At 45.8% G+C, this 72,089-nt stretch overlaps 1 protein-coding gene across 3 annotated transcripts; it reads left to right on the top strand.

The window, feature by feature from the left end:
- Positions 1–15,471: 15,471 nt before the first annotated feature.
- Positions 15,472–63,818, top strand: LOC103653301 (formin-like protein 6). 3 transcript variants are annotated; one of them, XR_565390.4, is made up of 19 exons: positions 15,654–15,960; positions 18,733–19,433; positions 19,608–19,829; positions 19,914–20,823; positions 20,894–21,845; positions 21,934–22,060; positions 33,995–34,066; positions 34,539–34,637; positions 34,728–34,769; positions 34,932–35,012; positions 35,110–35,160; positions 35,239–35,320; positions 42,427–42,521; positions 50,151–50,222; positions 50,319–50,435; positions 59,760–59,828; positions 62,952–63,018; positions 63,133–63,580; positions 63,711–63,818. XR_565390.4 is itself a non-coding variant. In XM_008680239.2 (18 exons), exons 1-18 carry the CDS (start codon positions 15,888–15,890, stop codon positions 63,459–63,461), a joined length of 4,161 nt encoding a protein of 1,386 aa, XP_008678461.1. In that variant the 5' UTR covers positions 15,472–15,887; the 3' UTR covers positions 63,462–63,818. The 3 variants fall into 3 exon arrangements, 1 of the variants encoding a protein (XP_008678461.1); XM_008680239.2 differs by having other exon boundaries at positions 15,472–15,960; positions 63,133–63,818; XR_004857748.1 differs by having other exon boundaries at positions 15,597–15,960; positions 50,294–50,435; positions 63,133–63,818.
- Positions 63,819–72,089: the final 8,271 nt, after the last annotated feature.

The raw sequence follows: 72,089 nt of genomic DNA, 5'->3' as shown, positions 1-72,089 counted from the left end.
ATGCTATGACTGCTTCTAGTTCTCATGTTATGCATGATAGAAGAAATGTTGTTCACCAAATGCCTAGGAAAAATGTAGTTCATAATGCTCCTAGGAAAGTAGTAAATGAATTTTCTACAATATATCATGCTTTGAATGCTTCCTTTGCAATTTGTAGAAAGAATAGAAAGATAATTGCTAGGAAGTTAGGGGCTAAATGCAAAGGTGATAAAACTTGCATTTGGGTCCCTAAGAAGATTTGTGCTAACCTTGTAGGACCCAACATGAGTTGGGTACCTAAGACCCAAGCCTAAATTTGCCTTGCAGGTTTATGCATCCGGGGGTTCAAGCTGGATTATCGACAGCGGATGCACAAACCATATGACGGGGGAGAAGAAAATGTTCACCTCCTACGTCAAGAATAAAGATTCCCAAGATTCAATCATATTCGGTGATGGGAATCAAGGCAAGGTAAAAGGGTTAGGTAAAATTGCAATTTCCAATGAGCATTCTATTTCCAATGTGTTTTTAGTAGAGTCTCTTGGTTACAATTTACTATCTGTTAGTCAATTGTGCAGCATGGGGTATAACTGTCTATTCACTAATGTAGATGTGTCTGTCTTTAGAAGAAGTGATGGTTCACTAGCTTTTAAGGGTGTATTAGACGGCAAACTTTATTTAGTAGATTTTGCAAAAGAAGAGGCCGGTCTAGATGCATGCTTAATAGCTAAGACTAGCATGGGCTGGCTGTGGCATCGCCGCTTAGCACATGTGGGGATGAAGAACCTTCACAAGCTTCTAAAGGGAGAACACGTGATAGGACTAACTAATGTTCAATTCGAAAAAGATAGACCTTGTGCAGCTTGTCAAGCAGGGAAACAGGTGGGAGGCTCTCATCACACCAAAAATGTGATGACGACATCAAGACCCTTGGAGATGCTGCATATGGACCTTTTTGGACCCGTCGCCTATCTGAGTATAGGAGGAAGTAAGTATGGTCTAGTAATTGTTGATGACTTTTCCCGCTTCACTTGGGTGTTCTTTTTGCAGGATAAGTCTGAAACCCAAGGGACCCTCAAGCGCTTCCTCAGGAGAGCTCAAAATGAGTTTGAGCTTAAGGTGAAGAAGATAAGGAGTGACAACGGGTCCGAGTTCAAGAACCTTCAAGTGGAAGAGTTTCTTGAGGAGGAAGGGATCAAGCATGAGTTCTCTGCTCCCTACACACCACAGCAAAATGGTGTGGTAGAGAGGAAGAACAGGACGCTAATCGACATGGCAAGGACTATGCTTGGAGAGTTCAAGACCCCCGAGTGCTTTTGGACGGAAGCCGTGAACACGGCTTGCCACGCCATCAACAGGGTCTACCTTCACCGACTCCTCAAGAAGACGTCGTATGAGCTACTAACCGGTAACAAACCCAATGTATCGTACTTTCGTGTATTTGGGAGTAAATGCTACATTCTAGTGAAGAAGGGTAGAAATTCTAAGTTTGCTCCCAAAGCTGTAGAAGGGTTTTTGTTAGGTTATGACTCAAATACAAAGGCGTATAGAGTCTTCAACAAATCATCGGGTTTGGTTGAAGTCTCTAGCGACGTTGTATTTGATGAGACTAATGGCTCTCCAAGAGAGCAAGTTGTTGATCTTGATGATGTAGATGAAGAAGATGTTCCGACGGCCGCTATACGAACCATGGCGATTGGTGATGTGCGACCACAGGAACAAGAAGAGCAAGATCAACCTTCTTCCTCAACTATGGTGAATCCCCCAACTCAAGACGATGAATAGGTTCATCAACAGGAGGCGTGTGATCAAGGGGGAGCACAAGATGATCTTGTGGTGGAGGAAGAAGCGCAACCGGCACCTCCAACCCAAGTTCGAGCGATGATTCAAAGGGATCATCCCGTCGACCAAATTCTGGGTGACATTAGCAAGGGAGTAACTACTCGATCTCGATTAGTTAATTTTTGTGAACATTACTCCTTTGTCTCTTCTATTGAGCCTTTCAGGGTAGAAGAGGCCTTGCTAGATCCGGATTGGGTGTTGGCCATGCAAGAGGAGTTAAACAACTTCAAGCGCAATGAAGTTTGGACACTGGTGCCTCGTCCCAAGCAAAATGTTGTGGGAACCAAGTGGGTGTTCCGCAACAAACAAGACGAGCACGGGGTGGTGACGAGAAACAAGGCTCGACTTGTGGCAAAAGGTTATGCCCAAGTCGCAGGTTTGGATTTCGAGGAGACTTTTGCTCCTGTGGCTAGGCTAGAATCAATTCGTATCTTGCTAGCATATGCCGCTCACCATTCTTTCAGGTTGTTCCAAATGGATGTGAAGAGCGCTTTCCTCAACGGGCCAATCAAGGAGGAGGTGTACGTGGAGCAACCCCCTGGCTTCGAGGATGAACGGTACCCCGACCATGTGTGTAAGCTCTCTAAGGCGCTCTATGGACTTAAGCAAGCCCCAAGAGCATGGTATGAATGCCTTAGAGATTTCTTAATTGCTAATGCTTTCAAGGTTGGGAAAGCCGATCCAACTCTTTTTACCAAGACTTGTGATGGTGATTTGTTTGTGTGCCAAATTTATGTCGATGACATAATATTTGGTTCTACTAACCAAAAGTCTTGTGAAGAGTTTAGCAGGGTGATGACGCAGAAATTCGAGATGTCGATGATGGGCGAGTTGAACTACTTCCTTGGGTTCCAAGTGAAGCAACTCAAGGACGGCACCTTCATCTCCCAAACGAAGTACACGCAAGATCTGCTAAAGCGGTTTGGGATGAAGGACGCCAAGCCCGCAAAGACTCCGATGGGGACCGACGGACACACCGACCTCAACAAAGGAGGTAAGTCTGTTGATCAAAAAGCATACCGGTCAATGATAGGTTCTTTGCTTTACTTATGTGCTAGTAGACCGGATGTTATGCTTAGCGTATGCATGTGTGCTAGATTTCAATCCGATCCTAAGGAATGTCACTTAGTGGCGGTGAAGCGAATTCTTAGATATTTGGTTGCTACGCCTTGCTTCGGGCTCTGGTATCCAAAGGGGTCTACCTTTGACTTAGTTGGATACTCAGACTCCGACTATGCTGGATGTAAGGTCGATAGGAAGAGTACATCGGGGACGTGCCAATTCTTAGGAAGGTCCCTGGTGTCATGGAACTCTAAGAAACAAACATCCGTTGCCCTATCCACCGCTGAGGCCGAGTACGTTGCCGCAGGTCAGTGTTGCGCGCAACTACTTTGGATGAGGCAAACCCTCCGGGACTTTGGCTACAATCTGAGCAAAGTCCCACTCCTATGTGACAATGAGAGTGCTATCCGCATGGCGGAGAATCCTGTTGAGCACAGCCGCACAAAGCACATAGACATCCGGCAACACTTTTTGAGAGACCACCAGCAAAAGGGAGATATCAAAGTGTTTCATGTTAGCACCGAGAACCAGCTAGCCGATATCTTTACCAAGCCTCTAGATGAGAAGACCTTTTGCAGGCTGCGTAGTGAGCTAAATGTCTTAGATTCGCGGAACTTGGATTGAATTGTAGCATACATGTGTTTATGCCTTTGATCATGTTCATTCTGCATTTTGTTGTTTATTGTGGTGTTCAAGTTGTACAAACACTCCCTGGACCTCACAAGTCCGTTGCAAAGTGATGCACAGTTTTAGGGGGAGATGTGTTACAACTTGACCCTTTTGAGACTAACCATATGCTTGAGTTTGTTTGACTTAGTCTCGAAGGAGAATTGAAAGGGAAAAGGTGGACTTGGACCATGAAAGACTTCCACTGCACTCCGATGAGAGGGTAACAAATTCCAAGTTCATCTCATGAACTCTTATTGCCATTTGATCTTAATTGAAGATTTTTGTGAGGCAATGGGGTTAAAGGGCCAAGATTGATCCCGTTTTGGTGCTTGATGCCAAAGGGGGAGAAAATAAAGGCCAAAGCGATAAATGGATCAGCTACCACTTGAGAGATTTTGAAAACAGTAGAATAGAGCTTTTTGTTTTAGCAAAACTCTTTTATTGTGTCTCTTGTCAAAAGTTGGCTTCTTGTGGGGAGAAGTGTTGATTATGGAAAATAGGGGGAGTTTTTGAAATCTTTGATCAATCTCTTTTGGAATGACTCTCTTTATACTTCAACATGTGTGTTTGACTTAGAGATAGAGATTTGAATTTGATTTGCAAAAACAAACCAAGTGGTGGCAAAAGATGATCCATATATGCCAAAATTGAATAAAACTCAAAGTCAGTTTTTATTTGAAGTGATTTTGCACTTGTTCTAGTTGCTTTATGTTGTGTTGGCATAAATCACCAAAAAGGGGGAGATTGAAAGGGAAATGTGCCCTTGGGCCATTTCTAAGTATTTTGGTGATTGAGTGTCAACACAAGTGCTTAAATCTGAAAATATGCCCATAGATGAACAATGTGCAAATCACAAGTAAAGGTATGTTTCTAAGCCTTAGTACATTAGTTTTGTGTACTAACATCTTGTCTAAGTGTTAGAAACAGGAAGAAGAAGAAGAAGAGAAGAAAGTTGGCTGTGTACAGCCAACAGGCTGTTTCGGTCTGGGGCACCGGACTGTCCGGTGGTGCACCGGACAGTGTCCGGTGCGCCAGGCTGCCTCGGCCGAAGAGGCTGCTCTCGGGTTTTTCTCCGGCGACTTCGGCTAAAATTCACCGGACTGTCCGGTGTGCACCGGACTGTCCGGTGAGCCAACGGTCGGCCGGGCCAACGGTCGGCCGCGCGATCGGCGCGTGACACGTGGCAGAGCCAACGGTCGGAAGGAAGCACAGGACTGTCCGGTGTGCACCGGACTGTCCGGTGCGCCAGATCTGCAACGGTCGGCAACGGTCGGCTTCGCCAATTAAGGAAAGGAATCGGGCACCGGACACTGTCCGGTGTGCACCGGACTGTCCGGTGCGCCCGACGACAGAAGGCAAGGATAGCCTTCCAGATGTGCTCTCAACGGCTCCTAGCTGCCTTGGGGCTATAAAAGGGACCCCTAGGCGCATGGAGGAGTACACCAAGCATTCTTTGAGCACTCTTGATCACTCACACATCAATCTCGCGCACTTGTTCGACATTCTAGTGATTTGAGCTCCGTTCTAGTGTGCTAGTCTTTTGAGCTCAAGTCTGGGTCTTGTGTGTGCGTATTCGCTGTGATCTTTGTGTTGTGTGTGAGTTGCTAATCCCTCCCTTGCTCTGTGATTCTCTGTGAACATCTTTTGTAAGGGCGAGAGGCTCCAAGTTGTGGAGATTCCTCGCAAACGGGATTGAGAAAAGAAAAGCAAGAACACCGTGGTATTCAAGTTGATCATTGGATCACTTGAGAGGAGTTGAGTGCAACTCTCGTCCGTTGGGACGCCACAACGTGGAGTAGGCAAGTTTTGTACTTGGCCGAACCACGGGATAACCACTGTGTCATCTCTGTGATTGGGTTCTTGTGGTTATTGTGTTTTGACTCCTCTCTAGCCACTTGGCCATACTTGTGCTAACCATTAACAAGTTTTTGTGGCTTAAGTTTTGAAGTTTTACAGGATCACCTATTCACCCCCCCTCTAGGTGCTCTCACAATCCCGGAGGCGGTAGGCGTGGTTTTATCCGAAGCCATCTGCTAGGGGAAAAGAGTTACTACTATGCATATGCCAAATTTTTTTCAACCAAGTTATTTTATTCATTACACAAGTTCATTACAACATACAGTTACCACAAGTCGCACTACACGCGGGTGCTATCTAAGGTACTCCCGAACTCCTTTTCTAAAGTGTCCCCAAATTCCTTGAGGAGGTCATCAAGGCTAGCTAGGGACATAGCCTCAGTGTCGGACGAGTTTTCTATCCTGGTAGGAGGTAGGGCTGGAGGGGCTTCCTCCTTCTGCTCCATCTGGCATCCTTGGTTTCTGGTCTTCTTTCGGATTTTCTTCGCGGGGGCGAGCTTCTTTAGCTTCTTGTCATAATCCATCTTCAGGGTTTGGTAGGCTTCACGAGTGTTGGTTTCCTCGCCTTCTGCTATTTCGAGACTCTCTTGGAGGGACGCCTTTTCCCTTTTAAGTTTCTTGACTTGTTGCTCCAGGCTTTCCACCTGGGAGTTTAAGTAAGTGCAGTGGGAGGAAAGGTCATCATATTGGTTATCGAGAGTATGGAGGTATCCGGCCATGTAGACGATGGTGGGGTCGTCCTCGGTAGGATCTCTTCCTGATAGAGCCTGAAGTCTTTTCCTCCAGGCAGGGGTATTTTTGTTGTTGGGTGGAAAGTAGCGAAGGGGTGTTTCAACGACCTTTCTGCTGTAGTTCTGGCATAGCCGCCGGAGGGCTTTTCGGGCAACATTTTGGCAAGTGTCTGGGAAGCGGTGTCTGGTGAAAGTGACTTGGAAAGAAGGGTGGTTTGGGTAGCTTCGGCTTTCTCCCAGGTAGACTGCCATAGAGCACTTCTCCATTCCATTCTCGAGATATTCCTTCCTGACATATTCTGGCTTCTTGCGGATCCCCATGTGAAGCGCACAACTTCGCAACAGATGTGGGAACCCTTCCACCTTTGAGCAGTAGGATGTCCTAATGACCAGAGAGTCTTCCATCTGGAATAGGAAAAGAGGGGTCTGTTAATATCGGGGGAAAGGAGAGAAGATTTTTCTTGGGGTAAGAGGTATTTTCTTTTAAGGCAAACTTTTAAGGTCACGGCTGCGACCTACGACCAGTCCTATGGCTCTGATACCACCTAAAGCGTCTCGATCCTTTGGGACTCAAATGTGGTACGATTACTAGTCCCAGGAGGCTAGTAACCACATTCCTTACTTCAAATAGTACAGAGTTCGAATAAATGTTATTACAATACCGGGGTACAAGCTCGAGAGAGAGCCAGAATACAAAGCGCAGTAGAAGATGCACTAGCCCAAGCCACAGGCAGAACTGGGTGCAGACACAACCCTCTCAATCAAGCATAACAGAAAAGAAGTCTTCGGCTGCTGAAAAACATAAATAAATCTGGGTGAATACACTAGGTATTCCACAAGCCCATCCCGCTCCCGTAAAGAGAAAGGGACCTATATCATACATGCTTTATATGGTGGAGTTGAAGTCACTCTTCTTTTTCTCAGAGAAAGGCAGTACTTTTAGGGGTTTTCCCAAGGAAATAAAAACAACACAATACTCAACCACCACTGAGCTTCCCGCTCCCGTGGCATCATTTTCTTTTCCAAGAACGCATTCACACACACATTCCCTTCTTCCCGAAGGTTGTAAAAACATTAATTGTCATACCCTACCAGACTCGTCCATACCAGTGGACACGGACTATTCGAATAGGTTTTCAAACTCTGTGTAGAGGTGTACACTTTACCCACTAGTCCGGTTTCTGCGATCTCACCGTCGTGAGACCTGAATGCCGGATCTCTTTCTTTCCTCGCACGTCCTAACCTTAACGGTTATACCGGAAGGAGTCAGGCCACCGCCATGTTCAAACCGGACAAAACATTCCCCCTCCTTATCCTCCCGGTGCTCCCTAGCCTTCATAACCCTGGGGTTGGACCGTACGAGTTCAGATTGAGTGACTGCCCACACAGTCTCGAGTGGTTGTACTTATCGTGAGTGCAGGTAGTGAAAGATGACAAACCGGTCCTTATATGAGGGGACAATCCTTCTGCTCACGCCTAAACCAGCTGAGCCTTCACCTTAGGCCTTCCCCTAAACCAGGGAGTCCCTGATCATCCCACTCACAAGGTGATGAGGGTGAATACCCTTCATCGCACACTTTTTGAAAACCTTGCTTAGTGAAACACATTGCCCTTTTTCCCATTCCACATTTTGTATCCAAAAGATGTTTGTAAATGCGGGCTATCTCTCTGCTCACAATGCAAATATTCCATCCCGTAATCCCGGCTTAGGTAGTGGTAGAAAGAATAGGTAAATTATGCATCAAGGGAAGGATGGACTTGCCTTCGTCGAAGCTTTCCTGGCACAAAAGATTTATTTCCAGGAGGTCGGGCTCCTGCCCTTCTTCCGGGGCTACGGGTTCCGGATCGATGGTCCCCGCTTCTTCTAGTAAAACAGGCAATAAACAATACATCAAACAGTGGTTTACTGAGTGGAGTGTGTCAAATTCCTAACATTATCATATTATGTGACTTAGAATGTGTTTGGATAATTTTTGGTACATAAAATATCAAGATAAAATAACTAAAGGGGGAAAAGATGGAAAAGAAAAAGAAAAAGGATTTTCAGCTCTGGTGGGTCGGGGGTGAATTCCGGCCCAGCCGGGTGCAGGGGCCCACGCGCCAGGGAGAGCGGGAGGGGAGACGGCGTCAGCGGCCGATGGGGCAGGGGCGAACCGGCCGACCCGCGGGGGAAAACTCGGCCGCCGGTGGGTTCAACAGCGATTCGCTGCCGATGACCTGGTTCCTGGGCATCGGGCAGGTGCCCTAGCACGAGGAGGGGCTGGCAAGCTTAAGGGTGGGTCCAATTTTGCCAGAGGAGGCTGGGAGGGAGCTGATCACGGTGGGGTGGTGGAGCTCTATGGCGGGAATCGTCGTCGGTGAGGCTTGGGTGGTGATTGGGGGGCAGGGAAGCGGTGTTCCGAGCCCGCGGTGGTGTTGCGAAGCTGTTGAGCCTAGTGAATTTCTCGCTGAACAACCAGAGAGTGGGGGGGAAGGAGGAGGGGTTTACCGGAGCGGAGGGAGGGGCGGCGGAGCTGGTGCGGTGGAGCTCAGGGAGGGAGAAGAAGAGTGGCCGAGGCCGGTGCGGGTCATGGAGGAGCTCGGGGCAACCTTTTTATAGGCGCCCGAGGGGAGGGGAGCAATGGTGTTAGGTGGACACCGGTGAGGTGCACAACGACAAAGTAATGGTGCAGAGCGGCGGCGACGGGACCTCACGGCGGGGCGGTGCCGTGCGAGGACGCGGCCACAGCGAGCGAGGACGAAGCGGTGTCAACTTCTCTGTGCGGCGAGTGCAGGCGGGGAGGGGGAGAGGACGGTGGCCGGCAGCGATCACGCTGAAGCAGTGCGCGGCGAGGACGATAGGGTGGCTGACTGGCGGGGTCAGTTTGTCAGCGGTGTGCGGGCGCGAGAGAGCGAGGGTGAGTGCGGCTGGCGGGTGGGGTTGGCTTATCAGCGAGAGTGAGCGCGCATGCGGAGCGGGCTGGCGTGCGCGAGGGAGCAGGCCGGAGGTGGGCCGAGAGGGGGGGAGGTCGCGAGCGCGGGAAGAGGGAGGTCGCGGGTATGGGCCGGCAATCGGCCCAGCCAGGGGGGAATGTTTCTCTCTTTTTTTATTTCTTATTTTCATTTCCTATTTCTAATTCTTTTATCTCCTTTCTTCTTTATCAATTAATTAACTAAATAATTTTAGGTGCTAAGAAAAATATAATCTATGTGAGGTGCTTTTAATCAAACAAGGTGTATGCATATGATGAGAAGACCTATGGGGTGGAGTTTAGGGAGAGATAAATAAGGGGGATTAGGGTTCCAAACCTCGGGTTGAATTTTTGGGATGTTACATCACCCAAAGGAAGAAATGTAAAAGCAAAGGTATGGGAACTCATCTTCTTAATCAAATATAGTTCCCATCAATGGTTATTTACTCTAAATTCTACCTATTTGAAGAATAGATTCTTTATTGGACTTAAGTCAGCCAGATGTGTATTCAATCTCCTTGTCCATTAGAATCTAATTCATGTCTTTGTTATATCTGTTCTCATATTGATATGCTTTTAAGTCATGATAATAAATTCAATATGAAGAAGTAAAATTCCTATGATTGATCAAGATATTTAAAAGGTGCTTATTCCTCTTTTCTAATAATGTGCACTAATGTTAAGGATTTTACTTCATATCTGTGTGACTTGTGAATGATGAATTGTTTATATTCCTTATCTAAAAGAAATCATTCTTCATCATATACTCCCTTGTGCTATTAACATCTCTCTTGAGTATTTTCAATAAGTTTGGAAGGAAAAAGAGTCAACTATAAAGGGAGGACACTCAAATGAAAAAGGAAGACATCAAGAGCAACAATACCTACTTGGAAAATGAGATCTTCAAAACAATCTGTGGTGTGGTTGTAAGCATTCTAAATCTTTTTCATTGTGAGAATACTAGGCATAAATTGTTTATTGCAAATTTTGTAAGCCTTGATAAAGATGAATAATGTTTCTCCCTATTTGTCTTTAAAAGTGAGTACATCTATCCAATTCATTCAATTTCTTGATGCATATCTTTAGGAGGAGCCTATCTCTATATCTTGATTATATTGAGACTAACACTTTATCTTAGTAATCTCATATAGTCTCATGTATGAGAACAATTTTCTCATGAAGTATGCTACTACATATCAATCCATCTTGGTAAAGTAATGTCATCTTTATCAAGGATTATAACTTTCATTGTTAAAGAAGCATATTTACTGGATTCTCCCGTTTTAAGCTTGTTTAATGATCTAATGTCTATGTTGTTCTTTTGATCGCATCTCTTGTGTGTTTGATCATTGAATAACTTCAATTAACACTTATGTTTCTTAGTGCCTCATGTAATTTCAATCGATATCTCTCTTGATATGCACTAAGTTAAAAGGAGAGTTCATGATATATTTATGCAATTTATGATCTACTTGATATATAATAACAATGACTTAGAAAAGGATCACTAGTTGTAGAACCCTCTCTTGTGCACAATGAAGATCTGTCTTGAATATAGGTCTTAAGTAACTAAGACTAAGGACAAAGCACAATGAAGAGGGCATCTCTATGTGAAGGTACAAAAGGGTAAAACTACTTCCTCTCATTTACACATGTACCTAAATCTTCTATACATTCCTTGCATATCTCGTATAAAAGGAAGAGAAAGCATGTCTATGCATATCCCTGCTTCATACCTAGTTTAACCTCTCAAAAATTTTCATTCTTGCATTAATGCACTTTTGTTGCAACTAGGTGAAATGATCTTATTGTCAAAGAGCTTAAAGCTTAACCTTGTAACGAGGATAAGCTACCTTTGTTTCAAAGGTGGAGGGTCCTTAAGTCTCTTTGAAATCCTTAAGGGTAAATGCTTAAAATGATTCCAACATGCTTTCATAAGTGCATAGTTTGTCATGAGCATCACACTTTTATTATGACACATTGCACTTCACAGTTTCTATGATAAAGATATGTTCTCATTAACCTAATTATGTGCACTTGGCATTTAAGGCCAAAATATGTATTCCTCTCAAGGCACATATTTAGGGGGAGCAATCTATATTATATAGAACTGTTTAAGCTTAATTGACATATCCTTTTAATCATGTCTCTTTCCTTTGGTACATTTGCATATTTCCTATCTCTATTGTGCCAAGGCTAAGACTAATATGTTTCCATGAGCATCTCATGTATTAAGTCTTAGATTGAAAGGGAAATGGAGTATTCGGCAAAGACATCGCTTCCACTCTACATCTTCGATATTATCCTTCCTTGCCGGTATTCCGCCAACTCTCCAATTTGGTATAATCTTCACTCATATATTGTTTGCCAAAGGGGGAGAGAAAGTAAAAAAGGCTTATATTTCACTCACAAAGTATCCGTTTTTGGTGATTCATGCCAAAGGGGGAGAAAGTATTAGCCCAAAGCAAAAGAACCACATCACCACCAATTTCAAAAAAATGTAGTCTTTCAATTTGTATTAAAAAGTTTTTCAATTGGTATCTTATTTGATATAAATTCAAATTGGTATGACCCCTTTCAAAATTAGTATCTAAAACCCTCTTGAACACTAAGAGGAGAATTTCATTAAGGGGGAGTTTTGTTTAGTCAAAGGAAAAGCATTTGAAACAGGGGAGAAAATTTCAAATCTTGAAAATGCTTCTCAAAATCATATTCATATACCTTTGACTATTTGCAAAAAAGACTTTGAAAAGAATTTCCAAAAGAGTTTGTAAAAACAAAACAAGTGGTGCAAGCGTGGTCCAAAATGTTAAAATAAAGAAAGCAATCCATGCATATCTTATGTAATGTAAATTGGTTTAATTCCAGGCAACCTTTGCACTTGCCTTATGCAAACTAGTTCAATTATGCACTTATATATTTGCTTTGGTTTGTGTTGGCATCAATCACCAAAAAGGGGGAGATTGAAAGAGAAATAGGCTTAAACCTTTTCCTAAATGATTTTGGTGGTTGAATTGCCCAACACAAATAATTGGACTAACTAGTTTGCTCTAGATTATACATTCTACAGGTGCCTAAGGTTCAACACAAACCAGCAAAAAGAACAAGTTAGGCGTTAAAAGAAAGGAGCAAAAAGGAAACCGTAGTGTGCCCTGGTCTGGCGCAACGGACTGTCCGGTGCACCAGGGTGAATCAACTCCAACTCCGCAGCTTCGGGTTTCCTAGGCGCAGCTCCGCTATAATTCACCGGACTGTCCAGTGTGCCACCGGACTGTCCGGTGCACCAGCGGAGCAACGGCTACTTGCGCGCAATGGTCGACTCTGACGAATGAACGGTGCAGCACAGTGTCGCGACAGAAGTCAGAGCAGCAGGTCAAAGGGGCACCGGACTGTCCGGTGTGACACCGAACTGTCCGGTGCAACATGAGGACAAAGCCTCCAACGGTCGACCAGCTCCAAGCCCTAACGACAGGGTGACGTGGCGGCGCACCGGACACTGTCCGGTGGCGCACCAGACTGTCCGGTGCGACCATCACCAGCGGCCTTCTCCAACGGCTACAATTTGGTTGGTGGCTATAAATACCACCCCAACCGGCCACTTCAAGGAGTGGGAGCCCAAGCAACATTCCAAGTCATATAGTTGACATATCCAAGCCCTCCCAACCACCTCTATTCATTGATCCATCCTATACACAAGATTTAGACCACTACAAACCACACAAGTGCCACAAAAGAGAGAACAAGCAAAAGAAAGTCTCTTGTGAGAGTTTAGCTCTAGTGCCTTGTGAGATTCATTGAGAGAAAGTGTGTGCTACATCTTGCGTTCATTTGTGCGTGGAGTTTTGACTCCCTTTGAACTTCCTCCAAAGTTTTGGAGGCTTGTAAAGCTAGCAAGAGACACCTAAGTGTGTGGTGATCCTTGCGGGGTCTTAAGTGATCCTTGAGAAGAAGAAGAGCTCTCCGGTCTTGGGGATCGGTAGAGAGAGGGAAATGGTTGAAAGAGACCTGTCCTTAGTGGACTCCTCAACGGGGACTAGGCCTTCGAGGGCCGAACCTCGGTAAAACAAATCACCCATGTCTATTGTGTTTATTGCTTGTGATTTGTTTGTTTTCTCCCTTTCCAAGTTCTCTTGCATTATTCTTTGCTAATATTATTTGGTATTGCTTCGAGTTAAAATCTCATCTTGTGAAGCAACGCCTTGCAAGAAAGAACTTGTGTTATTGCTCTTCTTATCTAAGCCCTCTTGCTTTATTCTCTATTATCCTATTAGTTGTATTGATTTATCAATTCCGCATTATTTGAAAGCAATACTCCTTACAAGCAAAGGACTTAGTTTTTATACTCCGATAATTGTGTATCTTGTTCTAACCACTAATCAAGGGATCGAGTTGGGGTGTAAAGTTATAATTTTCAGATTTCGCCTATCCACCCCCCTCTAGGCGACTTTTAGCCTTACCGGGGGCATTTCAGGCGACCTGCGAAGCAAGTTCATGCCTTGATGACCCGAGGGATATATATCCCCCACAATATGAGTATGCTTTTAATTGACTATATGTGACATGCCAATATTATAAAGCCTGCTACATGTTATATTATTAAACTTGCTCTTAGGTGTCTTTGTACTTAAAAAACCGTTCCAAGAGCTCTAGGTAGTACTCCCTCTGTTCTTTTTTATTTGTCGCAGTTTAATTCAAAAATGAACTAACGAGCGATGAATATTCAAGAACGGAGGTAGTACTAAGGATGGCAATGGGAATTCCTTGTCGGGGAATAGCTCCACATCCCCATCCCCACGACGAAAAGATTTTTCCACGGGATCCCCACAAATGCTAGCGAGGGATATTTCCTCCCAATCCTTGTTTCCCGTCGGGATAAATCCCTGACGAGGATCCCCGTCCCTATTTAAATTATAATTAGGACAAACACTCTTTGTTATTAATGCAAACCATTGTCACTTATAAAATGTTGTTAGATATAAGAAATTATTATATGTACATCAAAATTAACACATTTGTACAATGAGTGATATCTTGACAAGGTAAATATTAATTTTTAACATTAAGTATTACACGAAACATCGTCATATACTAGTTTAATGGGTCCCAGCGGGAACACGGATGAGGAATGCTTCCCATCCCCATTTATCCGTCGAAGGAGAAATTTTTTCTATTTACATTTCTGCGGGGGAAGAAACTTCTACACTCATCCCCTAAAGGCTAATTAGTGACCAGGGAAATAGAGAGAATTCATGTGGAAGCAATAGCAAGGAGATTTCTTTCCCATAGATTTCATCCATTTTTCTTGGCCACAAAACTAATTTTAATGGAAAAATTTATCGCGAGAAATTGGGGATCGAGTCTCTGTTGTGTTGTACATATCCAGGTGTACATTCGGGCCGCCCAGCCCGGCAAGGCCCAAGCCCGAAAAGGCTCGTATTGTTTGAATTTCAGGCCGGCCCAGCCCATGGGCCTAGCCCTCGGCCCACGCCCGACACATAATTGCTTAAACGTGCCGGACTCATTTCGGGTGGCCCGGAATTATAAAAGCCCGAAATTCAATTTTTGGCCCGAAATTCACATCAAGGTCCGAAATTCAATTTTTGGCCGGAAATTCAGTTTTTGGCCCAAAATTCACATGAGGGCCCAGAATTCACATCAGAGCCCTAAATTCAAAACAAATTTAATAAAACAAATAAAAGATAAGACAAATAAATTTGACCAAAAGCAAACATAATATTTGTATTAAGTTACCAGAGCTATGCAATGACTACCTCGTTTACAAATCATTTTGTTAGAAGAAAAAAGAGTATAATCAGCTTTATACAAAGTTCGCAAGTTCAATTCATTATCTAATGTTCATAACCAAAGTAAAATTACATCACATACTCTAATTCAAAGCTACAAAAAACATCTAACTAGCATTATCTCTAGCTAAAAAGTGTGGAATAAAGTGTGGTTTTAATAAATATATGAGCCTTTTCGTGTCTCTATATAGGCCATTTCGTGCCTACCTTAAACGGACCGTGCTCGTGCCCGCCCATGGGCCGCGACCTTAGCCTAAACCCGACCCGATATATCGGGCCGTGCCGGCCAGCATTAAAATATTTCGGATCGTGCCGTGCCTGAGCCATGCTTTTTTTTCGTGCTTCAGATCGATCCATCTAGCCTGACCTAAATGTACACCTATGCATATCCTTATATTTGTTGTCAGACGTGAGAAGGCTTGTATTAGTGTCAGCGTGCGAGAGCGACTAGAGACACTGGACAGCTAGTAGCCAAAGCTCTAGCCGGAACGTTGCCCCCTCGACACTTAACGGTAAACTGCCACGTTGCAGCACAATAGAAAATAAAAAAGTCGAAAAGTAGAAACGGAAAAAGGACAGCTGCGTCGCTTCCTCTCGAGTGCAACAGGGACACAAGGCAACAAACACAATCTCGCCCAATCTAGCTCACTCCGAAAGATCAAACGCCCCACCTAAAACACCATTAAAGAAACGCGCACAGACACAAAAAAAAAACTCTCTCCGTTCCTCTTCACACCAAAGCACGGGAGGCGAAGAAGAGGACAAGGGGCGGAAGGCTGCAAACCCTAGCGCTGGGTCGAAGCAACGTCGTGCGCCAGCCACAGGCGCCAGACCCGCGCGCACCTGCATTCGCGATTCCTTTACCTTCACGCCGCGGCAACTCCGCATTGTGTTGTGCCGTGCTTTGTGCCAGGACGGGGATCCATGGCGTTGTCGGCGCGACGAGGCTCGTGGTGGTAGGGCCGCGCGGGTGCCGGATCCGGGAGACGCGGCATGGCGCTCTTCCGCAAGTTCTTCTACCGCAAGCCGCCCGATGGGCTCCTTGAGATCACCGAACGCGTCTATGGTGCGTTTACCCCGTCCAATCCCTCCACCTTGTGACCTTGTCAATGCCAGTGTCTATTCGCAGGGGAATGCTCTCTGCGTGGTGGTCTGATTTGCGTTTCCATTGTCGAATGCCGTGGTAAATGTGTCGGGGCAATGCGGCGTTACTGGAAATGTTTCGGTGTTTGTTTTTTCCCCTTATTGGTTTGTCGTGCAAACGTCTTTACTTCCTTCTGGTGAGAGACCGTGTTGAGATCAGACTGAGGAAATTTCAGCGACCATCGACCTTTAGCAACACTACTTCAGCGAACGTGCTGTAATATTGAGTCACAATTTTTTTTTACCTTCTAAGCCATAATTTCTGGAATTGTTTCGGAGGACAACTGTTTGTCTACAGTGTTGTTACTTGCAGTGCCGTGTGCAATATGGTTCAGTGTATTGAGGTTTGCTTACAAGGCATTACTTCTTTTGTTTTGGATTTCTAAGGCCAATCTCAGAACAGGGAGGGGGGGGGGGGGGGGGGGGGGCGGTCATGAGAGTTTTATAAGTACCATTAAGTAAGATATCAATGTAGCAAATATACTGCCATGTCACAGTGCTGATGAAGAGATAGAAGATCAAAGTTCCATGGTGTAAAATGAGTTGTGGGGATGAAACCCTTCCACAATGTTTCCAACACATGGAAGCCTTGGAAACTGGGACAGGAAACCCCCACCGAGACTGGCGTAACCGCTTAAGGGTGGACGTGGTTCAACCATGGAGCAAACTGGAGTTGATCCAGCGATCCATGCACTGTGCAGAGGATTATATTAACTTTGTTTGACTCGATGGCCAAGTGGACATTATGGGTTGAGCATTCATACAAGAGGCGGAGCTGCTGTGGTGCTTGGCATCACCTTGCAGCCCTGTGCTCCATGCAAACTAGATTAATGACTGAATAATTGAATGCTTCACAAACCTATTAAAATCGCACATCAATACATCATTGAAACACAGTTTAATTGATGAGAGAAAATTAGAGAGATAAGAGATGTATCAAACAGTGCTGCACTGCTGCTCAATAAATTACATGGAGCTATGTGCACCAACGTAGCCACACACGGATCTGCAGCCTGGCTAGGTGAGGTGTTCTGTCCCTGCACCCATCTACCACTTGTCGAGGGTGCTCCACGCGCTGCGCGCAATTGCCCCGTACCACGGTATCCAGCTGTATGTGCCCACTGCAGCTCCTCTAGGGTCTTCATGGCCACAACCATCTGCTGCTTGTCGGGGTGCTCCACCATCGCATGCAGACACAATCTGCTTCAGAGAGATTGGTGTGAAAGGCTGTGATGTGGAACTAGAGAATGAGGCGGTGCCGGCACAAAGGAACTGATGGGCAAAGTATGACAGCGGGGTGAATAGGTTTACTTGACCCTACAGGTCAATGGACCTCAAAATGATGACCTAATAAAGTCTAATTTCTGGGGCAGGGCAGCTAGCCATTGTGCCAACCTGACATGCCCTTTCTGTAGTTGATGAAACATCTGATGAGTGATATTGTTAGATTGGAATTTGTAAAAGAGTGGATTCTGTCCATTTGTTACTTAGTAAGAGAGATTTGCAAGGCATCTTTGTTTACTATTCCGTCATTGTTGCAGCACAAGTGGAATTTGTTATGGAGTGGATTCTGTACATTTGTTACTTAGTAAGAGAGGTCTGCAATGCATCTTTGTTTACTATTCCGTCATTGTTGCAGCACAAGTGGTTTCCAGTGTCCCATGACAAAGTTTCACTGTCTTGTCATATACCATGATGAAGTGGACCCAAATCTTGTATCAAGGCATGCCTGTGATCTCAAAGACAGTCACTTACATTTACTTTAATTTTTTGACACATTTGGGCACATGGAAAGTTTTTGTGTAACCAAAAGTTGTCCTGTAGGAGATTTCATATGCTTTTGAGACCAACACAAGTCCATCTTTGTGAAATTTTGTGGCAATGAAGTCCAATATGAGTATCTGACAACATTAGATAATTTGACATGGAATAAATATATATTATTTGAAATAAAAATTAGTTATTCTAATTAAGAAACATCATTCACTTGTCACAAATGTCAGAGGGACAAACAATAAGAATCACACACAAAAAGAAATAAAGTTTCCAAGAAGGGCAGTACAGATCTGGTGCTCTTGACTGAGTACTAGAATAAGCATGAGCCAGGGCCTGCTAATTGTAACAATCAGTAAAATGTTGGTATGTCCATTTTTTTGTATGGCTTACTAACTAGCCCTTTTTATGTTCAACATGCTTGCAACTAGCAAAACTTCACTGTGAAAAGGAATACAGATAGAAGCCCAGTTATATTTTTTGTACTGATATATTTTTTTCTAAAGCAAATTGCAGCTGATTTTGTTCTCTACTTTTTTGTATTCTGTCGACCTGTTGGTTCAAGTATTATTAAACATAGCAATGACTTGTTATGTGTGCATTTTGTTTCATTTTGAAGTTTAATTTGCAATGTATACTGTATAACATCTGGATTATAGTTGTGTCTGTTTCTGTTGCTCTTCACTATATTCCTTTGTTTTGTGAACGCTATTGTTTCCTATTATTGTGTCAAGATTTATGGGGAAAATATGAATCCACTCGTACAGTCGTACATGTGAGTAGATCCAGCACATTAGCCCTCCAAAGTGCGTTGAGATTTGTGCAGATGATGTTACAAGACTCGATTTCAAAATTGATTTGGTGAAGTGTTATTGGCTTCCTGCTAAAATGTTTTTTTTGTCCCTGTATTGTGCATTTGTAGTGTTCGATTCTTGCTTCACAACTGATGTCTTCGATGATGATAAATACCGGGATTATATTGGTGACATTGTTGCACAACTTCAGAGCCACTTCGCTGATGCTTCATTTATGGTCTTCAACTTTCGGGATGGAGACAGTCAAAGTTTACTGGCGAATATATTATCAAGTTATGATATGGTAGTTATGGACTACCCCAGACAATACGAGGGATGCCCTCTCCTTACAATAGAAATGATTCATCATTACTTGAGGTCAGGGGAGAGTTGGCTCTCTCTGGGCCAGCAAAATGTCCTAATAATGCATTGTGAGCGTGGTGGCTGGGCTGTACTTGCATTCATGTTAGCAGGACTGCTGTTGTATAGAAAGCAGTTCATTGGTGAGCAGAGGACACTGGAAATGATTTACAGGCAAGCTCCTCATGAACTGGTTCAGTTGTGGTCACCATTGAATCCTATGCCTTCTCAGATAAGATACTTACATTACATATCTCGGAGGAACGTGAGTTCAGAGTGGCCACCTCAGGACCGGGCCCTTACTTTAGACTGTGTTATACTAAGAAACATTCCAGGCTTCAATGAAGAGGGAGGATGTAGACCAATATTCCGTATTTATGGACAGGATCCTTTACCTGCTACAAATAACACACCTAAGGTGCTGTTTGCAACACCAAAAAGGAGCAAATATGTTAGGCTTTACAAGAAGGTTAGTTTTTTATACCACTTTCTGCTTCCAGAATTAGCAAATTCATTGTTTTGTATCTGGCATGCAGAGTGAGAACACATATATTTGCTGAGTTATTCTTTAGATTTTCTCATCTGGCACGCCATGGCTCTCTCAATGTTGTAATAGTCATTAAAGTTTACTTCTGTTACCCAGGCAGACTGTGAACTGATTAAGATTGACATCCATTGCCATATTCAAGGTGATGTTGTCCTTGAATGCATTAGCATTGATGTTGATCAAGAACGAGAAGAGATGATGTTCCGAGTCATGTTCAATACAGCCTTTATCAGATCTAACATTCTGATGTTAAACCGTGATGAAATCGATATATTGTGGGATGCCAAAGATCGATTCCCGAAGGAATTCAGAGCTGAGGTATGTATTTGTTGCAGTGAATCAGTGTTTTTTTATCTAGAAGTTATGCAAAAGTCGATAATTTGTTTTGTCTTCTGGTTAAAGGTTCTTCTTTCAGAAATGGACACTGCCAATCAGTTAGGTCCCATGGAGGTGGCAGGTATAGGAGAGAAGGGGGGTTTACCAGTTGAAGCATTTGCAAAGGTTCAAGAGATGTTCAGCAATGTGGACTGGCTAGATCCAACTGGGGATGCTGCAGTCCAGCTTTTCCAGCGACTTACTTCATCAGAAAATATTCAGCTGAGGCAAGGATTCTTGTCCCCAAGTAAGAAAGAAGCAGAATCGTTAGAGCTTGGTTCAATCTCTCCAATAGACAAGCATTTTGACAATGTTCAACAAGAACCAAGCAAAGTTGAACACCCCACAGTCTATGTGAACAAACTGGAAAATGTTGGCCAAGAGAGATTGGTCTTGTTGGAGCAAACCACTAATTCTGAAGTTAAAACTGGAATTTCTGTTGTCCAAGAAAATCCTGGCTCTCTAGTTCACAAGGTTGACAGTAACGCAAAACAGTCAATTTCACTGGAAAAGGCTGTTCCCTCTACCATGAAATCTATTGATCCAGTTCTTAAGGATCAAAATGCTAAACTTGATGAGCAACATGGTTCAGGCCAACACTCTTTTCCCACTATAATTATGTCACAGCGATTTCCAATTTCTAGTTCATGCCCTGCTCTTTCTGGCTACTCCAGTCCTAGATTACTTTCAGCTTGTCCAAGATTTAATAGTGCACCTTCAGCCCTTGGAATTACAGCTCTGTTGGAAGACCATGCTGGAAGTGCTGAGAATCGTTGTGGTTCAACTACTTTGACCTTTGACACAACAGGTACTCCTGTTGTAACAAAGGGTATGCCACTGCTACGCCCTCCACCATCGCCACTAGATTTGCTGGTATCAGATTCTACTATGATGTCAGAAGCAAAAGGCTCATCCCAACCTACCCTCAACAATTCAGGTTAAGTCGGAATGCATTTTAAGAATAATTTTCATGTATTTTTTATAATTAAACTGTTTTCATGTTGTAGGCCTTCCATCTCATCCAGAGAGACAATTGACATTTCAGTCACTTGGAACTACTACTCCGGCCACAAATCATCAGAAATCCTCAACTACTGTCACAATTGAATTGTTGCCAACTTCTGCTCCACCCCCACCCCCACTGCCCCCACCATCATCAGTTTTCAGTTCTAGGATTTATCATCTGCCTCCATCTCCAACTTCTTTCAGATCTCCAGCGCCAGCTGCACCACAACCTCCACCTGTGCCACCCCCACCTCCACCTATGCCTAGGCCTTTTCCTGTAAGGTCTCATGCACCACAACCGCTGACCCCCCAACCACCTGCTTTGAGTTCATCTCTTATACTGTCAGGGACACCTCAATCCCCACCTTCCCCACCGCCTTCTAGGTGCTCTCTCAGTAAACCTCCTGCACCACCACCACCACCACCACCACCTCCACTACTTGCTTCTACTTCATCTACCATTAGACCTGCTGCATCACATCTGCCTCTATTTGCATCTACTTCATCTCCTGTTAGGCCTGCTGCACCCCCTCCACCGCCTGCCCCAACATCATCACCTATTAGAGCTTCAGCATTGCCTCCACCTCCACCACCTGGAACGAGCTCCAGTCCACGTCCACCCCCTCCACCATGCTATTCATCAAAACAATCATCCAGCCCCATGGGCAAATCGATGCCATCACCTCCTGTTCCGCCACCACCCTCCCATGGAGGACGCAATGGAGCTTCTGGTAACATTGTACCCCCGCCAGCACCCCCTGGCAGTAATGCTAAACTGTTTGGTCCTCAGGGGCGTGGACCTGCACCTCCTTCAGGTCCAATGTCAAAGAGCTTTCAATCTGGCCAGGCTGTGTTGAGAAGGTCTAATTTGAAGCCACTTCATTGGGTGAAAGTAACAAGAGCAATGCATGGTAGTCTGTGGGCGGAGTCACAGAAGCCTGACGAAACTTTAAAGTACCTCACTGGCACCTTGAATAAACTTGTTAATGATCATATGAATTGGGATTTTCATACTAATGTGTCTTTCGGGTGACCTGGACAGAGCTCCTGTGTTTGATATGTCAGAATTAGAAAATCTTTTCTCAGCTGCACTGCCAAGTTCAGATTCAAGGCGTTCAGATAAGTCAGGCAGTCGTGCATCTGGGTCGAAACCAGAGAAAATTCATCTTGTGAGTTGTTTTACCACTGCAGCATGTCTCTGCACTCCAATTTCTTTAACTATTGTGCTATCACCCTGATCTTTTGTGTTGTGCACATTCCACTCCAATTTTTATGTTAAACTAGTGAAGATCACTTCCTGCAATAAATGCTTGCATCCCAAAATATAAGGTGCGCTTTGACTTGGTTTGTTTCATCAATATCACACTTTGACATTACAAAGTGTTTCTAAATACAGGTACAACCTACCCATTTTTTGTAGCACAAGCTTTTCATATGATTAGATCATTAGACTAATTGAGTAATTGTTGGTAAAAATAGTGAATTTTGAATATTGAAGTACATGTGCACCTTATATTTTGGGATAGGAGTACTATTTTAGTTGAACATGGACATTAGTATTCTTTAGCACAACAACAACAACAACAACAACTTTTAATCCCAAGCAAGTCAGGGTGGGCTAGAATTGAAACCCAGCAGAAACCACAAGTCAAGATTCAGGCACATGGTTAACTATTTTTCACGCACTCTTATTCAAGGATAAATCTTTCGGTATTTTTTATCCTTTCAAGTCTTCTTTTACTGTCTCTTTCCATGTTAACTTTGGCCTTCTATCTCTCTTTTCTATTACTAACGTGTCATAGGATCCCACTGCGTATTGGTGCCTCTGGTGGTCTCTGTTAGACATGTCCAAACCATCTCAATCGGTGTTGGACAAGCTTTTCTTTATGGTGCTACCCGTTGTCTATCACGTATATCATTGTTCTGGACTTGATCCCTTCTTATATGACCACAAATCAAACACAACACATATTTTTGTAACACTTATTTTCTGAACATGTCGTATCTTTGTAGGCCAACATTTTGCACCATACAACTTAGGTGTAATTGCTCTCCTATAAAACTTTCCTTTTACCTTCTATGGTACCCCTCTTGTCACGTAGAACGCCAGATGCTTGACGCCACTTTATCCACTCTGCTTTGATTCTATGGCTAACATCTTCATCAATATCCCCATCTCTTTGTAGCATTGATCCTAAATACTGAAATGTATATTTCCAGAGAATTAATTGACCTTTCAAACTAACATCTCCCTTAGTAGTGTCGAAGTAACATCTCATATGTTTAGTTTTAGTTCTACCAGTCCAAAACCTTTGGACCCTAGAGTCTCTTGCCACAACTCTTGTATCCTATTTACTCCTGCCCATCTTGCATCAACTAGCACTACATCCTCTGCAGAAAACATGCACCAAGCGATATCCCTTTGTATGTCTCTTGTGACCTCATTCATTTTTTTATCGAACACGCAGGAGTGCTGCGTATCATTAAATTAAGAAAGGAAGGAGGGTCCAAAAATATTCCAATTACAAATACAAAGAAAAGACACCCTATGGTGGCCACAACTTAGAATACATGAAAACATCCATGAAGGAACACCTAAAGAGGCCACCACCTACACAGACCCGACACACCAGCCCAGCACCAGACAACATCTTCATCTATGATGTTATCATCTACTCCCTCTACGAGATCCCTGCAAGAAACCTGGAATGGGAGCTGTAAGAAGAGCTAGATGTTTGGCCCCAATGGACTTTCATAAATCAATATCTTCTTCAGCTCTTCTTATAGCTACCTCCAAGTTGGGTTTAATTCTGTTAAAGACACACCCATTTCTATGGTTCTAGAGAGTCCATAGCCCGAGGGTGATTAAAAATTAAATCCTTTTTTTTGCAATCCCATGCAGCTGTTCACTGGTTCTACTCCACCACTGCATAGTGCTCTCTTCCCCTAGCGGAGGAGCAAAACCAGGCAGATTGACTTGTCCAAGCAGCTGGAACCAAAAGTTCCTAGCAAAGACACAACCCACCAATATATGGTCTATACTTTCTTGTCCTTGGTCACACAAAGGACATTTGTCAGGATGGCTTAAACCTCTTTTCTCTAGACGGTCTGCTGTCCAACACCTTCTTAAATCAGCAAGCCATAGGAAGAATTTACATTTAGGAGGTGACCAAGTTTTCCAAATTAATTCCCAATGTTCAGCTTGGGTCGACCCAATGAAGAAACCCTCATAGGCTGCTTTTGCTGAGTAGTTTCCATCAGTAGCAAGCCTAAAAATATGTTTGTCTTCCATGTCTGGTTGTAGTTGGAATGTTTGAAGTGCTTCCCAGAGATCTAGGAGGTCAGCAATAACTCCTACTGTCAAGGCCCCTTTAATATCAGTTAACCATTTTCAATCTGTTAAGGCCTCAAGAACAGTTCTGCTGTTCTTAATCCTGTTTGGAACCACTGCAATCAGTCGAGGAGCAAGGTCTTCAGTTTTCTTTCCATGGACCCAACGATCTTGCCAAAATAAGGTTAAAGAACCATTCCCAATTTCAATGAGCATGGCAGTGGAAAAGAATGCCTTCATTTTTTTGGAAAACTGCATAGGCAATGAGGACCACAGTTTATCCGGTTCTGTTTTGCTTAGCCACAGCCATCTCATTCTTAAGGCCCATCCCAATTCTTTGAGACTAGAGATACCAAGACCGCTAATTTCGAGAGGTCTACAGACTCTACCCCAAGCCACTAAACAATGTTCTCCTCTGACATCTTTCCTTCCACGCTAGAGAAAGCTTTTTCTGATCTTGTCAATAGCCTTGAGTGATCCTGGCGGTATGTCTATCACTTGTTTGAATACTAGTCACAACATTGTTGTCAGTGTTTTTAAGGCGTCGCCTAGGCGTCCAGACGCTTGAAGAATTATGAGCGCCTTGCTCGCCTAGGCGCTGCCTAGGCGTCCAGGCGGTTGTCCAATGCCTCGCCTCGCCTTACCGCCTTAAGAACACTGATTGTTGTACATGTCCTTAATAAGCCCAACATACTTAGTTAGAACTTTATGTTGTCCAATGCCCACCACATAACATTCATTGGTATTTTGTCATAAACCTTCTCCAAGTCAATGAAAACCGTGTCTAGAATCTTCTATTTATACTGCTTCATCACTTGTCTTGTTAAGAAAATGGCTTTCATGGTTGTCCTTTCGAGCATGAAATTGTTTATAGAGATCCTTATTATTTCTCTTAGATGGTGCTTGATATTCTCTCCCATAGTTTCATATTATGGCTCATCAACTTAGTTTCTCAATAATTAGTACAACTTTGAATATCTCCCTTATTCTTGTAGATCGGTACCAATATACTGATGGAATAAGTCATGTGGTCAGCAGCAGTTGCAGTTTTGACTGTTGCAGGACAGCAGCAGTTGCAGCAAGACAACATGCAGCAGTCTTTTGACTGCGCAGGACAGCAGTAGCAGCAGTCTTTTGACTGCGCAGCAGCAACAACCTTTTGACTGCTGCAGGACAGCAGCAGTTGCAGCAGGACAGCATGCAGCAGCAGTCTTTTGATTGCGCAAGACAGCAGTAGCAGCACAGCAGAGGACAACAGTAGCAGCACAGCAGTTTTGACTGCACTTTAGCATCTAAAGGACAGCACCTGTGTGCTGCAGCGTGTAGTGTAGTGTGTAGTGCAGTGTAGTGCAGCCCCTAGGGCTATAAATATGTGTCCCCAATCCCTCTAAGGGTATGACATTGTGTAGTGTTTGAGGAAATAAACAGAAAAATTGCCCCAACTCATAGTGTCATCCTCTTGATGAGAGTTAGAGTCCCTCTACTTACAATTGGTATCAGAGGCAAACTATCCTGCAGCCTAAACATCTCTTGCTCATCTCCTTCCCGCGCCTCTCCCCACACTCAGTCGGCAGCAAGAGCTCCAACTGTTTCTTCCTCTCCTGCTCAGACGAGCAGCCTTTCGTCTGATACAGCCTCTTCCACACGCAGCGACCCCTCAGTAGCCCACCATGTCCCTACGCTCGGTCACTTCGAGTGCGCGGCGCCAGCAAGAGGCCGAGGTCGCCGCAGCACAAGAACGCGAGCGAGCAGCAGCAGCGGCTGCAGCGACAGCGGCGAGGGCAGCACGGTTGGCAGCGGAACTGGCAGCAGCGAGAGCGGAAGTAGAAGCAGCGGAGGCGGCGGATGCTGCACGTGCGGCGGCAGCAGAGCTCGAGGTTCTGCGCGGCAGTAGAGCTGGCAGCTCTGCTTCTGTCGACGACAACACCGACGAAGAGCTCAGGCTGGCGAGGGAAGCAGCGCGAGAGCAGGCGGCACAGTGGGCAGCCGCGCATCCCCATGGGGGCGCGTGCGGCGGCAGCAGAGCTCGAGGTTCTGCGCGGCAGTAGAGCTGGCAGCTCTGCTTCTGTCGACGACAACACCGACGAAGAGCTCAGGCTGGCGAGGGAAGCAGCGCGAGAGCAGGCGGCACAGTGGGCAGCCGCGCATCCCCATGGGGGCGCGCGTGGCGGCAGCCCAGATAGGCGCCGACGCGCTGACGGCGCTCCAGGCGAGGGCGCACGCGGCGGCAGCCCAGACGGGCGTAGACGCGCCGGCGGTGCTCCCGGCGGCGGCGATCGAGTCGACGGAGATCGCGGCCTCTACAGGCGGCGCGACTCTCCCTCCCCGGATCGGTACCATGGTCGCCGCATGGCCCAGGCCATTGTCAGGGACATCGGTCCCGGCGGTGGGTGGCCTACCCTCACCAAGACCAACTACGTCGAGTGGGCCGCGGTGATGAGGGTACGGCTCCAGGTTCGCCAATTGTGGGAAGCAGTTCGGTACAGCGACGTCGACTACCATGAGGATCGGCGGGCGCTGGATGCCCTCATTGCTGCAGTCCCGTCCGAGATGCAGTTTTCGCTTTCCCAGAAGCGGACTGCCAAGGAGGCCTGGGACGCCATCGCTGCGATCCGCATCGGCAACGATCGTGCCCGCAAGACCACACTGCAGGCACTTCGCAAGGAGTGTGAGAACCTGGCCTTCAAGCCAGGTGAGGATGTTGATGACTTTGCTCTCTGCCTCGACACTCTGTTGCAGGAGATGGTGCAGTTCGGCGACGACACCTACGATGAGGAGAGAGCTGTTGAGAAGCTCTTCCGTTGCATCCCCGAGAAGTACAAGCAGATCGCTCGCTCGATCGAGTCTCTGCTAGACCTCTCCACGATGACGATTGAAGAGGCGATAGGTCGTCTCAAGGTGGTCGACGGCGACGAACCACAGACTCCCTCTGGGCCTATCACTATTGGCGGGAAGCTACATCTCACTCGGGAGCAGTGGGAGGCCTGCCAGGGTGACCAGAAGAAGGGGGAGTCCTCCTCGACACGAGGCCGCAAACGCGGCAAGCCGCTCAAGGCGCGTGGAGGCGCCCAGGCCAGGGCGCGAGGACATGCTGAGGGTGGTGCCCGTGGAGGTGCCCAAGGCGGCGCCGTCGGCAACAAGAAGCCGGCACGAGACGACGGCTGTCACAACTGCGGCAAGCTTGGCCACTGGGCCAGGGACTGTCGACAGCCACGACGTGGCCAGGCCAACGTCGCACAGGCGGAGGCGGAGGAGGAGGCTCTGCTCCTAGCACATGCAAGCATCGAGCTATCTCCAGCGGCACCGGCCGCAGCGGCACTCCTCCACCTTGATGAGTCGAAAGCACGCGCTTTCCTCGGCGACGGCTCCAACAAAGACATGATCGAAGGATAGTGCCTCGACACCGGCGCCACTCATCACATGACCGGCCGACGAGAGTTCTTCACCGAGCTTGACTCTAGCGTTCGAGGCTCCGTCAAGTTTGGGGACGCCTCCGGCGTAGAGATCAAGGGCGCCGGCTCAGTCGTCTTCACCGCCGCATCTAGTGAGCACAGGCTGCTCACCGGAGTCTACTACATCCCCGCGTTGAGGAACTCTATCATCAGCTTGGGACAGCTGGATGAGAACGGTTCGCGCGTGGAGGTCGAGCATGGAGTCATGAGGATCTGGGACCCCTCTCGTTGCCTTCTTGCCAAGGTACGCAGGAGTCCAAATCGGCTATACATCCTCAATGTGAAGGTGGCACAGCCTTGCTGCTCGTCGGGACGACGGGGCATGGCAGTGGCACGAGCGCTTCGGGCACCTTAACTTCGAGGCCCTGAAGCGGCTCAGTGCCAAGGAGATGGTACGAGGCCTGCCGTGCCTTGACCATGTGGAGCAATTCTGCGATGTCTGCGTGTTGACAAAGCAGAGACGGCTCCCCTTTCCCCAGCAGTCGAGCTTCCGAGCCAAGGAGGCTCGAGCTCGTGCATGGGGACTTGTGTGGCCCGGTGACACCAGCCACACCAGGAGGACGACGCTACTTCTTGCTGCTCGTTGACGATCTCTCTCGCTACATGTGGGTGATGATCCTTGGCAGCAAGGGAGAGGCTGCGAACGCCATCAGGCGTGTGCAGGTCGCTGCGGAGGCGGAGTGCGGCCGCAAGCTGCGTGTGCTGCGCACCGACAACGGCGGCGAATTCACGGCGGCTGAGTTCGCGTCGTACTGCGCGGATGAGGGCGTTCAGCGCCACTACTCCGCGCCGTACAGCCCGCAGCAGAACGGCGTCGTCGAGCGACGCAACCAGACGGTTGTGGGGATGGCTCGGGCTCTCCTCAAGCAGAGAGGAATGCCAGCTGTCTTCTGGGGAGAGGCGGTGGTGACAGCGGTTTACATCCTCAACCGCTCGCCCACCAAGGCTCTCAACGGGATGACACCGTACGAGGCTTGGCATGGGCGCAAGCCGGCGGTCTCTCACTTACGGGTCTTCGGCTGCCTCGCGTTCACCAAGGAGCTTGGCCACATCAGCAAGCTCGACGATAGGAGCACCCCGGGGGTGTTCATTGGCTACACGGAGGGCTCGGAGGCCTACCGCATCCTTGACCCAAGAACACAGCGTGTGCGCACGGCACGCGACGTAGTGTTCGACGAAGGGCGAGGATGGGCGTGGGACAAGGCGGTGGACGACGACACGACTCCGACGTACGACTTCACCATCGAGTACGTCCACTTTGAGGGAGCTGGGGGAGTAGGCAACTCTTCTCCGAGCAGGTCTACCCCAGCCCCCAAGTCTCCACCGACTCCAGCACCACATTCTCCAGCTCCTGCTACAACGAGCTCTTCACCACCACGCACTCCAGCCACGACTCCGGCTACAGCGAGCTCTTCGCCACCACGTACTCCAGCACCGACGGTACCCTCTCCGGGAACGTCCTCTCCGACACCAGCTCGTGTTGAGCACGACCCAGTGGAGCTCGTGACCCCTCTGTCCCGCGACGAGGAGCACGTCGACGCGTGCTACGACGGCGAGCCGTTGCGGTATCGAAGGGTGGAGGGCCTTCTTATCGACCCGTCGGTGCCAGGCCCTGCATCTCGTATTCTGGCAGGAGAGTTGCATCTTGCATGCGACGATGGTGAGCCTCGGTCTTTCGCGGAGGCCGAGAAACATGCGGCTTGGCGTGCCGCGATGCAGTCGGAGATGGACACGGTTGAGACGAACCGCACCTGGGAGCTCGCTGATCTTCCTCATGGTCATCGCACGATCACCCTTAAATGGGTGTTCAAACTGAAGAGGGATGAAGCCGGCGCCATTGTCAAGCACAAGGCTCGCTTGGTGGCACGCGGTTTCCTACAGCAGGAGGGGATCGACTTCGACGATGCTTTCGCCCCCGTGGCACGGATGGAATCCGTGCGACTCCTTGCGCTGTCAGCCCAGCAGGGCTGGCACGTTCATCACATGGACGTCAAGTCGGCGTTTCTTAACGGCGACTTAAAGGAGGAGGTCTACGTACACCAGCCGCCAGGTTTTGCGATCCCTGGCAAGGAAGGCAAGGTGTTGCGCCTGCGCAAGGCCCTCTACGGCTTGCGACAGGCACCAAGGGCGTGGAATGCCAAGCTGGATTCCACGCTCAAGAGGATGGGCTTCATGCCAAGCCCGCACAAGGCGGCCATCTATCGGCGGGGCAATGGAGAAAATGCCCTGCTGGTGGGTGTCTACGTCGACGACTTGGTGATCACTGGCGCCAAGGATGCAGAGGTGGCAGCGTTCAAGAAAGAGATGAAGGCCACCTTCCAAATGAGTGATCTGGGGCACCTCTCCTTCTACCTGGGGATTGAGGTGCACCAGGGGGACTCCGGGATCACACTTCGCCAGACCGCCTACGCCAAGCGTATTGTTGAGCTGGCTGGGCTCACCGACTGCAACCCAGCTCTCACTCCGATGGAGGAGAGGCTGAAGCTGAGTCGCGACAGCACGACGGAGGAGGTGGACGCTACACAGTACCGGCGCCTTGTGGGGAGCCTTCGCTACCTCGTCCACACACGGCCTGACTTGGCATACTCCGTCGGCTACGTTAGTCGGTTTCTGCAGCGACCGACGACGGAGCATGAGCAGGCTGTGAAGAGGATCATCCGCTATGTTGCGGGGACTCTCGACCACGGTCTCTACTACCCGAGGTGCCATGGGGAGGCACACCTTGTCGGGTACAGCGATAGCGACCACGCCGGCGACATCGACACCAGCAAGAGCACAAGCGGGATCCTCTTCTTCCTCGGCAAGTGCCCCATCAGCTGGCAGTCGGTCAAGCAGCAGGTGGTGGCCATGTCCAGCTGCGAGGCTGAGTACATAGCGGCCTCCACCGCTTCAACTCAGGCGCTCTGGCTTGCTCGCCTACTCAGTGATCTCCTCGGGAGAGACGTTGGAGCAGTTGAACTTCGGGTGGACAGCCAATCCGCCTTGGCATTGGCCAAGAACCCCGTGTTCCATGAACAGAGCAAGCACATCCGGGTGAGATACCACTTCATCCGTGACTGTTTGACAGAAGGGAGCATCCATGCGCGCTACATCAACACCAAGGATTAGCTTGCTGACTTGCTCACCAAACCCCTTGGGAGGATCAAGTTCCTTGAGCTTTGTTCCAGGTCTGGGATGGCTCAACTTTCTCACAAGACGACGCACAAGACTTAGGGGGAGAATGATGGAATAAGTCATGTGGTCAGTAGCAGTTGCAGTTTTGACTGCTGCAGGACAACAGCAGTTGCAGCAAGACAACATGCAGCAGTCTTTTGACTGCTGCAGGACAACAAAGTTGCAGCAGGACAGCATGCAGCAGCAGTCTTTTGACTGCGCAGGACAGCAGTAGCAGCACAGCAGAGGACAGCAGTAGCAGCACAACAGTTTTGACTGCACTTTAGCATCTAAAGGACAGCACCTGTGTGCTGCAGCGTGTAGTGTAGTGTGTAGTGCAGTATAGTGCAGCCCCTAGGGCTATAAATATGTGTCCCCAACCCCTCTAAGGGTATGACATTGTGTAGTGTTTGAGGAAATAAACAGAAAAATTGCCCCAACTCATAGTGTCATCCTCTTGATGAGAGTTAGAGTCCCTCTACTTACATATACTTCTTCACTCGTTAGGCATCTTGTTCAACCTTAACATTTGGTTGAACAACTTGGTTAGCCATACTATAACTATGTCCTTGAGACATCTCTATTCCCCAATTGAGATACCATTAGGGCTCCTTACCTTACCCCTTTCATACTTTTCAATGCCTTTCTAACCTTAGATTCTTGGATTCTATGCACAACGCGCCTATTGTTGTCATCAAAAGAGTCATCCGATTGAATGGTTGTGTCCCCATTCTCTCTATTGAAATTTGTCAAAATACTCTCGCTATCTATGTCTGATCTTTTTTCTCGAAAACGCAGGAGAGGTGCGTTTCATTATCTATGTCTGATCTCATCCTTCTTTACAAAGATGTGTTCGTTTCATCCTTAATACACATTAGACTCCATCTTTTTTCTTGTATGTCCTATGGTAGGACATAACTGTTAGCTATTTGTGTACATGGGCCTAGCCCACAGCCCACTAGGGGTCCTTATCTGTTAGGGTTAGGGTTTGTACTGCATTGTTCATTCAATCCAACATGGTACCAGAGCTCTAGGTTCTCCCTCCCTCTCTCCAGCAGCCGCCGCCCCCACCCCTCCCCTTCAGCCGCTGCCGCCGCCCCCTCCCTTCTCCGGCGACCCATTCTCTCCCCTTCCCCTTCCTCTCTCCTACAGGGCGGCCCTCGTCGCGCCCCTGGCGGGCGTCTCCCCCCAACCGGCGCGCCGTCAGGCTTAGCAGCACCCGCGGCGGCCCTCTCCCCCGCGGCCGGCGTGCCGCCGGGACTCGCTGCGCCCGCGGCGGCCCTCTCCCCCGCGATTGGCGCGCCGCCGGGCACTCTCCCTCCTCCGGCGACCCTCTCTTCCGCGGCTGGAGCCCCGCTGGGCACCGCCACGTAACTGGCGGACTTTCCCTCTGCGGCCAGCGCGCCCCCGGCCGTCGCCGCGCCCTCTGCGGCCCACTTTCCCACTGTCTCCGGCCCTGCGCGTTCCTTCGCTGCTGTCGGAACGCCGCCGGGGCACACCTTTGTGCTCACCGCTACGCTTCTCCCCACTGTCGAGCCACCTCCGCCCGCGCCAACTTTATCTGCCACCCTCGCGGCAGCCCCTGGCCACGACGGGTCTCCGCCTGCTCCTGCGTTCTACCTACCGGATGCCGCCCTACTTCGCTCCCAACTGCTGGCGCCGGGTTTTCCACATGTCCCCACGATTGGCGGGGCCCCCGTTCGTGGCTGCCCCCTGCCGACCACTGTCTACAGTCAGTCGTCCGCCATCATCTCCTACCTGCGCACTCCTTCGGACGACGCTGCTATTCTCGCTGCCACCCGGGCGGCCGTTACGGCTGCTCGCCAGCGGGCCCAGGACGCCGCTCGTGCTCTTGAGCAGGAGCAGGCGGTTGTCGACGCCATTGAGCGCCAGTACACCGAGACCTACCGCCGTCTCGCTGGCAAGGGCGTGTCGGATGGCTCCCCCACATCCGCTCGCCACAGCGCCGACACCTTCGAGCCCGCCCCGGCCTCAACTCTTCGCGCTTCTCTTCATGCTCAGGCGGCGGCCCTCACCAGCATCCGGGCAACCGTCACCGACGTCCTTGCGCCGGACTCCACTCAGTACCCCCGGTGGCGCGATCAGGTCTTGCAGACCCTTCGCCGGTACGCCCTCGCCGACCACGTCCTCTCAGTGGTCCCTGACCCGTCAGAGGATTGGCTTCTGATGGACGAGGTGGTGCTCTCCTGGATTCATGGCACCCTCACGGCCGAACTTCAGGACATTGTTCGCGTACCGGACGCCACTGCTCACCGGATCTGGGGTGCTCTTGAGGCTCAGTTCCTCGGCCACCGCCAGACTCGGATTCTGTACCTCGAGACCGCCTTCCGTCAGCTTACTCAGGGCGATCTCTCTGTGGATGAGTACTGCCGTCAGATGAAGACGATGGCGGACACTCTTCGCACCCTCGGGGCCCCCATCACCGACGAGTGCCTCGTGCTCAACCTCCTCCGCGGCTTGAGCCCTCGCTTCGATCGTGTGACGCATGTTTCCTGATATCCAACAATAACCATTCCCCTTGTTTCTATTGTCCTGGTCACATACATTAGAGTTCATACTGATTACTCCTGCTTCCAGTATTACATTATACAATGATGTTGTTTCTGGTGTATATAGGGATGAAAACGGGACGCATGTTTCCTGATATCCATCCATCCCGAAAGGATCAAAACCTTAAATGGATAGTCCATATCTGAATCCTAATATCTGGCTGTGAGATCTGAAATTTTTTTTGGGATAGAATGTGGGATATGTGATAGATTACAGGATCAATAATATTCGTTTCTATTCAATCCAGTTTCATCCCTAGGTGACTAGGTGTATAGGTATCCAATTCCAAGGACAATTCTCTTGTATATGCCACCTTTTGAAGTCCCTTTTTCCTGCCATCTCCTAAAATCTAGTATTTCAACATCTGATCTGTTCAACTCTTGAAAGTGCTGGTATCAGATTCACATAGTCGTTACATAAGATACTAGTTAACAGTTTATTGTGTGGCTGTTTTGCTCTCATGTTTTTCTTTTCTCGTCTACTTGTTTCATCTTGGTTGGTTGGCATGCCATCGTAGGCATTTGTAGCTACTATTTAATCTTTACGCCTCTTTGTTCATGCTAACTTCTTCTCTTGTTTTTTTTTCTCTGTCGCAGATTGATCTTCGCCGGGCTAACAATTGTGGAATCATGCTTACCAAAGTCAAAATGCCACTGCCTGACCTAATGGTAAGGTTCTATCTTCCACAACTATTTTCTTACTATGTTAATTTACTATTGGTGTAACATATTCCTTCTGTGCCTCCTTTGGTACAGTGTTGTTGCCTTGTTGGTGTTTTTTTGTTGATAAAAGTTCAAAGTGGGGACCTCCCCTGCTGCATTTTTCGCTCAAAAAATTGGTGTAACATACTGAAACATGCATATCGTAGCTGGCTATAATTGTTGGGGAGTATAATAACGGTCATAAACAGTTTTTATTTAACATGGCAAAGTTAGTGGGAACAGCTAATGTGTTGTGTGGTATGTCATTGGCATCCAGTGGAAGTAATCTAGAAGGAATTAAGAAGTACACTCTTGTTGATTATTCTAACTTAACACTCTTGTTCCTTTATTCACAGAATCACTTAATACCTTTGTTAGTAACACTCTTTTTCTCCTTTTCTTTGTTTTTCTTGATCTTTTACCTTTTTTTGGAGCACAGAGTGCAATTCTGGCTCTGGATGATACTGTTCTGGATGCTGACCAGGTGGAGAACCTTATTAAGTTCACTCCAACTAAAGATGAAATTGAACTTCTAAAGGTAACCAAGGTCACTCAGGTTCTAGTCTGGTGTTAATTCTAAAACATTATTATATGTTGAAACCAAGAATGTTTGGGATATGATTACCAGGGTTACAAAGGAGACAAGCAAGTTCTTGGAGAATGTGAGCAGGTAACTTGTTTTCTTTAGTTTATTTTACTGCTTTACATCTGAAGTTAGAACTTATGTATATACATGCCCTTTTGTGGGATGGCTTCCATTGAAGTCAGTGTTCCATGAAAACTGAACTTATGAAAAATGTGTTAGATTCTGATGTACATCTTTGTGCTGCAGTTCTTTATGGAGCTTATGAAATTACCACGTGTAGAATCTAAGCTGAGAGTTTTCTCATTTAAGATTCAATTCCGTTCCCAGGTTTGGCAATTGGTTTCTTTTCTTGCAATCATGAAATGTACTGTTTTGCTTTGCCCTTGTAATACTAATATTTTGTCCCTTTTCTAATTATTTTCAGGTTTCTGACCTTAAGCGGAACCTGAACATTGTTAATTCTTCAGCAGAAGAGGTTAGGCACTTTATATTGATTGAAAATTAATATTAACATACAGATATTAATTTCATGTATTTGTTATAATGTTTATAGATACGAGGTTCAGTCAAGTTGAAAAGGATTATGCAGACAATTCTTTCTCTCGGAAATGCATTGAACCAAGGCACTGCTAGAGGTAAGCAAAATTGTGAATTGATACTTCTTAAGGAGTTCCATAAACACAATTCCTTTTAGAATGCAAGGTGGCATCTGATGCACCATCATGTCTCTGCCATTTAGATTCTAGACACATCAAGTAAAAAAAGATTTGTCTTGCAACCATATCCATGACATTTTTTTCGAAAGCAGGAGAAGTGTACATTGTTAGCATGAGCTATATTAGGCATGGATCTTCGTATGTTTGGTAGGTCCCTTGGGTTTGGGTAGTGGATGGCAGCACAGGCTTGTTGCCTTGTGCGCCTCCTCCCTGTTTGGTAGTAGATGGCAGCACATGCTTTGCCTTGTGCGCCTCCTCCCTGTATGGTTAGTTGATTGTATTAGGCAAGGATCTCCCTGATTGGACTGTTTCTTATTCCAGTGAGCATCCTTGCCTATATGTACCTGAGCCTTGCTCTCAATAATCATTCACCAATTCCCCTAGTCCACTGTCTCACATGGTATCAGAGATACGGGTTCCACCTCGGATTTCGCTTCCCTCCCTCTAGCGCGCCGGTTCTTCACCGTGCAGCACCATGTCTGGCTCCACGCCGACATTGCCCAAGGGCGAACCCGCCAAGGAGAAGGCAGCTGTCGCCACCATCCTCATCCACCAGCTTGCCTCGACCACCATCACCGACGTTCCGTCATGACGCTGTCGCTCGCCGGGCCCTGGAAGCGGCCAGCGCCGCTGCTCTGGAAAGGCAACAAGCCTATGCCACGGCCTTGCTCGCCTAGCCACCGCAGAGGAAGAAGCCTGCGCCGCCGCCAGCGCCCGCGACGCCGCCCTCGCGCGTGCAGATCGGGAGCGGGCCGCCGCTAAGGCCGCTGCCGCTGCCCTCACTTCTTCGTCCGATGAAGGCGTCTCCTCTACACCTGCGCTAGCGGATCTCCATGGTGACATGCTGCTGCAGGAGGCAGCCGCCCTCCTCAGCCTCCACGCCCAGGCCATTGCCGTCAACAACATCTGGAGCCTCGTCCCTATCGTCCTCGACATCGACTCTGATAGTTTCAACCGTTAGCGCGACAGTTTTTACTGACCCTCGGCAAGTTCTCTCTCCAGGCTCACGTCCATCTTGACACTCCGGTCCCCTCCCCGAATTGGGATCGGATGGACTGCATCAAGTCTCAAATTCAGCTTGTGACACCTGGCTTGCTGTCGAGTCCCAGGGTGGCACTACTCGTGACACCTGGCTTGCTGTCGAGTCCCAGTTCCTTAGGAATCGGGAGATACGTGCCATCCAGCTTGTGACACGGTTCCGCAACTTCGTCCAGGGCGACCTTCCCATCGCCGAGTACTGTCGTCGCCTCAAGAAGATGGCTGATGACCTCAACGCCCTCGAGGAAATCGTCTCCGACCGCACTCTCGTCCTCAACGTGATCCGCGGTCTTAACGACGTCGGCGCCCTCCTTCGTCGTGCTCGACCCTTCCCCTCCTTCCTCGACGTCCACAAGGATCTCACTCTATAGGAGCTCACCATGACGAACCAGGAGCCCGCCTCCTCCTGTCGGTGCTCTCGTCGCCACCACCAAACCCTCACAGCAGTCCCCACAGCGATCCGGATTCAACTTCGGGGGGGGGGGGGGGGCTACCAACGGGAACACCAAACGTCGCACCAAGTGTGGCGGCGGCAATAGTGGTGGACTACAATAGCAGTAGTAGCACCGCCCTAGCGGCGGGCAGCAACAGCAGGACAATGCGCAACCGCAGTTCAGTGCCAAAACTGCGGCGCCACCAGCTGTTCTCTGGCCCTCTGTCTACAATCTATGGACAGGGACCATCCACATGTGGCCTGACCCGCGTCCTCCCTTGGCTCCACCTCGTTCTCAGCAGCATACTTTCATCGACATCTGCTCCTCCAACACCAACTGAGGGGGTCGGCCTGTGGGCTGCACTGGGGTTCTATCACCCCATGGTCGACCTGCCCTCCTGGGACACCCATTCGCTGGCCTCTGCTTTCAGCATGGAGGCAATGCAATAGCCCCTGAACTTCGAGTGGTACTTCGACTCAGGTGCTACTTCCCACATGACTTCTTCGAGCAATCTTTCACATATCTTTTCCCCGTGGTATCCTACTCCTTCATCTATTGTTGTCAGTAATGGTTCCCTTCTTCCCATAGTTGTCATCGGTTCCACTGCACTACCTCACTCTTTATTTCTTCATAATATTCTCGTGTCTCCACAGATTATTAAAAATATTATTTCCGTTTGCCAATTTACTATCGACAACAATTGCTCTGTTGAGTTTGACCCTGCTGGTTGTTCTGTGAAGGATCTGCAAACTCGGAACGTGATCGTCAGGTGCAATAGCTCCGGGGCTTTGTACCCCTTGCACCTCCATCTAGCTCAGTCCTTGGTCGCCAAGTCCACCTCACCCTTATGGCATCGCCGTCTCGGTCATCCTGGTCATGAAACTTTGTCGAAGCTCGCGTCCACTGTGCCCCTTCACTTATAGGATTCCTCAGATTTATGCCATGCTTGTCAGTTAGGGTGCCAGGTTCGCTTACCCTTTCACGCGTCTACCTCTCGTGCGTCTAATAAGTTTGATCTTATACATTGTGACCTATGGACATCTCCAGTCGTCAGTGTATCTGGTTATAAATATTGTTTGGTCATTCTTGATGATTGCACACATTATTTGTGGACTTTTCCTCTTCGTGTTAAATCTGACACTTTCAACACTCTCGCGGCCTTCATTGCCTACGCCTCTACACAGGTCGACGCCTCTGTGAAGGCCTTCCAGTGCGACAATGGCCGCGAGTTTGATAACTCTAGCACTCGCACCTTTCTCCACAGCAGGGCATCCATCTTCGCATGTCTTGCCCCTACACCTCGCCCCAGAACGGTAAAGCTGAATGCATCATTCGGTCCATCAATAATGTTGTTCGTTCTCTACTGTTCCAGGCGTCCATGCCTCCTTCCTATTAGGTCGCGGCCCTCTCCACCGCGACCGAGCTGATCAACATTTTGCCAACCAACACAAAGCATTCTGTTGCTTTGATCTCTCCTCCAATCACACCATCATTTCCAGGCATGTCATCTTTGATGAAACTACATTTCCCTTTGCTGATCATGATGGACCACGCTCCCTGCGGTTTTTGAGTTTCTTGGTACTCCTCACACTGTGCTTGATCCTATTGGACCACAACATAAGCTTTTTCCTACAGGAACTCTTCCCGGGGATCTTGGAGTGTCAGCAGACACCACGGTGCCGCCTCTTGTGTCGACACCCGCGCTGTACATCCCACCAGGACGACGCTGTCTGACCTCCTCCACGCCATGCACAGACTTGACGACCTTCACGCCATGCGCCGCCTCGCCGACGTCCTCTTCCATGCCATGCGTGACAACGTCATCATCACCTGCTGCTTTGTCGCCAGGCACCTGCACGCGAAGTCCTCCGCCGGGATTCCCGCCTCTCCAGGCCTCAACGCGTGTCATCACCAATGTATACACGCGCCGGGAACGCGTGGCGACCGAACCATCTCCAACATCAGCACCACCGTCATCCCCTCCACTGTTGCTACCCAAGGGTGCGGTTGCTGTCCAGCCAGTAACCAACTTGCACCCGATGGCGACACGAGCCAAGCGTCGCTTTCGCATTCCAGCACTGTTCCATGCTGCACACCTCTCCCCGGTGCCCAAGACCTATCGTGGTGGCCTCGGTGACCCGAGTTGGCGCACCGCCATGGAGGAGGAGCATGCTGCCCTTCTCGAGAATCATACTTGGGACCACGTACCTCGACCACCTCATGCCAATGTGGTGACAGGCAAATGGGTCTTCAAGCACAAATTTCATGCAGACGAGACACTGAAGCGGTACAAGGCACGCTGGGTTCTTCAGGTTTTACCTAACGCCTAGGTGTGGATTTCTCAGAGACATTCAGTCCTGTGGTGAAGCCAGCTACAGTTCACACAGTTCTCTCTCTGGCACTGGCCCGTGCACCAGCTTAATGTGAAGAATGCTTTTCTGCATGGCACTCTGTCGGAGACAGTATACTATGCTCAGCTGTCCGGATTTGAAGACCCCACACATCTTGATTTTGTTTGCCGATTGAACAAGTCACTCTATGGGTTGAAGCAGGCTCCTTATGCATGGTTCAGTCGGGTTGCCACATACTTGCTCTCCATTGGGTTTGTTGAAGCCAAGTCGGACACTTCACTTTTTGTCTTCCAGCGTTGTTCTGACACTGCCTATTTGCTGCTATATGTCGATGACATCATCCTCATCGCTTCCTCGTCTGCCCTCCTATGCCGGACTATCTCGGCCCTGCAGCAGGAGTTCGCCATGAAGGATCTCGGTGTTCTGTATCACTTCCTTGGTATGCATGTTCAGCCCTCAGGAGATGGTCTTTTCTCTCAGAAGCAGTACATGATTGAGCTTCTTGATCGCACAGGGATGTCAGATTGCAAGCCTTGTCTGACACCGGTTGACATCAACCCGAAGGTTGCCTCTGCAGATGGTGAGCTAGTGACCGACGCTTCAGACTTCCGCAGTCTTGCTGGTGCCCTACAATGGCTGACATTCACCCGACCTGATATTGCCTATGCTATTCAGCAAGTTTGTCTTCACATGCATGCTGACATTCACACCTTGCTGCCCTGAAGAGGATTCTTCGATATATTCACGACACTCTTGATCTTGACTTTCTGCTATGACCATCCACAACGACTGATTTGGTGGTTTACACTGATGCTGATTGGGCTGGCTGCCCAGATACGCGCAGGTCCACCTCGGGCTATGCTGCGTTCCTTGGTGGCAACCTGATTTCCTAGTCTTCCAAGCGTCAGAACACCGTCTCGAGGTCTAGTGCTGAAGCTGAGTATCGAGGTGTGTGGTTGCGCCAGCTCCTCTTGGAACTCCATGCCCCTCTCCGTCGTGCTACTCTAGTGTATTGCGGCAACATCAGTGCTGTTTACATGTCTTCCAACCCCGTCCAGCATCAACGCACCAAGCACATCGAGATTGATCTTCACTTCTTCAGAGAACGGGTTGCTGCCGGTGATCTTCGTGCCCTGCATGTGCTGACGACATCACAGTATGCAAACATCTTCACCAAGAGCCTCCCATCCTCAATCTTCATCGAATTCAGGATCAGTCTGAACATGCGCAGTGGCTGACGATCTGACTGCCGGGCGGGGGGGGGGGGTAGCATGAGCTATATTCAGCATGGATCTTCCTATGTTTGGTAGGTCCCTTGGGTTTGGGTAGTGGATGGCAGCACAGGCTCGTTGCCTTCTGTGCCTCCTCCCTATGGCCATGTTTGAGAGAGTTCCACTAGCTCCAGATTCACGAAAACAGATCCAGATTCATTTTTTTAGCCAAACGCTTTTGGAGCCAGCAGCCCCACCGTGGATCTGCTCCATCAAAACAATGGACCTGCCCCTAGATTTGGTGAAACACCTCAAGGGGTGCTCCACCAAATCTAAATTTGGTAGAGTTGGAGAAAATTACCCATCATGCCACTTGTTCGTTTGTTCTTCTTTCTCACGACCGAGCGTCGAATGCGGCTGAGGGTCAGCGCTGCGCGCGCCGCACTGACCTCCATCCTGCGCATGAGCTCATGGGGAAGAAGAGCGCGTGGATTTTTTTTTCCATTTTTCACCTGACACATGGGTTTAGGTTGGCAGTGAAGAGAGGGAGGTGAAGCTGTACCAAAAACCTCTAGCTCTACTAGTGGAGCTGCTCCACGGTGAATACCAGATCAAGATTTATATTTTCAGTCCATGGAGCTCTGCCGAACTGGCACTATACATGTAATCCTGTCCTCTGGACTTCAGCAAGGAATATAATTCAGCTTCTTCAAGCTCTATCAACCAAGAAACATATTTATGACCATATGCTACTTGGATCTTTGGCTTACACCATACACCATACTGCTTGTTTCTATTGACATTAGTTGATGTGCCCTTAAAGGTGCAACCATTCCTATGTTTCCATGTCCACCATACTACTGAAATAACCAATTTTGAGCCCCTTGAGATGTTGTTTAGCAACCTGCTGCAAGGCTTGACGCCACCATTTCTGGGGTACATCCACCTAAGACCAACTCCAGCAGTCGCCGTAACCCGCTCCGCATCCGTAAAATGCATGCCCATTCCTACTGTTCACGCTTCCAGCAATAACCGTATCCGAACGCAAAAAAAGGAGGCCATGGTCGACGCTCCCTATTGCACCGTGTTCTCCCTCATCTCCTCACTGCAACCGCCACGTTCCAGAAACAGAGCGTCGTCTCTTCTGGCCGTGGCGCTCACGGTACCTGTCACGTCCGACTGCAAGGATATGGAGCCAAAAGCGGAGCGTTGCTGGAAACAACACATCACTCAGGGCGTACATGGCTGCTGGAGCGGCGGGCAAAAATACGGATACGGAGTCCCCATTGCTGGAGTTGGTCTTAGGGCTTGTTCGGTTAGAGGTGAATTGAGGGGGATTGGAGAGGATTAAATCCCCTCCTATATATTTGTATAGGAAGGGATTTAATCCCCCTAACTGAACAAGCCCTTATGTGTTATTTCAGTGAAGACTGATGCATGATATTTGAGTTATCATTATGTAGAAGTAAAATTCCATTAATTGTATTTTCAAGATATTTTGTGAAGTATTATTTTTCTCCTTGAGGGTATGTGATAATTGGCTAGTGAGTTATCTTAATGCTCATAACCCATAGAACAATGATTATTGATAACTAGCCATTAGTAAGCATCATTATATTTTCATTTAAAAAGGAATATTGGTCTTATTGATGCTAAGTGACAACAATTTTACTTTGTGTGGTGACTGAACACTAATCAAATGAAGCTTAGTCTGACTTGATACATGCTACTAACTGTACCTCGCCATCCTGCTGTGAAGCCTAATTAGTAATTAATATTTTCTTCATAAATGGTGGTGCAACATCATATGGTCTGTTTTATTTTAAAGGGATCAATATGTTTAGTTATTGCCTGGTGAATTTGTTGTGATGACAAGTTGTATTTACTTAATTTAATTTGCCACACCTTTTTTTTCTTGTGTCATATCTGCAAATTATATTTTTTTCTCTTGTTCTTCATGAATGCAGTATGGTCCCTTTCGTTTTTTGTAGGTTCTGCTGTTGGTTTCAGGTTGGATAGCTTGCTTAAACTTAGTGACACCCGTGCTCGTAACAATAAGATGACTTTAATGCACTATTTATCTAAGGTACCCCTCTAGTCATATTTTTATACAATTCTCACTTTTGGATCCACTGCTCTACTGCACAAAAGCTAAGCGGAGTTATTTGTCTAATTGGGCTAAGTGCGAAACCTGAATTTTCAATCTCACATGCTGTTCAAGAGTTATATGGTTAGATTTTTATTAGTGGAAGGCACAAACTGGTAGCTAAGTATAAATTAATCTGGTTTCAGAGTGCCTACTTCCCAAATTTAAGATGTTTACGTGGATCATTTTTCAATTGCACTTGTCCTACTGGTTCTGCAATTTATTGAGTTTAATTTTCCATTTCATGTGTTCCACTGCACTTTGGGAACTACATACCTTGTAACAGTCTATTTTGGAACTTCTGTTCTTAATATAATAATTCACAGCTCTTCTGCGCGTTTGGGGAAAAATGTAGAAAGAGTAAAAATGCCCTGTTACCTAGAGCATTATACTCAGTTGCAATGCTTGACCTAGAAACCATTGGCTATTTGCGAGCACTCCAAGATAGAAGGTTGCTACCAGGAAACACTGCAAATCCTTCTGTAGAGCGTCTATGCATGAATCTGAATAAAAAAATGCACTTACAAGCAAGGAAGAAGATTTCACAATCTGCAGCACATGCTGTAATGTGTATTTTAAATATTTCATTATCCTCTTCACCGATGTCCAATATTGAGTGGTTGGCGCATACAAAAATTGGCATACCTTGTTTTAACTGAATAGCTCAAAGCAGGTTGAGTCAAGGTCAAATATTGTAAAGCTCCAACAATACTTCTGTATCTTGTTGATTATTCTAACTCAACAACTCTCCACTGTTGATACTCAGTTTAGAGAGGTGTAGTAATGGGTTTTTACAGTTCATACCAACTCTTTTGAGAATAGCAGTAGCATATTTACTTTGAGAGAGGTGGATGCCACTGCTGACCAAGTACTTCAATAAATAAAACAGTGCATTGGTCCAAGATCTTTGAAAGCAAAATCTGTTCTCAGATTTTTGAGCAAGGCTGAAACAACATCCTATGAAGAGCTTCTACAATAATATTATCCACATATGCCAACAACAAAAAACATAGTAATTCCATCTTTAAAAATGAACAAAGAAGTATCAGCCTTAGATGAATGAAAACCCAATTTTAGTAGCTGTTCACTGAGCCTGGAGTACCAAGCAGGCCATAGATGGCTTTGTCCAACTTGTAAATGTAGTGTGGCTGTATCTTGTTCTTATAGTCTGGTGGTTGTTTCATGTAAACATATTACTCGAGAATGGCATAAAGATGCATAATGTCAAGCTACCTCAAGGACCATCCTCTAGTCATATCAATAGACGAGATGATTATGATAGTAACTTCTTTAACCACACGACTAAAAGTATCCTCGTAATCTATGCCATATCTCTGATTAAAACCTTTTGCTACTAGTCTAGCCTTGTCTCTGTCTAGAGTACCGTCAGCCTTTCATTTCATTTTGTATACCCATTTGTAGTCTATTACATTTTTAGTTCCTTTAGGTGGAACCAAATGCTAGATCTTGTTTTTAGCTCGTGCTTCAAATAGCATCCATAGCATACTTCCAATTTCTATCTTCTAATGCCTCATACATATCTTGAGGTTCTCTAGTAGAAGTTAGACGCCCATACTTTATTCGTTTCAGTGTGCCATCTTGCAGCCTTGTACGGGGCTTTGGTCTGTGTAAACCGGTGCTGTGACCTGTGGGTGGTTCTAGTTCTGATACTATTGTTGGCGTATGGAATGACTCTGGAGGTGCTGCTTGAGATGGCTGCCTCTTAGGTCGACGCTTATAGGTTATAAGTGGTGTGCTAGCCTTCTATTGTATTTTGCTCCTGGACATCAGACTGTTGCTGTATATCAGCTAAAATCAACACAAGTTCCTGCTGCAACACATATTCTATCATTGTGGTTGAAATATCACCAGATTCGACCCGTTGTTCATCATTAGCATTTTCCCTTGAGTCATCCTTCATACAAATATGAGATCATCCAGAATTTCACCATTAACAATAGATATTTATTGATAATGTATATCAAAATTCACCATATTTTAGAAGTAGATGAATGGAGTAAGTTGGGAAGGCAAAAGATTGATTTCTAATCACAGCAGCGCACCAGCATTAGAATGAAGTTCTCTGGAGGGAAAGAGTTCTTCATCAAAAGCAACATCACGAGAAATGTATATGTGGCCAGTGGATACCTCTAGACACTTGCAACCTTTATGTTTATTGTTGTATCCAAGGAAGACAACATAGCCCTAAAAACAAGTTTGCGAGTATTATATGGCAAATTAAGCTAGCAAGCACACTCAAACACCTTAAGAATGGAATAATCTAGGAATTGTTTAAAGAGTTAAATGCATCGTGACCCCTGAATTTGTCAAGGGATGTCACTTAGGTCCACGAACTTTGAAAGTGTATTTCTAGGTCCTTGAACTTGTTAAGTGATATACCACACATCCCTAACTTTGTAAAAACGGTGCATCGTAGGTCCATTTCTGGACCATACCGACCACTGAGGTGTGTCACTTAACAAGTTCAAGGACCTAGAAATACATTTTCAAAGTTCGTGGACCTAAGTGGCATTCTTGGACAAGTTTAGGACCCGTTCATGCATTTAGCTCCTGTTTAAGCAATCATTCTAGAGGTGTTGAGTAATCGAGTTTTGAGGAACTGCAGTTGATAAGATATGTTATAGTAGCAAAAGCTTTATCCTAGAATTTGAGCGGCATAGATGCGTGAGCTAGAAGAGATAAGCCAACCTCAATAATATGTTTGTGCTTTCTCTCAGTTGAACTGTTGTACTGGTGACTGGTGTGCATGAGGGCATGATACATTCCCTATTTTGGTGAAGAACGAGTTTAACCTTTGATACTAGCCTCCCTATTCAGTTTGCATTGCTATGATTTTAGTGTCAAAGAGACGTTCAACCAAATTTCAGAACTCGGTGAATTTTTGAAAAACTTCAGTCTTGAATTTAAGCAAATACACCCAAGTGAACTTGTTGAAATCGTCTATAAAAGTGACAATATTTTTTCGACCAACATACTCTGGAGTAGGACCCCAAACATCATAAAACATTATATCTAAAGGTTTTTTTGAAGCGCAATGGCAGGATCTCTGCCTTTCAATTAAGATAGGGAAAGAGTTTATGTACATGGTTAAATTAAAAAAACCTCCCTCAGAACAGGGCGTCAGGCAGCACAAAGGTGCAATAAAACCAAAATAACTCTTAAGAATCTACACTTCCCAGGTTAAGGCTCTTATCTGTTGCTCGATGTCCTCTTTCGCTCTAGAGGCAACTTGTGTTACCGTTTCAAAAGCGTCGGTGAAGATCCTTCTATTCCATTCTTTCTAGATGTTCCAAATAGTGTAAATCACTACCCCATTGAATCACCTTCTCTCACTTTTTGGAATCTTGGCTTGGGATTCCTCCCACCACCGGATCAACTTGCTAGGCTCCTCTGACGGAATGATTAAATTTTCGTCGAAATGCACCCAAGCCAGGGTGAGGCTCCAAACTGATTTGGTAAAAGGGCAAAGCAATGCCAAATGGATACATGTTTCTAGTCAGGGATGCAACAGGTTTGAAACCCGCGGGTAGAGGGTTTTCAAAACCCGCATCCGCGTGTTTTATATTAAACTTGCACCCGTACCCGTTACTCGTGACGGATACAATATGCTACCAATACCTGCGACTCGCGAGTATACCCGCGGACACATAATTATACACATATATTTATATATATCATCTATATATACATATATTTTTAGACACATATAAATATACATATACAAATATGTATATATAGAATATATACACACATATATAATTACATACACACACACACACACATATATATATATATATATATATCCCATTGCGGGTACGCGGGTTTGCGGGCATGGGTATAATATTTTCATACCCGCGAGAAAAAACCCGTCGGGTTGAGAATCAAACCCACACTCGTAACCACGGGTACAAACTCACACCCAAACTCGCACCCTATAGGGTTTTTACCTGCAGGCACACGGGTAAAATGTGCCCGTTGCCATCCCTATTTTAGTGGCCCATCACATAGAGCGCAGTGATCTTGGTGAGGCCAGCCCCTTTGTAAATCGTTCGTGGTGAGTACTTTCTCCCTTGCCATTGTCCATGCGAAAACCTTGCACTTGTTTTCAGCATATGCTTTCTAGATTAGGCTGGACCGAAAAGACCCGAAGGAGCCTCTAAACTGAATACGGTATGCTGAGCAAGTGGAGTATGTTTCGTCTGTCATCCATCTCTAGAGAATGGAGTCCCTCATATGCCAGGTGTAAGGTGACTGTCATGGGTCTCGTTCCAAAGGGAGATGAACTCCTGTATTTGGGATGCAGTGGTGATTCGGCCTCGCAGTGCATTGATCCAATGATTATCTCGGAGCTCCATGTAGATTGATTCGTTTTTCATCCCGGACATCGCAAAGGGACTAGGTGCTAAGTGGCGTGCTCCTCTTCATCAAGCCATGCGTCATGCCAGAAACAACATTTATGGCCATCTCCAATGACAACCTTTGTTGAGGCAGTGAAAAGTGCTCGATCAGTGTTGTCTGTCGGGGTATCCATGCCAACCCATGGTTTGGTATCATCCACCCATTCCTTCCACAACCAACGAAGGCGTAACACTCTACCAAATTTATCAAGCTCCGGAATCCCTAACCCGCACAAGTCCTTTGGTCTTGTGATCGTTGTCCAATTCACTAAACAGTGACCTCCATTAGTGTTTTCTTCCCATTTCCAAAGGAAGGATCTTCTGATTCTGTCGATTCGCTTATGAGCCCAGTCCGCGAGCGGGAACACTGTCAGATGATAGGTTGGTATCGAAGAGAGGACCGTAGAGACAAGAGTGAGACCGTTGACTCTATTTAGCCACTTGCCTTTCCAACAAGGAAGTCTTTGAGCAATTCGTTTGATGAGCGGTTGAACGTGCACTTTCTTTAAGGGGCGTATATGAAGTTGCATGCCAAGGTAGCGGCAGGGGAAGGTTCTTTGACCCCATTGAAGGGCTCAAGGACATGGTCTAGATCGACATCCTCACAACGTATTGGGTGTACAAAGCTTTTTTCCAGGTTTATGTGGAGGCCAGAGAATTGCCCAAAAGCCTGGAGAATCACCACGACTGCTTGCATGTACTGCCTGACTGGGTTTAGAAAAATGGACGCATCATCCGCGTATAGCGAGGTTCTCCATCTAGCCGTCTCACGGGGCAACAAGGATAATGTGCCTTGGTCGGTTGCTAGGTCAAGTATGCGTTGAAGAGGGTCCATAGCTAGGATGAATAGCAATGGCGAGAGGGGATCTCCCTGGCGCACACCCCTGGCATGGTAAAGTTTTGGACCTGGCCGACCGTTTATGAGCACTGTGGAGGTGGCCGTGCGGAAGAGGGACACCCATTTGCGCCACCGCTGACCAAAGCTCAGAGCACGTAGGACTTCAATGATGTAGCTCTAGTTGATTGTGTCAAAAGCCTTATGGATGGCGAGCTTCGTGAAGAGTGCATGCGACTTATGCTTGTGCATTTCCCTAATGGTGGATTGCACATAAAGGGAATTATCATGGATGTTTCTTTTCATGATGAAGGCACTATGGCAGTTGGAAACCATAGCATTTAGGTGGGGGGCGAGTCTGTTGGCCAGTAGCTTGGCGAGGATTTTAACAATACTATGAATAAGGCTGATAGGCCTGGAATATGTGATCTTAAGAGCCTCGATTTTCTTTGGGAGCAGGACAATATTAGTTGAGTTTAACAACTCGAATCCTTGGGAATTAAGTTGGTATAGACAATTGAGTGCGGTTGTCAAATCATTCCCGATGATGCCCCAACATGTCTTAAAAAAGGCACCTGTGTAGTCATCTAGACCCGGTGCCTTGTCAAACACATGGAGAAGACGGTACACCGAATTTCGTCATGAGTGAATGTCAATTCTAGCTGCTGGAGGTCCCACATTTCATATCCCAGCGCGGCAGCGCCTGCCAATCAATGGTCATGGTTCTAGTGACCGAAGTGCCCAGGTGCTCACTGAAGTAATCGTCGGCCACCTTCTCTTTCTCATGGTAAGAGAAAAACATGCCACCCTGAGACTGTAAGCAGTGGATGTAGTTTTTCCTTCTGTGAGCATTTGCTTTCAAGTGAAAAAGCTTGGTGTTGGCGTCTACACAGCAGATGTAAGTGAGCGTAGACACTAGTAGATATAGAATAGGTTAGTTGATGACTCTTTGCCTGTTGACAAGCATTACAAACTAACTCAGTATTTGACTCATTAGAACAATAGGTTTTGTCGAAATTGGCTAACTTTTAAACTATATGATGAGATGAATGACCAAGACGACTATTCCATTTGCGAGGGATCACCTTGACGGTGTCTAAAGCCCTTCTCCAAGAGTTTGGATAGAGGTTATCTTCACATCTACCGCGAACAAGAATTCTTGTATTTAGATCGTTAATAAAAAGTGATCAGAAAAATATCCAAGTGAGGCTTGATTATCAGAAAAAATTGATTATCAGAAGAAAAGCGATGGACAAACACAATTTTTTTTTGAGCTTTTGGAACATGGAGAACATTGTTAAGATGCAAGGGTTTAATAGGGTTATCAATAACATCATGACCAATATTGTAAATGTTCATACCTGCCTCGCTGGCGGTGAAGATCTGATCAATCCCATTGTATGTTTCGCGAGTAGTCAATTTGTCTTGATCATCAGTGAGGTGATCTGTGGCAGCAGTGTCGGTGTACCAATTTATGTCCATTCGATAGCTGTGAGTAGCTACTGTTGCACTCTTGGAGTTAGGAGTAATCTTCCTCGAATCAATCTGTACCCGTAGTCCAGGGCCGAATGACCTATCTTATCACAATCCTGGTAGGGAACTTGAGGTCTGTCAGGTCGCCGTCCTGTTGTTCCCATCCTCTAGAGTTGTTTTGGAAGCCTCTGCAACGGCCACCATGCCCCTGATCAAGTCCTTGACCAGGAGTCCAGGAGCATCACATCCATGTTGTGCAGTATTGCTGATAGCTGGGACTGTTCATGCAGCATATTCATCTTGCTTTCGAAAGAGAAGCTGCAAGTGCGCCTCCCCAAGCGAAACAGATTTAACTCGTGCACAAAGGGTGGACACCACTAGGTTGAACTTAGTCCCGCCAAGATGTATGAGACTAGTTCTTCATCAATTGGCTTCTTGGTAGATGCCATCTCATCTACAAGTGACTTCATCTTTGCAATATACTCAGAAGTTGACATCAGAAATTGACATGTTACCTTTTCGACTTGTTGCAAGTGCAATCCTTGTGTTGAATGTTCTTGCTCGAGAACATGCCACATAGGTATGCTCAAGGATACTCCACACCTGACTCATTGTGCATTTTTAGCTAGACATGTGCTGCATTGATGTCCTTCGTGTTTCTATCTGCTTTATTCATCTCATTTGTGTGTGACTATGTTTAATTAGAGCTGTTAGCTAAACACACTTAAACAATCCCTTTGTGGGATAAAGGGCTTTACAAGTTTTGTTCTGTTCTCGCCCTAATTTATAATCAGAATTTATATGTTTCAATCGTGTATTAATCTGTTAGTCATGTTTTTGCAGGTGCTTTCTGAGAAACTTCCAGAACTTCTAGATTTCCCGAAAGACTTGTCTAGCTTAGAGCTGGCAGCAAAGGTGTCAATTAAATGTAGTTTTTTGGCATTTGGCCACTTCAAATATTAATCATAAGTGATTTACTGATTCAGTTCTTGGAGAACTGATATAATGCAGATACAATTGAAGTCTTTAGCAGAGGAAATGCAGGCTGTCAACAAAGGACTCGAGAAAGTTGAGCAAGAGCTTACTACATCTGAAAATGATGGTCCTGTGTCAGAGATCTTCCGCAAGGTTGCTGTTACTAACCTTGAAGGTTTAGGAAGAATATTTCCAATAGTCTTTGTGTGTATATACAACCATAGTATGCAGCAATATGGACCTAGATGATAGGGGCCTTAACAGTGGCTACTACTACTGCATCTTTATAATCTCGTAACTGAACATGACTGTAGTACTTGTTAGATAGCTTGGAAACTCTAACCCTGATTAGGGTAGGCAATTATATAATATAGCACCTCCCGCTGTCGAAACTCTAGCTAGAGCAAATGTTGAGACTTGAGACTGAAGCGAAACTCTGAAAACAGTGAGGAGGGAAGATCATTGGCAAAGATGTCGACAAACTGCGAGCTTCTAGGGATGTGATGGACCTGGTCGTCCTCAACAGCAACACTCTCATGGACGAAGTTGAGGTCGATCTCAACGTGCTTCGTGCGTTGTTGCTGGACATGGTTGACGAAGAGGTAGACAACGTTGTTCTCGCAGTAGACCAAGGTGCTCCGGGAGAGAGCTATGGAGCTTATGAAGAAGCTGACGCAACCAACTCGCCTCAGCCACCCCATTAGTGACAACCCGATGCTCAGCTTTAGCAATGGAGCAGGAGACCATAGGCTGACGCTTGGAGCACCAAGGATCAAGTTGGCCCCAAGAAACACTGCATTGCCGGAGGTCGACCGGCGGGTGTTCGAGCACCAGGCCCGATCAACATCGGTGTAGACGAGCAACTCATTGGTGGTGTGCCAAAGAAGAAGGCCATAGTCGATAGTGCCCCGAAGATAACGAAGGATCCGCTTGACCGCACCAAAGTGCGGCTCGTGGGGTCATGCATATAAACGTAGACATGCTGAATGATGTAGCCGATGTCGGGCCTGATTAAGGTGAGATACTACAGAGCACCGATGAGGCTCCGGTAGGCGGTGTGGTCATTGGCCAGAGCGACATCACCAGAAAGCTTGGCCTTCGTGTCGACAGAGGTCACATAGGGCGTGCAGTCGACCATGTCAGCCCGCTCGAGGATGTCTAGAGTGTACTACTGCTGCTAGAGGAAGAGGCCCCTAGGGCGAGGCTTAACGGCAATACCTAGAAAATACTAAAGAGGGCCTGAATCCTTCATGACAAACTCATGCTGAAGCACGGTGATTATTTGAGACAGAAGAGCCGAAGAGGAGGCAGTGAGCACGATGACATCACACATAGAGGATCAGGTACATAGTGTCAGTGCCACGTCGGTAGATGAACAAAGATGTGCCTGACTTGGCCTTAACAAAGCCAAGAGAGAGCAGGTACGTGGCGAATCAGTTGTACTAGGCGCGAGGAGCCTTCTTGAGACCATAGAGGGCTTGTTGAGCTTGCATACCATGTCGGGGTGAGCAGGACCCACAAAGCCAGCAAGTTGACTGTGGTAGATAGTCTCCGAGTCTCATGAAGAAATGCATTCTTGACATCTAGTTGATGAATCGACCACGAGCGGGAGAGTTTCAAAGTGAGTACATTATGGACGGTAGCAGGCTTCACGATTGGACCGAATGTCTTATCATAATCAACACTTGGATGTTGAGTAAAGCTCGGAGAACCCGATAGGCTTTGTATCGGTCCACAGAGCCATCTGCTCGTCACTTGTGTGTTTAGACCCACTTGCTAGTGACCACATTACTACCTAGGGGATGGGGGGCACTAGATAAGGATGGCAATTTAACTCGCAAACCGGAATCTCGACGAGCACGGGTACAAGTGAAGATTTTGACCCGTTGGTGCAACCTGCACCCGACACGAAGTTTCACGGGTGTGGATGCATGTTTCTATTTCAACCCGCGGGTGACCCGCACCGGACCCGAAATTTAGTTTATTCTTTATTTTGCGCAAAAATGGTCAAGGTACAACTGCAATTATTTTGAATAAGTAACTTGGCTAATGATTCATGAAATGTTTTGTTGCTGCTCAATATGAGAAGGCTTAAAATCTATAGATATAATTCAATTGTTGTTGGTACTTAATTACTTATAGCTAAATTATTGTTTAGAAGTACACACTGAGTAAAAACTCACGGGTGACCCGAAACCCGACGGGTTCGGGTGCGGGTTTGGAATTGCACCTATGGGTATGATCGTGAGCGGGTTTAGTTAGACTTCATGGGTGAGATGGTGGGCGGGTTTTTGCTCCACCTAATTTAAACCCGACCCATTGCCATCTCTAGCACCAGATCCCAGGTATCATTGGCAAAGGAGGCCTGATACTCGTCCTCCATAGCACCATGCCAGTGAGGATTAGCGAGGGCGCTACAAACAGAAGTCAGAACTGGAGAGACCGAAAGTGAGGCAGTAGCGGAGAGGACCAGGCGATAAACAGGGTGAAGGACCCTAACGACCTGCTGAGTCACCATCACGTGGATGTGGCGAGAATCCTAATGAAGAGGGGGTAGTACATTGTCGGCTCGGTGCGGGAGCAGGGCAGTGGATCCACCAAGGCACGTCACTGATAGTCATGCATGGGTTGGTCATAGCGGCGAGCAGTCGGCGCAGACAAGGGCACCAGAGAGCCCAAGAGACATGAGCGACAAAGTGGAAGAGGCCATCGGTTTCGAGGGTGATGCCATTCCCTAGAGGCAGAGCAGGTGGCAAAGGAGCAGCCGAGGAGTCTGGGCACATGAGGCATCCGGGGCACCTAGGGGAGAGAGCCTGCAGGGGGAAGAACAAACAATGACTAACCAGGAAGCGCCACAGAGTCAGGAGTATTGAGAAAATCCAAGTCATGGAGAGAGATGGTGGTGGGTAGGAGGTAGGCGAGAAGGGGAAATCTATCTCATCGAAAGTGACGTGACGAGAGATCTGGAGACGATGAGTAGAGGTCAAGGCACCAGTACCCTTTTTGATCATGAGAGTACCCGAGGAAGAAACAACGAACAAAATGAGGAGCAAGCTTATGAGGAGATGTGACATGAATGTTGGGGTAGCATCCACACCCAAAAATACGAAGATGGTCATAGGAGGGAGTGGTGCCAAAGAGAGTAAAGTGGGGAATGGGGACACGAGTCGCCATAGTAGGAAGACGATTAATAAGGTAGGTAGCAGTGTGGAGGCTCTCAGCCTAGTAGCAAGCATGAACAGAAGCCTGAAAGAGCAACACATGACATTGTTAGTGGTGCAAATCATGCGCTCAGCCTTACCATTCTGAGGGAAAGTGTAGGGACAAGACATCCAGAGCTAGACTCCATGGGAGGAGGACCGGGAGGAGTTATAAAACTCGTGGCCATTGTCACAGTGGACAACCTTAATGATGCAACGAACTGAGTGGAAACCCAACCGAATAAGTGGAGAAGAGTCGCAAAAGTGTTAGACTTCAAACACAAGGGAAAAGTCCAGGGTAATGAGCAGTCATCCAAAGTCACCAGACAATATTTGTAACCAGATACACTAGTAACAGGAGAGGTTCAAAGATCAGTGTATGACATCAAAATTCTGCACAGCCTGAGAGGAGCTAGAGAAAGAAAGTCGAACATGATGACCTAACTGACAAGCGTCGCAAAGATGCTCAATGGTGCTCCTAGTAGAAGATATGACATAACTACTACAAAGCTTGGACAACATAGCAGGGCTGGGATGACCGAGACACCAATGCCAAGTGTTGGAAGTAGTGGATGTAGTCAGGGTGTGTGACTGTGGCGAGGGCGAAGATGATGATGTAGCGGAAGCAGGTGGTGGAGAGGTAAATGCAGGAAACCGCAACATGTACAAGGGCCAGAGCTATCTCAACGGGCGAGAAGACTCTAGGTAGCGAGATCCTTCACGAACAAGTCAAAATGATCAAAGCTCAATGGAATAGGAGTTATTAGTGGTAAATTTATACACATATTGAAGATTGTGAATGATATTTGGGGCGACAAAAACATTGAAAGGGCCTAGGGAGAGCTGAATCACCAACAGAGGTGATCGGGAGGATGTTCTCTTTGCCCATAATGATAGAGGAAGGACTAGAGGGGAGAGGTGGATGGGAAGAAGAGACTATACGAGCGTTCGGAATGAGTAGGAGGCACTAGAATCAACCACCTAGTAAGTGACAACAGGAGGTTTCAAAGCCATGGTGTTAAAGGAGCTGGCTAGAGACTACTAGTCTCACCCATCGGACCATAGGGTCCAGGACGTAGTGGAGTGGGGCAACAGGGGCATATTCAGTGGCTGAGGCGTTGGCGGCGTAGAGGGGAGATGCTCGAGGGGTAACCAAGGACCAGGCACTCAAGCAGTGTCAGGTGAGCAGGATGTGGTGGAGTTAGACGCTGCGGAGGATCACCTGGGGCTGGGTCGAGCCACATGGAGATGCGACCGGTCCATGTGTTGTAGATGGAGGGCCAGGGAGCGGCCATCGGTCCACCATCACCACGACCGCTTGAAACCTGCCGCTGACCACCACCCCATAGCGTCCCCACTAGTCTCGGGCGGCTGGGGAGGACGCAGAGGGTCGGGGACAGGCAGGCATGCGTGATGAAGAGCCCCCCACGACGGTGGAGTAGAAAAGGGCAGCCACGAGGCTTGGCCCACGTCGGTGGAGTGGTAGCAGTATCCGAGCGAGGGTTCGAACCCTTGGTCAATTTGTCGAGGATGTGTTGCGAACCTTGTGGAAGAACGGGAATGGGACCGAGAGAGTGATCCAGGACCGAAGGTGATTGTAGCGCTCGTTGAGGCCGTGAAGGAGCTTGAGGACGAGCGTGCTGGAGACGAGCTCCTTGAGGTCAGAAAATGGTGGTCACCATTGCCCTTCATCTGACAGACAACAGTACTCGGAGACAGAGAGGTCTCTCTGTATGAATGTTCGAAAGGCCACAATGAGGTAGAAAGCGTTTGCCTCACGGTTGTCAAGGAACTGCTCCTCGATGGCAACCCAAACATGGCGAGCGGTGCCCCCACGCTCGCGACGTCCTAAAGCTCAACAGTGATGGCTTGAGGATCCATGAGAGGACCACACTATCCATCCCTCGTCAGGAAGGGATAATGAGGGAGTCGGTGAGGACGTGGTCGACCATGGTGTAGCGTTGGAGGGTGAGGACGAGGTCGTGCTAGTTGGCGTAGGTTGAGGAAGCCGGGTCAAGGATGACTGGAACCAAGGAGCAGATGTTCTAGACACCCACCACATGGGCATGGAGATTTGTGATGGAGACCTCGTACTCGGAAGGAGGGGCGACATAAGGCGCTGGGAGGGTCTCGAGGTTGGAGGAGTCGAGCAGATGATGCTCTGCCTCGGCGAGCTACCTGACGAGGGCGTCGGCATCTGTGCGCTCTTGCTCCTAGCCTAAGCAGCGAGGCACTCACGATCCCGCGCGGCAGCCACAACGGCTTTGACTGTTTGGAGGGTGAATGAGCCCAACCTTTGTAGGAGGGGAGGGCGGGCCCGTCAGAGCCGTCGCGGTAACCAGATGCAACCTAGGAAGGAGGATGGGGGTCGGCTAGAAAAGGTAGGTGTTTGATCGCCGGCCATGGTTGTGGCTATGGCGGCCAGGGTGAAGGCTAGCTCACCGGCTCCGGCGAGGAGGGGGAGCCGCACGGGGAAGAGCAGCAGGAGCACCAGCGCCGATGAAGTGGGATCCACGCAGGGAAGAGCAGCTGTTGCGGTTGTGCCACGCAGAAGGGAGTCGCACCTGGGCGGGGAAGACAATCGGTTGCAGTGGGCACAGGGGTGGGCACACATGGAGATGCGCTGGCCAGGAGGGGTTCCACGTAGGCAGGGGGCATGGCGGTGGGTGCAGCCACAGCCACCCAGGTACAGGAGACGGTGGAGAGGGAAAGGGAGAAGGGATGGAGGAAGAGGGAGCTCTGTCCATGGTCGGAGGATGGCCGGCGTCGAGCTCCTGTTGGTGGCGGCTAGGGGAGGGGAGGAGGCTGATTAGGGTAGACATTTGTATATATATCGAATCGAAGAGAATAGTACGTGGTCTGGGCCAAAGCCCATTACATGAGTACTACACAGAAAACAAACTAACAGTACTGTTTGCACATAAGTATGCAGTTTAGGAAACCAACCTGTATCAGTGGTATGACTAGAAAACAAAGAATTGCTGGATATTGTTTCAAGAGAATGGTAAAATTACTATTTTGTTCTCAGCATTGGCAGGGATTGAACCCACACCACACAGCTGCTTTCAAATGGCTCACGCAAAGTAATTATGGTAATGATTTTTTTGAGTGACTACAGTTTGCTTTTAAAGCAACTTACACTTCTTGGTAGTGCCATCTATTGAGTTGATTGCACCAACCAGTTCAACGCAAAAGCTTAAATGGAGAGGTTGGTAATTCAGTTGTATTCTTTTTTTTTTCGAAAGAGCGCAGGAGGACTGCACACCCATATATTAAAGTAGAGGGAAAATAAAGGGCCATAAGGACCCAGGTACAAAGCACTCTTTATGGAGGCCAGAAACAAACATACACAAAGCTATCCATAAAACTGGACAAAAACACTACAGCCCTAGGAGCTAGGTAGTTTGGCTGGCCAAAAAGTAAAGCCCCTTGGCACCAGCCAGCCGCCACGTCTCCTGTTCATCATCAGCAGCTTGGAGAAGGAAGGAGATAGAGGGGGTCCTTCCATCGAACACCACCTTGTTCCTATGATTCCAGATCATCCAGGCCCCTAAAGCAACAAGGGAGTCCAGTCCTTTCTTTCTCATGTTGAGGACCTGAGCCGAGGAATTCTCCCACCAACCAAGGAAGGAAGGCTCCACTTGCTGAGGGGATAAGCTGTGTAACCCAAACTTTCTCAAAAGCCTATACCAGAAAACTCTTGAGAACACACAGGAAACCAGCAGGTGATCAATGCTTTCAGGTTCTTGATCACAAAGAGGGCACCTAGCCGGATGGTTCATGCCTCTTTTCTGCAGCATATCAGCAGTCCAGCATTTATTATGTGCCACCAGCCACAGGAAGAAATGGCACTTGGGTGGCATCCAGGATTTCCAGATTCTTTTGTGGTGAAGAAAGGAGCACGATCCCTGGAAGAGCCCTTCATAAGCAACTTTTGCTGAGTAGTTACCATCTGGCGCTATGGAAAAAATGTGTCTGTCTTCAATATCAGGATGCAGCTGAAAATCCGTTAAAGCTTCCCAGAGGTGCAGAAAATCAATCAAGGCCCCTGCTGAGAGAGCGCCCCTAATATCACTAATCCATCTCCTATTGTCCATTGCCTCTTGCACTGTTCTTTTATTGGCAATTCTTTTTGATATGGTGCAGAACAGTCTTGGTGCAATATCAGCTACCTTTTTCCCATTAATCCATTTATCCACCCAAAAAAGAGTATTCGCACCATTGCCAACCTCTGACATCAACACTGCAGAGAAGAAGGACCTGGCAATACTTGGGACCTGAATGGGTAGGTCCACCCATGGCCTCGAAGAATCAGTTTTTTGCAGCCACAACCACCTCATTCTGAGAGCCCAACAAAGCTTAGTCAGGTTAGAAATCCCGAGGCCTCCCATATGTAGAGGCCTACAAACCTTTTCCCAGGCTACCATACAGTGACCTCCTTTAGCATCCTTTCTGCCTCTCCATAAGAACCCCCTTCTAATTTTATCAATTGCATCCAAAGCCCACTTAGGAAAATCAATAGCCATTGCAGTATAAATTGTCATACTAGTTAGGACATGCTGCGCTAGAATTCTTCTGCCAGCTTTGTTCAACAACTCTGCCTTCCAGCTTGGGAGAAGATCTGCAATTTTCTCAATAAAGGGCAAGAGCTGTTGTTTGGTTAGTTTGTGTAGAGAAAGAGGGAGACCCAAGTATTTGCAAGGTAGGGACTCCACCCCACAAGGTAACAAGCTTTGAACCTCCAGGATGGTCTGCTCCGAACATCTGATAGGATAAATACTGGATTTCTGCACATTGTTGTGTAGACCTGAGGCATTCCCAAAGATGTTGAGAATGTCCAGAGTAGTGGAAATGTCATTCTGAGTTGGGAGCAGGAAGAGGGCCACATCGTCAGCATAAATAGAAATTCTATGAAGTTTCTTTCTGTTGGACAATTGTTGCAGCAACCCTGTCTCTTCAGCTTTGGCAAATAGAAGGCAAAGGACATCCATGACTAAAATAAATAACATGGGGGAGAGGGGATCCCCTTGCCTGAGCCCCCTTCTATGTTGGATTTTATTGCCAGGGCACCCATTGAGCAGCACTTGAGTAGTTGAGGAACCAAGTAACCCACAAATTATATTTCTCCAAATTTGGCCAAAACCCAAAGCCTGCAGCACCTCAATCAGAAAAGGCCATGAAACCGAGTCAAAGGCTTTTGTGATGTCGAGCTTAAAAAGAAGACATGCCTTATTTTGCTGATGTAAAAATCTTGAAGTTTGCTGCACTAACATAAAATTGTCCTGTATAAATCTGCCTTTGATGAAGGCACTCTGATTTGGGGAGACAAGCTCATTCAGATGACCAGCAAGCCTATTGGCCAGGATCTTGGTTACCAATTTTGCAAAGCTGTGCACAAGACTAATCGGTCTGAAATCCTTCACCTGATCAGCCCCATCAAACTTTGGGATCATAGTAATATATGCAGAATTAACTTTATCCAAGTTATTGAAGTTCCTACACCAAATTGCTGAAACTGCATTGAGTACGTCCACTTTGATGATGTTCCAACAAACCTTATAAAACCTCCCAGTAAAACCATCTGGGCCAGGGGCCTTGTCAGCAGGTAGGTTCAAGACAGTTGCTAGAACCTCCTGCTCAGTGAAAGGGGCGTCCAAGATGGAGAGGTTATGAGCTGGGAGGCCGAGAGCAGCTAAATCAATGGTATTCTCCCTGGAGACCGACTGACCAATAAGGTTGGAATAAAACTGATCCACTAAATCCGCTTTGGCAGCATGGCTAGTAATAATATTATCACCGTCTTTCAGCAAGGTCACCAGATTTTTCCTTTTCCTTTTCAGTTGTATTCTAACACTCGCCCTCATGTTGAGGCTCTCTCAGGCCTCAGACGTGGAACAGAAGCGAGCAACAATTATTTTTATTTAACTACACTAATCAGGATTTGAATTCGAGACCTTTAACTTTGATGCCATATTAAGTTGTATGTACCAACCAGTTCAACCCAAAAAATTAAGCTAATGGAGAGAGGTAGACAATTCACTTGTATATTAACATCATCACTCATGCGGCATAACCATCTTTTCTATTTATTAATTTTATTACACAGCAACAAATATTTTTATATTGAACTGGTGTTTGGACCAGTGTCCAGTGAACCATACACATGGTTTGTTTATGCGCCTTCCTAGAACTACGTGTACAACCTGCTTGCTATTTCAATTTTGATGTCTTTTCTTGAATGTATTGCAAAGTGATAAATCAATTACCTTTTTGGCAGACACTGAAGGATTTCCTCATTGGTGCAGAAGCTGAAGTTAGGTCTTTGACTTCACTTTATTCTAATGTGGTATGATTTTCTCCCTATAGCAAATTCCAACCATGCCTTGTGACAATCCATTAACAATGTTGTTTGCAGATTCTTCTTGTGAAATGAATCGAAAATGAATAAAACATGTTAGAAGAAAAAAAAAATGATTATTGGGTTTGTGGGCCAGGCTCATAGCCACCACCAGCGACTGAGGATTGAGGACCTCGACATCAAGGCTGAGCGGCAGCATGAAGAGGTGCACTCACTGGGCCTAGGGTGAAGGTGCCAGTGCACGGCAGGAGCGCCTGGAAGGCGACCTTGAAACTCCCAGACGGAGCCCATGTGCTTGCATGCCATAAGTTCACCCAGGGGATTGGAGCAGAGGGGCAGGCAAAGCACAGGTTCAGGAGCTCGAAGAACCATCACCATTCACCATGTGTCGGCAGCTGCATGAGGGGTTTAAGCGGCGGAAGGGTTTGGTGAGGATGGCCTGTAAGCTGATAGCAGGATGTTACGTCGAGGTCTCGACGGTAGCGGTGGAAGTTCCGGTGGTGGCCCTGACTTCTCAGGTGACAGCCACCTGTAGACAGAGAGTGAGGTTTTGCCTCTCAGCTCCCATATTTGGGTAGAAGAGGAAGATTAGGAATAGATTGATCTCACGTAGCCATCTGGCTAACTAACTACTCAAATTAAGGCCTAAATTCCCTCTCTCAAGTCTCAACTAACCTTCTAACCTTACTTTAGCCACTAATTGGTCTGGCTGGCGCCTTGGCCTTCTTCCCTTTCCTTGTGAAGTGCTTGCTCCACATAACAGGTGCACTTTGGAATAAACTTGTAAATTTGAAAGATAAATTTAGAATAATTCAGTAATTCTAAAATGTTAAAAACATGGACCACATAAAGTTTAGGAGTCAATTCAGAATTAAGGAATTTGAAGATTATAATGTTATTATATCATACACTTTGTACGTCGTACTTTAATTTATTTCTCTTGTACTCACTTTTTATTGTCTTTCATCATCTTATGTCCATTTTCTTAGGTAGCAGTGTTTTGCATTAAGAGGTTTCTGTGAATTTTATTTTTCCCCTAGCACATGTTTGAAAAAGCTCGACTTATGGGTGATAATATAACCCTTAGACATTAAGAAGACCTTCTATTAAGAAAACCACCGAACATGTCCTTCCCATATATTTTTTTTTCTCGAAAGCGCAGGAGAACTGCGCCTCATAATATATTAAGAAGAGGTAAAAAGGGGGGCCAAGAAAGGCCAGTACAAAACAAAACCACCTCCTTACGGAGGCCAGTAAGAAGCATACAAAAAAGAATCCATTAGACTCTACTTATCTCTCAGCTAACAGAACAGCTAGCTGGTAGAGCCCCTTGGCACCAGCAATCTCCCATTGCATCCTTTCCTCATTAGCAGCTCTAAGACTCATGACAACACTGGGGCTGCAGCCATCAAAAACACATTTGTTTCTGTGCTTCCACAAGGTCCAGGCTCCCAGAATTATAAGGGAATCAAGCCCTTTTCTAGTGAGCCCAACGACGTCATAGTCCACATGAGACTGACCATGACTAGAGCCGGATCTTAGACTTATGCCTTGGCGTGGGACAGACGAGAGAACCTGAGGAATGCTACTAAAGCCATATAGACAACTTAGCTAGTGGTCCATTTACATCACATGTTTAGGGGCATGTTTGTTTCGGCTTTTTTCTAACGAGCTTTTCTGAGAATCTAGCTGTAGGGAGAATCTGACTATCGTGGGGATAACGTGCGAAGGAAGATGGAGTTCATAGGGTTTAGGATCTAGGAAGTGATGGATTCCTCCTATCGCGACAACTCAAACGATTGTGTGTTAAAGTTGATTTTGGACGATTTTCACCAAAACGATTCTAATAGAAGCAGGCTGAAAAGTTGCGCATTTGGTAGTCCACAACAGCTTTTGGTGGCCAGAATCAGCAAAAAAAGCTGAAACAAACTGGCCCATGCTGATTTTTAATTTATATTGTTTAGTTTTTTTTCTTACAGGGCGTTTGGATCCCTTTATTTTAGAGGAATTGGAATTCACTCAATAAAGTAACTTATTTAGTTTGGAATTTGACATTGCACCACTTTCCAAAGTTCAGATATAAGCCTATCTCAAATTCATGGGGTGGAGGATGAGAAATAATTTTATGCATTAGTAGAATTTGTTTCTACTCTATAACTTACATGACACTCTTTGTCTCACTTCTCTATAGTTAAATGTAGTACATATAATCTTTGACATCTTGCTAATAATAATATACAAATATATTTTGCATAAAACCGAATTAGCTTAATTGATATATGCCTAAATTACTATTATTAGAATTGAATTCGATTCCAATGATCCAAACGGGGCGTTATAATAATAGACATATATTACTTCTATTTTCTTGAACTTTTAATGTTTTTATATTTTTGATTCAATTTGGTGAGTTTTCTACAAGGGAATTTTCATCATCTGGATTAAATTTATTTGTTCTCAAATAAAATCCACTTAGCATTACTCTATATCTTAATTATATTTGTAGTATGGAGTTGGGATACATTTATTTAGAACTTTAGATTTATAACCAAAAGTTTCTACTGAGTATTCTATTTTTAATTTTGAGTATACTCAGTTTTCACTAGCGCTCTTTTAAATATGAAGACTTGATTTTGATAATTACGATTCTTTGTTATCCTTTTTATTACTGCATTTTCCAGAGTTTGACCATATTATTTAGGAATTTGCAAAAAAAGAAACCCATTACATTTCGGGTTCCGTCCAAAATACACCTAAAACTTGTTTTTTATATCCTGCTTCTATTCTCTCGTGTCAAATCATGGTATGGTGTCATTAGTATGGCTTCAAGGGCCGCATGGTGACATTAAGCATGTTTCTCCCATCCAAGCAATTCAATTTAATAGTCCATATAGTGCAGACTCTACTTGCATCTTTTGTTCGGTTAGATGGTCCTATTGATGCTGTTAGCTATGCGATGCAACATGCATAGAACAGCATTTAGGGGTCATTTGATAACAAAGAAAGAGTTGTGGATGTGAAACTGACAAAAATAACTTGTAAGGTTTTAACCACTTGTTCAGATTGCAATTCAAAACTTTATCCTAAGCTCCTCTATTTTGATACCTGCAGGGCCGAAATGCAGATGCGTTAGCGCTTTATTTTGGAGAAGATCCAGCACGATGTCCATTTGAGCAAGGTGAACTTGCTCAGCTATTGTTCCGCGAATATGTTTAGGTTATCTATGAGTTAGAGATTGCTTCTCTTGGCAACTTTTTGGTTCACAAATGCTTCCCCCCCTGTGTTTTTACAGTAGTTACAACACTCCAAAATTTTGTGAGATTGTTCACGCGTTCCCATGAAGAGAACTGTAAGCAACTGGATCTTGAAAAGAAGAAAGCTCTGAAGGAAGCAGAAGACAATAGTAAACAACTGGACCTTGAAAAGAAGAAAACCCAGAAGGAAGCAGAAACAGAGAAAATAAAGAAGAAATCTGACAGTGAGAAAGCTTGTAAGAAAGAACTGGAAAATGATAAATCTTCTAAGAAGGATTCAGCAAATGAGAAAGGCAAGCTTAACAATCCCATCAAAGAGCTAGATATATCACTTCAATCACCTGCACAAACTGCCAGTGCCAAATGACGACCGTACCAGATGAACTAACAGTAGCTTTTCCGAAAGAGGAAAACTAGTTTTGGCTGCTCCCAACAGTGCTTCCTTTTGACGAATCATGCAGGATAAGGAAGCCGAAAACTGCACTTGTAAGCATCATAGATTTTTTTTTCAATTTATAGAAAAAACAGATTAGTTCTTGATCAATAAAGTATATATTTCAGTCTTAGATAAGTGCTATTGTATAGCCCATTTCATAGTAATGTCTATGTTCTGCAGTTAATACGTTCTCAGGGGATTGTCGAAGAAATTAACCTGGCGACAAGCTGTACAGATCTGACATAATAATAGCCTTTTCTTTTGGGTAATAATAGATTATTCTTACAATTTTTCTGTCTTCTTGATTATATGTAGCTAATGTCTGCCATACTTTAAAAATAAGATATATATATATATATATATATATATATATATATATATATATATATATATATATATATATATATATATATATATATATATATATATATATATATATATATATATATATATGATTACTGATGTACGTCTAGGTAATTAGCCTTTTTTAGCTGTTGTAAAGATAAATTTCAGTTCTTACACAATTTTGTTTCCTTAGTCTTCTTTTTTTCGCCAGCTAATATTGTAATAATAATAATTTATAAATTTTGTTTGTCTTCTTGATCTAAGGGTTGACCCCTGCTTGGATGGTTTATTCGTGTAAAACTCCAATTGTGCAACTGTCCTTGTACAGAAGGCGAACATTCCCCTAGGCCAGTTTTATATCTGCAACTGGAAGTAAAGATGCAAGCATGCGGGAACTACAAAAATAAAGCCTATTTGTAGGCTAAGGATAAAGCCCCCACTTTCATCCCTAAATGCAAGCTTCTAAGAGCAACTCCCAAAGTTGGTTGTTGACATTTGTAACATATTTTTTGACGTGAATAGATTCAAAACAAAATTGTAACCTATATTTAGAGCTATTGGAGAACTCACAGTTTTTAACTCCCAAAGTTATTTAAAAACTCTTTAAACCAATGATTTAGAAAGCTAAAATTTACATAACTATTGGAGTTGCTCTAAGTGGCCTTAATCCGTCTCCGAAACCTCCTCTAAAAAAATTCCCTATTCTATGTTTAGAGAAGGTTATCCTTTATACACTAGCATTGTCCTCTAAAACATTCTCTAAATATGGAGGACACTCTTCCATCCTCTACATGTAGAGACTTCTCTAGATATTTATTTTATATTTAAATAATAGATTAAATAAAACTAAAATATGTATAAGATATTTAATGGTATGACAAATATGTACAAAAATCTAAACAAAACATATCTTTAATGTATGTATTTAATGTTGTTGTGATCTTATTTTCAATTGCTATGTAGCATAAAAAACAAGGCAACATAAGTTTAAGAAATATCGACCTTCATCCTTAAGTTTACACTTCTTCGAAGTGTTGGCTTGAGGACGAAGATCTTTAAAAGGAGATATGAATAAAACAATATTAAACAAGATAATAGAACAGTGAAGTATGAAACTCATCTCGTAAGCCCTAGCATTGTTTTGAATCTTCCTTCATATTACATAAATTCAGGAATATACTTTCAGCTTCTTTGCACAAGATAGCTCGAAGGTATTTTAGAAGTTAAGCGAAGTGAAGCTTAAGGCCCTCATAAAGATGAATTTATGCAGGGCACTATTCACCTATTTATAGTTGTGGGGTACAACTTTGATGAAATTACAATCGTGACCTTAGGTCTATAGGTTCAGTCTACTTTGCATGCTAAGGGCAAAGTTGTCCTTTCGTTTTTCAACTCGTAGATCAAGCTCCGAAGGCGCTATATGGTGCTTCCTTGCTTCATCATTTATGAAGATGAGATATCTGCTTGAAGCTTTCTCCTTAGGAAATGTGTACATTAATAGCTCCGCCTCAGGGACACCTTCCACATTAATTCTGCAACATGTGAAACAAGATAAAAAACTGTCACTAGGTAAATGTTTTGAGGACCTTCGGAGGAAGAAGGCCTCCAACATTAGCCCTTCACGATGCTAGTTCATTTTTTATAACGAGCTCAGTCCGCGAAATATATGAAGGCTTCTATGCCGAAGGTCCGAAAAACACCTTCCTTGAGAGCGTGATAAAAAACTTTTCGTGCCGACCCACCGTGAAGAGGGTGCGAACAAAGTGGCTGCTCGTCTTCATTGCCTATCATGCTATAGAAGCTAGCCTAGTAGTTGTTAGTTTCTTACTGCATTATTGCTTCTGCTCAGAGCTTTTGCAAAAAAAATCTAGGGTTTCCGAAGCTCTTTCTCTTGTCTAGAATCTGTCTTGAAAATGCTTCAGTAATCCAGCAATGGCTAAAGTGCGACTGAAATAGCTCCTATTTTGGGGGTGATGAGACAATTGGGTAGTGTCGAACGGAAGAGTGTGGAAGAAACAATTACTGCTAAGAGGAGTGACTCAGGAGTCGAAGCTGATAATGACGCTGATAGTGATAATGACGAAGAAGATCCTATCATTCTCCACCCAAGGAAACCTAGTCATATTGCTTTCGACAGATCTACCGTAAACCAAAGACCTATATGTGCTAAAATGACTTGGGTATGTTGGGCGAAAATATGATAACATGATCAGATTTGCTGGTGACGAAATTGTCCCAGAGCCAAAGGATGATGGAGTTGTTGTCTTTAGAAACTTCTTCCCGGCTGGGTTTCGTTTCCTAATGTATGAAATGATTGCTGAAGTGCTAGAGAGGTTTGAGATATATCTGCACCAGCTGACCCCAAACGCAATTGTTAGACTCATCATTTACATATGGGCCCTTTGGAGCCAAGGTTTGCATGCGAATGCCGATGGTTTTTGTAGGATCCATGAACTTCATTATTAGATGAAGTCAATGTCTCCGGACAACCTTCATAAGAATTTTGGATGTTATAACTTCTCACACATGAAAGATACAAAGGCTCCTATGCTAGGATATCGGACAAAATGGCCGACTGGGTGGACTAATGAGTGGTTTTATATGAAAGCTGACATTAAGGATAGAGATAAATTTAAGAATATTGTGATGAGTCCTCTTGGCTTAAACTTCGGTTTAACACGATCAATCTGTAATATGAGCATCGGATCACCGGCATAAGTAGCCCAAGTTAGCTTTAGTACAGTTATCGAGCATATCAATACATAGGACTTGGTGCAAGAGTATCTTGCTAACAAGGTATTTCCAACACTCGATGGTTGGGGAATGCCGAAGTTGAAAGATGTGGTAGACAAGACGAACCTTGTTAGGCTACCATACTGCTTCAAGTTTCATGATGTATTTAAGGAATCTTGCGCCGAATGGTTGGAAGCAATTGAAACAATGTGTAAGAGATTTTTGGGTAATTTTACAAAGAAAGAAGACCAGCTAATGACTACTGCATTCGGTAACCGGGAGAAACGAAGGCTGAATAGGGTTATGGATGCTTTGCAATTCGATTATCCAGATTACCCAAGAATTTCTGAGGAAGAAGCTGCTAGGGTGAAAGAGGAAACAAACTATTAGTATTATGAAGAGACAAGCAGAGAGATATGTTAAAGAAAAGAATAAAATGAAAGGTGCCACAACCAAGTGAAAGAGAAAAAATGATGACGAGGAGGAATCTTTTCACTCAGGACCATGATCCCCTGCCCCCAAGAAGCGAAACACGTTGAAGGTTGATCGAGTTGACAAAGGTCCTTCGGATCTATCAAAGAAGGTTACCGAAACTCCTTTGGCGTCATCTATTGGGGTGACAGGAATCCTAGAGGTAATGATTCGACCCTTACCTTTTCGTATGTTAAGTCCGCTGGGATCAGATCTTACTAGCATATTGATGAAGGACAAGAATGCCGAAGGCGGGACAAGTAGAATCCCTATAGAGGAAACAACAAAATCACCTGCCGAAGAAATCCCTAAAAATCCAGAATTGGGAGGATTAGGCAGTCTGTTCTAAAGACCCCTCCAATCACGGTGAGAGGGAGTGCCGGAAAGAATACCAAAGTGGCCTTGACTACCGAAGCATGTCTCGAGGCTGAAGAATGTGGAGGTCCTTTTGGTACCATCATGGCCGCAATTGAAAGAATAATTATAGAATCAACCTAGATTGTACTTGAGAAAGTTTCTGGGGAGGCAGATACGACATCTACAGTTGTGAGGCCCAAAGAGGATGCAGCGAAAGCATCGGCTTCGAAGAGCGGCAAAGGCGAAACCTTTTCTGAAAGGGAAAGATCCTTTGATATTAGGCACCTAGGTGGTAGTGATCTTAGCGCTGAAGAGTAATCTGAGCTTCGATAATTTCCTATTGCTGGTGGCTACGGATCGGTGGCATGGATGAAGAGGTGCTAGGTTGTCTTTTTGACCAAACTGGAGCTATGATTGTTAACACTCTAACGAAGATTATTGGCTTCCTGAAGCTAGAAAATGAACTGAGTAATTATAGAAAACAACATATTACTGATAGTTTGGTGTACTTGAATTTCAAGGTATTAAGTCACTTATGCAATATATTTTTGAATTGTTGCGAAGTAAAATTTATTTATTCTTTGGCTTTTGTATAGTTTTCTGATGAGCAAAGCTTTGATGTTTCATGAGGAATCTGAAGACCGGAAAAACAAGTTCATCATCTCTAAGTTAGGAAATAAAGTTGAAAATTTGGAAGGGTTAATCAAAGAAAAAGACACTGCTATTCTATCTCTTAAGACAAATGTAGACGAAGCTCAAAAATTAGTCAAAGATAAGGTGTTCGGAATGAAAGGAAAGGATGAAAAATTGATGAACAAGGTACACACACTCAAGACTTAAGGGATGAGATAGAAAAACTGAAGACCTATCACAAAGATGATGTAAGCTATCTCTAGACCAAGACCAAGAATCTAAATTTCGAAATTAATACAAAGACCAAAGAGAATTCAAGGCTGACACGGGAATTAGAAGATCTTCGAAATACCTGCTTCACATATGTCGCTCATTGTTCTACGCAGATACGCGAAATTTTCAACTCTATTAGAGCTGCTGCAGAGGAAGCTAAATATGCTTCTAAAGATGCACCTTGAGACTTAAAGTGGGTATAAGAAGAAGTGAACGCTTTTGATGAAGTAATAAAATGACAAGGCAATTTCTGTGCTCTTATTGCGTCAAGAGGCACTGTTGCTATTTTTGAGAAGGCAGGTTGTACTCATCTAAATGCTGTTAATAGGTCGAACTTTGACATCTCTTCTAGTGACTTGAGTGGAATGTCTATTAAAGCATTTAGTGTGGGGAATCGATTTATAACTCAGGTCTGGTCGAAAGGGGACAGAGAAATAACTGGTGACGAAGCTAGAGCACTGCTGGGCGGTAGCACCTCGAAAATTCAAATCCAGAAAATTCTTTAAACTCGCTCTAAATTCAAAATAAAATTTAAAATTTCGTTTCAAAATGTTTGTTTGTGAGTTGATCTCAACAAATAAAATATAGTGGTCTATATTCTCTACAAAATCCTCCTCAAAATATCCTACAAATATTTCCCCAGTGATCCTCCTCAATTTCTTTCCAGAAATACTGCCCAAATATTCCACCGATATTTCTCCAAATATTTTCCTCCTAAGAAATACCTTCGGAATCATTTTTAAAGTCCCTACAAATATTTTCTTGATAATTTTCCTGATGCTCATACGTATACATACGTCTTTGGTGTCATACAATGAGCTCTACAAGCTAATTTCACTTAAACACGACTAATACATGCTTATCTCCCACTAATCCTCGCTTCCTCCCACTAATCCTCACCTCATCCCCCTAATTCCCTACCTCGCCTATAAATAGAGGGGCAAGGGCCTCCCCTCAAGCCACCCAAGCCATTTCATGGCAAATCACTCCCCCCCCCACTCCCACTCCCACACAAGCACAAGGATCGTTCGGTTTTCATTCGATCGTTCGATCGTTCGTCAACCTGTTCATAGTTTGTTCGTTCGTTCGTCCGATCGTTCGATCGTTCCTCCGATCGTTCATGGCCCATTCGTCCGTTCGCTTGTCCAAATAATCTTTGCTCAGCTGTTATGCTGCCAAAATTCTGATCGTTCGTTCGTCCGATCATTCGATCGTTCGTCCGTTTGTTCATAATCCCTATTCATCGTTCGTTCATACGAACTATTCATCGTTCGTTTATAGTTACTATTCACCGTTCATCGGATCGTTCAAAGTCACTATCCGCCGTTCATCAGATCGTTCATAGTTATTGTTCATCGTTCATCGTTCGTTCATATGGACTATTCACCGTTCATCGGATCGTTCATATGGACTATTCACCGTTCATCTGATCGTTCATAGTCACACTATTCATCAATCATCGGATCGTTCATCCTACTATTCATCATTACTATTCATCGATCGTCCGATCACCCAAATATTCAACTTCTCATCCATCATGTTGTCCTGCTCACCTAAGACCTGCCAGACCAATATTTTAGTCATACAGACTCCGGTGACTGTGATTTTCCTTCCAGTAAGAACTTCCCGTCTGGTCACCCATTCGAGATTTCTCCAGGTTGAGCACGCTTAACTTTGAGATTCTTTCGAACCAGGCTTCCAAAAAGAAAGGCGAACCATGTTTGTATGGATACGTCATCAATCCTATATAACCTGGCCCATGTTACCACAGCCCACCCATCACAGAATACCCCAGTATTTCAACTATTTGGGTCCCGCCTTACTGTTGTCTCATGTGACACATAGGAATAGTTGCCACCAACATAAACCTCTGCCCAAGAATAGCCCAGATATAATTCCTGGCACTCCGCTCAAAAATACATTTGATTTTCCAAATATCTCTAAATATTCAAATTCTGGAATATTCCTTTTCCCTTTTCTTTTTAGTCCTATTATTATAAAATCCAAAACTCCTCCATCCAAACTCAGATTCCAATATTTCTTGTTTCTAAATTCTTATCAAATTATTCCGTATCCAACCATGTCATCCTTGAGCATGTTTCATATTCCAGAAAACTCCAATAATTCTCTTGTGTTATATTCTGCCTATAATTTCCCTGTTCAGACTAAGTCAGACGATTCATTTGCCACTATTCTCACAAATAGTGAACTCTACCATACTAAACCACATGTACCCAGCTATAAATACACCTAGTTACCCTCTCCCTCTCCACACCCTCAGCCAAGGCAAACCCCCACCCACTCAGTTACCCCGCTCTGCCGGCTACACGCCTAGTGTCACTTCGCCTCCAATCTATCCTCCTGGTAAGCACCTCCACTCCACCACCAGTAATATCACAACACCACATGACACAGATTCTGCTCAAGACTCTACCCATCCATATATCACCATTCTGACCACTATACTAAATATTTGTTGATATACTTGCTGGTTTGTATGTTTGCTTATTCATGTTGCATAGTTATCGGAGCGTTTGTGCCGTCTCGTGAAGGCCAGTTCTACAAGTCTACATCAGACGGTGGAGCTAGAAGCCAGTTCCACAAGCTCTCACCCTTTCACCAGTTAAAGCACGACAAGCTCACTGGATCCCTTTGATGCATAAATTACCTATGCTTTTCAACCACAACCCTCAGCCTGTTATTTTATGCATGATATGATTTTGCTGCTAAGAGACATGTTAATATGGCCACCCAGCCTTAGAACTTTGCCGCAATTCATCTTTATACTCCTCGACATTTTTGTTACAATATGATTTGGGAAAAGGTGTGAGTTTTCAAAAGAAAATGTTTTTCATAATGGGTATGAAGGGTTGTCACCCTTATCACCTTTGAGTGGGATGATCAGGGACTCCCTGGTTTGGGAGGGCCTTAAGGTGATGGCTCAGTTGGGTTAGGTGTGAGCATGAAGGATTGTCCCTTTCGTATAAGGATCGGTTTGTCATTCTTCATTGCTTATACTCTTATCAAGTACAACCACTCGAGACTATATGGACAGTCACTGGATCCAAACTTGCACGGTCTGTGCCCTAGGGTTATGATGGCTGGGGAGCACGAGAGGACAAGGAGAGGGAATGTTTTGTCCTAGTTTGGGCATGGAGGTGGCCTTGTGCCTTTTGGTATAACCACCAAGGTAAAGTCGTGCAAGGGAAGACAGAGTTTTGGCATTCAGATCTCACGACGGTGAGATTGCAGAAACCGGACTAGTGGGTAAAGTGTACACCTCTTTGCAGAGTTCAAAACCTATTCATATAGTCCGCGTCCATGGATATGGATGAGTTATGTCTTGGTATGACAACTAGTGTTTTGTTTCCAAAAATGCTTTTGAAAAGTGGTTTTGAAAGGTCCGACGGTTGAGCCGTGAGCTATGGTGGACAAGAAGTCCAGTAGCTATTTTTGAAAAAGAAAACCGGTGGGAAACTACCAAGATTCCTGGATGGTTTAGTCCAGGGGATTTTGTTCTATATTAAAAAACTTCCTGCTCCTTTGGGAGAGGATGCGCTTTGAAAACGATAAAAAGTTTACAAAATAGCACTGCATCAAAAATTGCTTTTTCTGCAAAAGTATCCTAAGCTCCACATACTCCATGCATTATATCTAATTTCCCCATTCCGTGGGTGATGGTGGGCTGCTGGGTACGTAAGTACTCACTCTTGCTTATTTGTTGTTTTTCAGAGAAGGAGATCGCTG

This window comes from Zea mays, chromosome 4 (assembly GCF_902167145.1).
Source record: "Zea mays cultivar B73 chromosome 4, Zm-B73-REFERENCE-NAM-5.0, whole genome shotgun sequence".
NCBI classification, from domain to species: Eukaryota; Viridiplantae; Streptophyta; class Magnoliopsida; order Poales; family Poaceae; genus Zea; species Zea mays.
This window is presented reverse-complemented; position numbering and strand designations above follow the sequence as displayed.

Bases quoted from the DNA above. Each gene is read 5' to 3' on its own strand.
- LOC103653301 (XM_008680239.2), top strand. From the start codon at position 15,888: ATGGCGCTCTTCCGCAAGTTCTTCTACCGCAAGCCGCCCGATGGGCTC. The intron at 22,061-33,994 runs GTGAGTTGTTTT...TCTCTGTCGCAG, and splicing joins AACCAGAGAAAATTCATCTT to ATTGATCTTCGCCGGGCTAA. The intron at 35,013-35,109 runs GTTTGGCAATTG...AATTATTTTCAG, and splicing joins AGATTCAATTCCGTTCCCAG to GTTTCTGACCTTAAGCGGAA.